This window comes from Vigna unguiculata, chromosome 10, assembly GCF_037176805.1.
Source record: "Vigna unguiculata cultivar grain cowpea cultivar isolate G323 ecotype 2 chromosome 10, ASM3717680v1, whole genome shotgun sequence".
NCBI lineage: Eukaryota > Viridiplantae > Streptophyta > Magnoliopsida > Fabales > Fabaceae > Vigna > Vigna unguiculata.
The window spans coordinates 13,507,362-13,579,450 of record NC_140801.1 but is presented as its reverse complement, the minus strand read 5'-3'; the positions used below and the strand labels follow the sequence as shown (position 1 = coordinate 13,579,450).

Here is a 72,089-nt window from a genome sequence, read left to right as displayed (position 1 = left end):
TTAGCATTTGATGAACTCAATTTTGGCACCAAAACTCATTCCCATGCTTAAAACACCAATTTTGTTTGAAAACACCAAAAGTGCATGGTTTGGACGATTGGATGCTAAAACTCACCTTTTTACACACAAACATACAACTATAAACACAAACACATAATTATATACACAAACACATTTAATCACACAAGATGAAATTGAAGTGCAAGAACATAATTAAAACACTGGATTGCCTCCCAGGAAGCGCTTATTTAACGTCACGAGCTTGACGCCTGTTTCATTTAAGGTTCGTCCAGTTGAATGATTGTGGCGAGCCTATCGATCTCACCACCAAAGTAGGGCTTCAACCTTTGCCTATTTACAGCCCAACTCCTTTTAGATTCAGGATCCTCTAGCTCAATGGCTCCATAGGGTTTCACAGTTTTGACAAGAAATGGTCTTGACCACTTTGATTTTAGCTTTCCAGGGAATAATCTCAATCTGGAATTGAACAATAACACTGATTGGTCAGGATAAAATTCCCTTTGAGAATTTTCTTGTCATGATAAGCTTTCATCTTTCCCTTGTAGATCCTAGAGGACTCATAAGCGCTGAGTCTCATTTCCTCCTATTCTTGCAGCTGTAATTTTCTCTTTTCTCCTGTTGCCTCATCATCATGAACACCAGCTAAAGCCTCTTTTAAAGGGTTTGCTTTTGTCACTTGCTTCCTAGCTGATAAAAAAGTTTCATCTATCACATCCACTTTGAAACATTGTTGTTTGTCTTTAGTGTGTTCCATTCCCTTGAATACATTAAAGTTGACTTCATCATCCTGCACTCTGACCTTCAGTTTGCCATCATCAACATCAATAATGACCTTGGCTATTTTCATGAAAGGTCTTCCTAGTATCAGAGGGACTTCAATGTCTTCCTCAATATCCATCACAACAAAATCGACTGGGAATATGAATTTGTCAACTTTAACTGAGACATCTTCTGCCACTCCATATGGATACTTCAAAGATCTGTCAGCTAATTGTAATGTCATCCTTGTAGGCTTTACTTCCAGATCTCATATTCTTCGTAGCATAGACAGAGGCATCAAATTTATACTTGCACCCAAGTCAAGCAATGCTTTATCTACTGGCAATGTTCCAATTGTGACTGGGATAGTGAAGCTTCCAGGGTCCTTTGACTTCTAAGGTAAAGATTTTTGAATGATGGCACTACACCCCGCTTCAAGCTCCACTATTGCTTCAGAAAATTTTCTTTTCTTTGTTAGGAGCTCTTTCATGAATTTTGCATAAGTTGACATCTGCTCCATAGCATCCAAAAAAGGAATATTAATTTGCATTCACTTGAAAATGTCCATGAATCTTGCAAACTGCCTTTCCTTGTCTTTTTTGGAAGGAGTTTGAGGGTATGGTAGGCTCTTCAACTGAGGTACTTGTTTTTCACCCTTCTCCCTCTTTTTTTCCTTATTTTTATTTTTTTCCTCTTTTATTTACAAACTCTCTTTTATTTTGTTCTTCCTTTCCCTTACACTCATTTTCTTCTTTCTCTATCTCGTTTTTCTCCAACACCTCCTCCTCTACAACCAGGTTGTCTCCAATCCCTTTTCCCACAATTTTACCACTCTTGGTAGTAATTGAATTACAATGCTCCTTCGGATTAGTCAGAGTGTTGGTTGAAAATTGACCTGCTTATTGATCTGATAATTGTTTAGCCAACTGTCCAACCTGTATTTCAAGATTTTTAATTGAAGCTTCTGTATTTTTCTGATTGGTCAAAGAAGCTTGCATAAACTTTTCTAGAGTATCCTCCAGTTTAGTTGTTCTGTCATGCACTGAAGGATAATGTTGTTGTTACTGTTGATAAGGAGGTTGTCGATTTGAAGGACCAGCATCTTACTTCCATCCAAAATTCTAATTTTGATTGTTTCTCCACCCCTGTGAAAAGTTATTATTGTTGGAGAAATTTCCTAGTCTTCCTTGGTTACTCACATATTGAATTTCTCCTTGTGAGCTACTCTGATAAGAACAATGACCATTTAGTTAATCGCCTCCACAATAGTCACATTTCATGGGTTGTTGACAGGGAGAAGATTGCACAACTTGCAACTACTATGGTAATTTAGACATCTGTTTTGTCAGTGCTTCAATCCGTTGAGTCAGAATTTTATTCTGAGCTAAGATTGCATTTGTAGTACTAAGATCAAGCACTCCCTTCCTCTGAACAGTTTGCCTATTATGTTGAGCTTGATGATCTGTGGATGCTAATGCCTCAATTATTCTTGTTGCTTGCTCTGCATCTACACTCATCATTGTTCCATCTGCTGCTGCATCTAATATCATCTTGGTATCAGGCCTTAGACCGTTACAAAATATGTTCAGCTAAGCAATATCTTCAAATCCGTGATTTGGGCATTTCCTCAATAAAGAATTGAATCGCTCCCAAGCTTCACGGAATGGCTCACCTTGTCCTTGCCTAAGCGGCGAAATATCAGCTTTGGCTTTGATGTAGCGAGATGGTGGAAAGAATCTGTTTAAGAATTTCTCCTCAACATCCTTATAGTTGTTCAAACTCTAGTTTGGATGTGACTTAAGCCATTCCTTTGCTTTACCTGCCAAAGAAAAAGGAAACAACCGCATGTATACATGCTCAAGATCTCCTTCTTTAAAGCCCATGGTTCCTATCAATTCATAGAATGTAGAGAGATGAGTATATGGATCTTTATTATCCATTCCAGTGAATTGATGAGAACTGATTAAGTTGAGGAAAGCTGGCTTCACCTCCAAAGTTTTAGTGGTGGGTGGTATTGCTATGCTAGAAAAATATCTTGGCCCTTGCTGCATAGCATAGTCTCCAAGTGTCTTTCTGGTTGGAGCTAGTCTTTGATTCTCCATGTTTTCTGATTGAGATGTGATGGAAGTACTGGAAGATTCTTCCCTTGTCTTTCCTTTCTTCTTTCTGTTTTTGCCTCTGTTTCTTCTCGTTGTCTTTTCTATCTCCGGGTCAAATGCTAATCGATCTTCAAGAACTTGACCTCTTAAGAGCATAAATCAAAACAGCTCAAGCAAGGATTAGTACAAAGGAGAAAATTGAATAAACTATCTAATTAAGAAAAATATACGACAAAGCTTGATGAGATAACTAAAAATTTCAAAAGAACATCGTTCCCTGGCAACGGCGCCAAAAATACTTGTTGGTCTCTTGGCAAGCGTACCAAAAGTCAACTGCAATATAATGATTTTTTAGTAAGAGTGTCGACCCCACGAGGAACAACGTCAGTTGAAATAAATAATTATCTCGATCAGCATATATATACATAAATTTTAATTTGATAGATCATGGGTAGTTAAATTAAATTGCAAAAACAGAATACAGTAAAATTAGAAAATTAGATAAAAGATCAATAAGAAAAACTGGGATTGAATTTCATCTATCTCCCTTGTCTGTAATCTGGATGAATATAATACATAACATCTGAAAATACAAATATTGATGCACATTCAAAAATCATTTATTGATATATTGAGATCTAGTTTCCTGAATATTGATTCCTCACATATTCAGCAAACTATCCAGCATTACGGTCGAATGTTAAAAGCAATTGATATATTGAGATCTAGTCCTAGCATCACAGTATATCAAGTATCATTGTTCAAATCAGATTTTCAGAAATACTTTCCAGTTAGATCTAAAAATCAAAATCAAAACATCTATTGATCATATAGAATTAAGCATTAAGAGCAGAACAATAAGACCAATATTGAGTAAAACATAAATGTTATATATAAATATCACCAGATTACATCCAAGTTCGAGTAGATTACATTCAATCCCAAAGGAGAAGATTAGCCATTCATGGCAGCCATCAAAATCTATTAACTAAAGAAGAAGAAGAAGAAGAAAATACGATTGTGTTTTGCTCCTGGTCGCAGCTCTACAGCAAGTCTGTATTCTTCTCCAAAATCCCAACTGGTTTTCACTTTCTGATTCACGGAGTATTTATACTCCACGAAGGTCTCGCTCAAGCTACCTGAGTCTCGCTTGAGCGAGACAAAATTTTTCATGTTAAAGAAAGCCTCTCGCTTGGGCGAGAAGTGTTGAAGCAAAGATCTCGCTTAGGCGAGAAAGAGTACTTCGAGCTGAAGAAAGGGTCTCGCTTAGGCGAGATTGGCAGCATCAGATCTCGCTTAGGCAAGATTGGCAGCATCAGATCTCGCTTGGGCGAGAATGGCGGCAAGAGATGGTCTCCACTGCACGAGCACTCGCTTAAGCGAGGTCCTGCGTCGCTTAGGCTTCAATGGCGGCAGTGGCTTTAGCTTGAGCGATCATGTTTTGGTTTGAGCGACCTTGACAACATTTCTTCCCTATTTTCTCTGTTTCTTGCTTTCTCCTTTGCTCCTCTTAAGTTCTTTCCTCTCTCTACTCTATTGTACCTGAAATTTACACAAAACAGGGATCAAGTGACTTCTTTTCAACAAAAACTTGGAAGCTCATTCTTTTCTAGATTTAGGGAGAATCAATCGCGATATAAACACAAATTAAGAACATAAGTGCCCTCATTTCATATGAAAATTACTCATTTTTGGCACTTATCAATTACAACCTTAAAATACACTTTCTAAATGATGTAACTACATGAAGAGCACAGGTTCCAGCCTTGATCAACATGGTTAACATCAAATCTCCTTTCTTTCATCAATGTAGGCTCATTCCAATGGTAATGGCTTCAAGATAGTTCAAAAAGTGCTTCATTTAATCTTCATCAAATCTTCAAGAAGCAAATCACCTTGGCTTCTCATGTCAACATCTTTCTCTTAGAGTCTCCATGTTGTCTCATTTAAATCTCTTTGGTAGTCCTATTATTTTCTAATTTTAATTTTCTTGTTTTGTGTCTTTAAAATTCCTTGACGTTTTCTCTAGAGTTTTGAATTGTCTTTGTCCTCTTAAGTCAAGATTTAGATCTCGCAACATTTATCACATTGTTTGTTCACCGGTCTAACGGTCCCAAAGTTGTGCCCAACATTCTGGACCATTGGAGGTCACTGACTTGAGTCTTATAAGTAGCGCTCAGTGATTTTCTGAAGTACTAGATCAGAGTTTAACTTCCAACTTGACTTGAATAGGTTGTTGAACTTGACTATTTATGCAACTTTAGTTCCTTCTTAGTTTAAAGAACACATTTAGTTCAAAATAACTATTAGATAGATCAAATGGACAATCCTAACCAAATCAATTCAACTCCACAAACAACACTACTAACCTAACCCAAGAACAATAGTTCGAGCAATAAAATCATAAATCAATTCCATCATTATACTAAAAAAGCTTACGAGTAGAGTTCAACATTTGCAAATCAATTCATGCCATATTATTCGCAAACACTTCACATTGTTCATCACAGTTTAATTTTCAATCAAACAAAAACCAAAATGAAACAATCACATGATCTCAATTGAAACCAATAGACAAGTCAAAGTTAAACCAACATGAGTAAATGTAAAATTACTAGTAGCTTCCCTTACCTAGGACCCAAAAGGTTCTCTCAAAAGGTTCTACCTCAATCAGGTTGCTATACCTGCATACAAAGAACTCTGATCAACAATTAGAATAAAACCCTTACATCTTGAGCTCTTAAAAGCCACATGCAAGCCCAAAACATCCCACACATAAGGTTTTCTTAAAAGACCAAAAAGAAGGATAAAAGATGAACTTACTCATCAAGATTTTGATCAAGTAGGATTGTAGACCTCAATATCAGGAGAGTACAAGTGAAGAATGGAAACAAAGATTTAGAAAGAAGGAATAGAAAAGGTTTAGAAGAAGAATTAGAAAGATGATGGTTAGTATAAAATGAAACTCGATTAATAAAATATATATTTATAGTTTGACTTTTAATAATAAAATAATCGACTATATTATCTTGTAAGACCACTCATACTCTTCTATTTTCTTGGTCCTTATCATATGACTCATAATAAGACCGTGGTTATTCATAATTCACAATTATATGGTTCAACATATTGAAATGAAAAATGACTTCCATATGCCCATGGTATTTGTTTCGGTACACCCAATTAGTCCCACATCGCTTAGGAGTCGAGGTCAAGCGAAGTTTAAATACTTCTACCTCCCTCCACCCTTCGAGACGTCTTTTAAGGATAAAACCGTGACGGAGTCCAAACGCTCCAAAGCGGACAATACCTTGGGAACGTGGTGGTTGTTCCTAACAATGGCTGTCGGACGAACTTGGGTCAGAATCAGAACAATATTGAAAAGTTATTTTGTAAATATACTAACTAATTAATCATCAAAACCAAATTCATAAAAAATCAGAAACAGTCAAAACGATAAAAAAAAATGAAAATAACAAAACCAAAAGACAAACAAAAAAAAGGTAGAAATAGAAAAAAAAAATATCTATAACAATATATAAAGGGGATTCTTCTTTTTGTGTCCATATTTCAAAATACCAATTTTACTTTTTAAATATAATAATTTATTAAATTTTTAAATATTTGACCATTACTTTTACAAGCTTTTTGTAAAATCGGCTATCTTTGCTTCTTCTCTTCTTCTTTATTTATCAATGGTTATTCTTTCATTTGTTATGATATATTTCACTTTATTTTTAATAAATATAATTTTAGGTTATATATTAATTTAATAACATTACAATATTATCACCTACTAATATAACATCACACATATTTAAAAAATGCATACACATAGGTGTGATAGTGCCTGTGTTTACGCTAGTATAAAAAAAGTTAAATAGAAGAAAGTAAAAAAACGCATAAACAGTAAAATCAAAACAATCATAAATATTAAAAAGTTAGAAATAGACATAGAAAAACAAAAACAGAAACAACAAAATAAAAGAAATAAAAACAAAAATAGACAAAAAAATAGAAAAAAAAATAAAAAATGGGAACCGAAAGATAAAAGGATAAAAACCAAAAACAGAACAAATAAAAATATAAATTAAATTAAAAATTTGTCGATGATGTTAAAATTGGGCTTGGCCAAATCTGTGCGGTAGGGGACTTCTCCCTGCACCTCCAAACCTTTCTCTAATACCCCCAAATGTCGGAATTTTTGAACATAATAACCTCACCTACTTTGTATTGCGGATGTCAACATCCGCAATAATGTTGAAATGGATGTCATTTTTGTATTGCGGATATAGACATCCATAATAATGTTGAAACAAATGTCATTTTTGTATTGCAGATGTCGACATCCGCACCATATATATATTTTTTTAGTTTTCATATATAATTTTTTTGGCTTTGATTGTTGATCCATTTAATCCAGTAACCATATTATAATATGTATAAACATTAATATAATGGTTTGTTATTTTTCTTTTGAATTATATGAATATGATTTTTTTTAAATGGTGTTAATGTAAAATCTTATTGAGGAAGTCGACATCCACAATAGTATTTAACAGATGTCAGTTTGTGTTGCGGATGTCGACATCCGTAACATTTTTTTTTTAATTTTCATAAATAATTTTTTTAGGTTTGATTGTTGATCCATTTAATCTAGTAACCATAATATAATATGTATAAACATTAATATAGTGGTTTATGTTGTGGATGTCATTTTGTATTGCGGATGTCGACATCTACAACATTTTTTTTTAATTTTCATAAATAATTTTTTTAGGTTTGATTGTTGATCCATTTAATCTAGTAACCATACTATAATATGTATAAACATACTATAATATGTTTATACATATTATTGTATGTATAAACATTAATATAGTATTTAACGGATGTCAGTTTGTGTTGTGGATGTCAACATCCGCAATATTTCTTTTTAACTTTCATAAATAATTTTTTTAGGATTGATTGTTGATCCATTTAATCTAGTAACCAAACATTAATATAGTGGTTTGCTATTTTTTTTAAATTATATGAATCTGGTTTAATTAAAAAAAATAAAAAATGATCTTAATGTAAAATCCTATTGGGGAAGTCGACATCCGCAATTATATACAATGGATGTCACTTTGTGTTACAGATGTTGACATCCGTAACATATTTTTTTTTTAAATTTTCATAATTTTTTTTTTGAGTTTGAATCTTGATCAATTTAATCCGGTAACCATATTATAATATGCATAAACATTAATATTTTGGTTTGTTATTTTTTTTTTGAATTACATGAATCTAATTTAATTAAAAAAAATTAAAAATGATGTTTATATAAAATTCTATTCCGGAAGTCGACATCCGCAATAATATTCAACGAATGTCGGTTTGTGTGTTGACATCCGCAACATTTTTTTTAAATTTTCATAAATAATTATTTTGGGTTTGATTGTTGATCCATTTAATCCAGTAACCATACTATAATATGTATAAACATTAATATAGTGGTTTGTTAATTGTTTTTTGAATTATATGAATCTAATTTAATTAAAAATGATGTTAATGTAAAATCCTATTGGGGAAGTTGACATCCGCAATTATATTCAACGGATGCCACTTTGTGTTGCAAATGTTGACATTTGTATTTTTTTAACTTTCATAATTTTTTTTTGGGTTTGAATCTTGATCCATTTAATCTAGTAACCATATTATAATTAGTATAAACATTAATATTGTGGTTTGTAATTTTTTTTTTAATTACATGAATCTAATTTAATTAAAAAAAATTAAAAATGATGTTAATGTATAATCTTATTGCGGAAGTCGACATCCGCAATAATATTCAAGGAATGTCAATTTGTGTTGTAGATGTTGACATCCGCAACATTTTTTTTTTAAATTTCCATAAATAATTCTTTTGGGTTTGATTGTTGATCCATTTAATCCAATAACCATACTATAATATGTATAAACATTAATATAGTGATTTGTTAATTGCTTTTTGAATTATATGAATCTGATTTAATTAAAAAAATTAAAAATGATGTTAATGTAAAATCCTATTGCGAATGTCGACATCCGCAATAGTATTCAACGAATGTCATTTTGTGTTGCGGATGTCGACTTCCGCAACATATTGTTTTTTTAATTTTTGTAAATATTTTTTTTTTTGAGTTTGAATGTTGATCCATTTAATCTAGTAACCATACTATAATATGTATGAACATTAATATAGTGATTTGTTATTTTTTTTAGTTATATGAATATGATTTAATTAAAAAAAATTAAAAATGATGTTAATGTAAAATCCTATAGCGGAAGTCGACATCTGCAATAGTATTCAACGGATGTAACTTTGTGTTGCGGATGCCACAACATTTTTTTTAAAATTTTCATAAATAATTTTTTTGGTTTTGAATGTTGATCCTTTTAATCTAGTAACTATACTATAATATGTATAAACATTATTATATTGATTTTTTAATTGTTTTTTGAATTTTATGAAATTGATTTAATTAAAAAATAAAAATGATGTTAATGTAAAATCCTATTAGGGATGTCGACATCCGTAATAGTATTCAACGAATGTCACTTCGTGTTGAGATGTCGACATCCGCAACATATATTTTTTTTAATTTTCATAAATAATTTTTTTGGGTTTGATTTTTTAATCCATTCAATCCAATAAACTATACTATAATATGTATAAACATTAATATAGTGATTTGTTTTTTTTTTTAATTATATGGATCTGATTTAGTTAAAAAAAATTTAAAAATGATGTGAATGTAAAATCCTTTTGCGGAAATCGACATCCGCAATACAATTTTTCATTAACATCATTTTAAAAAAAATTTAAATTAAATAAGATTCAAATAATTGAAAAATAATTAACAAACTACTATATTAATGTTTATACATATTATATAGTATGGTTACTGCATCAAATTAATCAAGAATCAAAGCCAAAAAAATTACATATAAAAATTAAAAAAAAAGTTGCAGATCCACAACACAAATGACATCCTTTTCAACACTATTGCGGATATCGGCATCCATTGAAAAAACATTGAGTTTATCGGTGAAAAAAAAAAGTAATTACTTTTAACTGGAGGACAAAGTAGGACTTTTAAATTGGTTTAGAGGTACAGAAAAAGTGGTTGGAGGTGCATGGAAAAGCCCTCGTGCGGTATTGGATAACAACCCAAGAAAGAGGGTAATGGGTAAGAAGGGGCCATGAAGGTAAGGCTACAGCAACGGAAAGAAACCAAATCCAAGGGGATCCTTGTGGCCGAAAAGTGAGGAAGCACCCTAGGAATATTACAGGAGAGTAAAAAGGTGAAACTAAGTAACTAGAGAGGGAAAGAATTGAATTTGTTTAGGTTGGATATTTACTGTTCCCATCACTAGATTGAAATAAGTAAACCTGGCCTATGAGGAACAAATATTGGTTTTTTGTGTCATTTCTCTTATATGTTTTCAAAATATCTTAATAGCAACTGATTTTAAAATTATAAAATATGTTAAAAAAATATTTAAATTACTAATATAATATATTTTTAGTGTTCCGTAAAAGTAAGTACTACCATTTTAAAATCTGGACTCCTGAAAATTAGTCTGTTCTCAACCATTGTGGTCGTATTTATAAGCTAAAAAGTGTCTTTTGGGAAATACTTTTTGGTCATTCATCTACCTTTGGAATAGTCGCCAACTGTGTTTGCACTTGTATCATGGCATGAATCTTCCATGCTTCAATATCTTTTATTCACCCGGCGGCATCCTTCCCTAGGACATTGTGGACTTACTTGTTAAGACACCTACCCTCACGTGTGGCCATGTGCACTCTTTAACTCATCACGTTTGACTTTTTTAAGTCTCTTTTTATTCCCTCTACCTTGCTTGCAAAACCGGCAACCAAGAAGAATTTGAAACGCTTCAATTGCTAACGGGTTCCTTTCACTTCACTACGACTCACACTTTCTCTGCCTTCAGGTATGATTCTTCCATCTTAGCTTCTCCGTTTGCCCTTCTTACTGTGAATTACTTTATTAGCATTTTCTTCCTATGACCACCCGTTTAAAAGAGGATTTTGGTCGCAATTATTTTTGTTATTTGACTTCGGTTTAAAATTAGAGACATATCCATCAAATGGGTAATTTGCATATTGCATTCTTTCTGTCTCGGTTTTGGGAACAATTGAAACAAAAATTTGAAATTTATTGTCTCGGTTATGACCGAGGATTAATAGACATTAAAAATTAAAAAAAAAAATTTAAATCATGCCTAATAGTCATTTTCCGTACCCTCATCTCCAAACTCACCCGCAAAAGCCCCCATGTACTCATCGCAGCACCACCCTCTTCTGGCTTCCGGCTCTCCCACAAGCTTCTCCACGCCATAAGGAAACGCGATGAGGCCTTTTTCGAAGCTTCCAGACTCATGCATTCGATGGGGTTGCTCGAGAAGAAGCTCAACAAGCTCGAATTCTATTCCCACAACTTGAAACCCGACCTGGAAGAATGCACCAATGCCAATGTCGTCTCTTCTTCGACGTCAACATTTCTTTGTGTCAGTTTCTGAATCGAGATCGTCTGTTAAGCTGTTCTCCCGTTCGTTGACCATGCAACTGAGGCATATGGGAAGCAATGTGTACAAGAAAGTCTCGTTTTAAGGAGTGTAATATTTTAAAATTTTGCTTTTTCTTAGTCTTGTAAAAATTATATAAATGTAAATATTTGCTCATAATTTTATGTTTTTGTATTGAAAAAAAAATTAGAATATGATGCACATTAGCTCTTTGATCTCTTAAGAACTTCTTGGGTTCAAGAGAAACTTATGGGGTTTCAAAAAGCAATTTCCCGAGAACAAATTTCAAATAGACTCCTAAAAAAGTAAAATCAAATAACGCTTGCAAATTTGAAAAGATATTCTATATTTTACACACGTTTCTAGGATTTACAGTAAAAAATATTTTTTCAAATTACGTTATCCATAAATGTATTTCAAAATTAGAATATCTTTTCAAATCAAGTGATTCATAAATCTAAGGCCCACTTTGTATGTCCCTAATGTTTAAGGGTCTAACCTATTCTATTGGACCTAAGGCCAGCCCATAGGATGTCCCAAAACCCTTTTCCAGCCCTATCCTCTCTCACTCTGCCCATTCTCATAAAACAGGAACATTTCTCCTTCCACTGCTGAACCAAAGAGCTCTGCTAGGGTTTGAGTAAGCTCTCATTTTCTCCAAGCTTGTTGGGCGTTTTCCTCATGTAAGTTAAACTTCACCCTCCTCTTCCCTTTTCCCTTTCCGGTTGCCATGTTTCTATTTTAGGTCGCTCCTAGAGGCTCATTCTCTTTCCTATGTTCGTACCTTATAGTTGTTGAGTTCGTTCTTGAAGCAGAGGTGTCCCTCTGTCAGTGTTTAAACCCCTCAAGTTTAACTTACTAAAAGGTAAGGGAAGTTAGGATTTTGCATGTTTTAAGTTACTTTGCTTGTTTTGGGTCTATTTCGAGTTATAGATGCATGAATAATGTTGGTGATGGTGTGAAAATACTTGTGCCTTGTGTATCTGCTTGATTTCTGGTTTTGAACGCGTGAGAGTAGGTGAGTTCTGCTGAACTCGCCCAAGCGAGCTGGGTAGTCGCTCGAAACAAAAAGCTATCGCTTAAGCGAGGAGCTCTCGCTTGAGCGAGAACAATGGCAACTCACCCCCTTTCTATTTCGAGGGCTCGCTTAAGCGAAGGCCTCTCGCCTGAGCGAGATGGGCTAACTTGAGTGAGGGGTTCCTCTCGCCTAAGCGAGAGCTCCTTAGCCTGAGCGAGATTGACAGAGTTGGTTGGATACGTGTATGTTTCTAATGATTAGATGGTTTGTTGCTTTAAAAAGTTTAAGTATGAGGCCTTATATGTTCTATATGATGTAATGAGATTGGAATTTATGAGCTTGGTATGAATAAAGTCATGAAACATGGTTGGTTGGTTGGTTGGTTGGATATTTGGCATGAGATTGTTATGTTTGATAAATTGTGGTTGGTTGGAGAGACATGGTTGTGGTATGAGTTTAACGTAATTCCATGAAACTCTTGGTGAGATTTCATGGTGGTGTTGGATGTGATGGATGTAATTCCATGAATCTCGTGGTGATATTTCATGGTAGTATCGTAGTGTATATAATTAGGTAAGGATTCAAGTAAGGATTGCATCCTGAAACTCTAAAGAGTCGGTTAGTCTCACGTAAAGCGGACTGACTCAAGTGGTGAGAGTAGCAGGAGACCCTAGTCTTTGGCAGGATAATGACCTTAGATGTTTGAAGGCCAACCTTGTGCGTGGTAGGATGAAACCCATTGGCAATGGCTTTGCAGAGCAATAGAGGCCACCACAAGTGCAAGCATCCGGTAAATCCGACCGATTATATATATATATATATATATATATATATATATATATATATATATATATATATATATATATATATATATATCCGGATAAATTAAGTCTTAGAGTCTTGCTTGTTTGCTTTCACATGCTTGGACGATTGATGTGTACTTGATTTTAAATTGCATGCTTAATTGTATGATAAAGATCTTTTTACTCTAGCTTACCCTTTTTGCTTGTGTCTATCTTCTTGTGTGGTTTTCCTTTTTGCACTGATCACCAATTCCTTGGTGTGAGCAGATATGGGAACCCCTGGTGATCGCAGTGACGATGGGAATGTTGCAGCGTAGTGGTCATGCGTTGGTGTTGAGCTCATTGTTGAACTCACGTTTGAAGGACTTTTGTAGTTTTGTAATCCCTTGCTTATGAGCACGTTCTTTTGGATAACTGTAAACTCTTAATTTTTGTTTCTGGCATTATGTAATGCCTTTGCTTTCCTTTTTGGTATATTTGGATGACCGTAAAATCCTTTATACTTTAAGTCTCGTGCTCTTTGGATATTATAAAGTATGCGACGTTTTATTTAATTAAAATTATCTATTAAATGAGATGTTACAATAAATACATTGTACATTGTATAATCTAAAATGTATTTGCAAATTGTAGAATCCAAAAATATATTCTAAATTGCGTTGTCTAAACAAATGGATTATGAGATACATATAATAAGAAAATACATCCCACACTATTTAAATTAAAAAAACATTTCCATACGACATAATCTGAAAGTAAACTAAAATATATTTATGGATTACACAAGTTGAGAATCTATTTTGTGTTTGGTTGAAGTTATTTAAGAGATTTTTATTTGGATAATTTGAAATTCTTTCAAGAAAAAGTGACATGTTTGGATGAGGAAATTAAAAAGAAATTGAAATTGAAATTCTTTTATTAAGTAGGTATTTGAAATAACTAAAATGTAGAATTTGAAATTCATCAAAAAATAAGAAAATTGAAATTTTTCGAGTTGTGGAAATATTCATTGCTTAGGACAAGAAAAGTTCGCAGTTAGTACTTAAGGTCGAGCCAAGGTAGGCCCAAGCCAAAGGTTGAGCCAAACCGAGTCAAACTGGACCCAATCAAGCCGGGTCTGAGCTGAAAGTTGAGCCAAGCCGAGCTAGCAAAGGCTGAAGCTCGAGCCGAGCTAGCAAAGGTCGAAGGTCAAGCTGAGCTAGCAAAGGCCGAAGGTCAAGGTGATCCAGGCCAAGTCGAAGGCCGAGTTAAGTTGGCCCGAGCTGAAGGTCTAGCCAAGTCGACTCGGGCCAAAGGTTAAGCCGAGCTGTCCCGAGCTGAAGATTGAGTGGAGTCAAGCCGAGCTGGCCCTAGTAAAGCCGAGCCTTGCCGACCTGAGCAAAAAGGTCTAGCCGAGTTGGCTCATGGCAAAGGTCTAGTCGAGTCAACCTGGGTCGATGATCTAGTCGAGTCGACTTGGACCAAAGGTCGAGCTGAGTCGGTCGCAGGCCGAAGGCCGAGTTGAGCAAGCCCAGACCGAAGGTTGAGCTGAGTTTACCTGAACTGAAGGTCTAGCTGATTTGTGACGAAGGTTGAGCCTAGTCGATCTAAGTTGAATCTTTAGGAGTCGATTCAATCTAAAAGTTAAGATAAGTCATCATGAATTAAATGTTGAACTAACTCAACTCGAACTCAAAAATATAGTTAAGTTTGCTTTTAAAAATATTAAATTAGTTTGTCTAAATAAGAAAATTTAAATCTAAAATATTTTAATTACTTCATTCAAATAAACTATTTAAAAAATAAAAATAATTCAATTGAGTAATTTAAATACCGCTTATTTCAATTTATTAGAATCGTTAAAGTTCTTTAATTCAATTGAGTAATTCAAATATTGCTTATGTCAATTTATTAGAATTTTTAAAGTTCTTTATCCAAGGTAAACGTATTTTGTAACTTATTTCCAAATTCCCAGAAATCTAAAGCATTATATATTTCATATTTCTAACACACAGAGAAACATGGGTGAAAAAAAGTAATTACCCTAACCCCTTATCAATCCAGTAAAAGCAGACCGTCTTAAAAAAATTTAAAATCCTGAAATTGTACTCTATCCTAATATTTAAAACAAAGGCACACGTTTAGCATTTCAAAATATTATAATATAAATGTATTGTAACAAAATAAGGCTCAAAAGTGAATAAAAGACGGGTGCAAGTTTGTGGACAAATCATCAATAACTCTTAGGTTGTTGTAGAAGGTTTGCAGTCACCATAATAAACAACTTTAACCTAACATTCGTTCACCATCTTTTTAACCTTCATTTTTCTTCTTTTCCACTTTTCCTTTACATGAGAAGAATTTATTCAATAAGCGTTTAGTTAAGCTTTTTACGGAAGCACCCCTTAAGTCCTCCATGGATTTCACTCGAGGAGAGATCGACCCAACAGCACACGAAGATTCAGAATTAGGAATAGTCATATTTGGTGCATGGTAGTGCTCTTCTTTTTCATCAATTGCCTCATATATAAGATAAATTGACGTCTTGATTACAGTTAATCTGCTCCAGAAAACAACAACAATTTGCACCTTGTTTCCAGCCTCAATGTTTGATAGTACCCTCTGCCACTCCTCATCATCAAACGATGCTAATGCATTTCTCTTGTAAAGCTGAATGGTGCTCTTTGTGTGATTTATCACCAACAAATTTTTCAGGCCATCTGATGTTATAATGTCAGAGGAAGAATAATAGATATGGCACATCATTGTCTTCAAGTTACGCCCATTCACTTGAGGAATTTCAAAAGTCACAGAAGAACCTTCGCTGCTGAAGGTTAACCAATCTGGATAACAATCCCCAGGCAGCAAACAATCACTGCCATCACTCGTAGTCATATTCTGTCAAAATAAAGATATATATGCTGTAAGTTTATCAATCGATGCATTAATACCACCTTATTATAAATTCATCAATTTATGATATATCAAGATAATAACTCATTTTATCATGAATTAAAATCATCATCTTTTGTCAAAAAGTATTCTAAACGACAACTTGCATGAAAGAAGTAAATTGCTAAAAAAATTTAATCTTGTGCATAACAATATCATATTATTATTCTCTTTCTTTTAGCTGATGGCAACTTTTAATAGCGGAATATATGAGGGCAGTTAAAAGTAATCTATGGTCTTGTGTGATAATTTTAAAGTAGTATGATTAAAATATCTTCTTTTAAATTTTTATGTTGACAGCGTAAAATACTATACACTTGCACATATAATTGATGTATTAAATTCAACTGCCAAAAAGTAAGTAGATTTTCTAACCAGAATTTTTGACAAATATTTATATCATAAAATTATTACAATTACATGCATTTAAGAGAGAAAGAGAAAGAAAGGAACCTGTAAAATTCTCTGTTTCAGAATATGAGTGATTTCCCAACTCCTACCCATTTGAATTAAAAGTGTCTTCTCAAACAATTTTGATCTTGAGTTGCATTCAATTAGTGTAAATACATTCTGCATTTGTGATGCTGTTGCAGATGACTCAGATTCTTCAGAATTTGTCACATTTAATGCATCCAAAATACTCGTTGTATCAAAAGAAAGTTGAAGATCTGAGCCACACTCTATCCAAAGACTTTGAAGCTTTGGAAGCTCCTCAGATATATAAGATAGCTGATTGGAACTGCTATTTTGTACATCTAAAGAAACAAGAGAAGACATGTCCACCAATGTCTGAACACGAGAAGAGAGACTATTTACCGGTGACATCCAAGACCAAATGATAGAGGGAAACACATCACGTGAAAATCCTTCATAACCACATAGTGAGATATATCCAATACTTTTTGATCTAACTATTGAAAAAGGCAGCCTTGTTATAGCAGTGTTATCAGCAACAAGGGTTGTCAAAGACACCATCTGTTCTATGTCCTCTTCCAACTTATCAATCTTTAGACAACCTGAAAGAATGAGTGTTTTAAGAGATTTCAACTTATAGATACTTCTTGGAAGGCTACGAAGGCTAATACAATCTTGAAAGTTTATTAGTAGAACTTTAGTGAGATGACCAATGGTATATGAAACTTCAGACAGCCTTGGACAATCCATGAGTACAAGCTTTTCAAGATTAGGCAAATTTAGAAAGTCTGGAGTCTTTGTTAAATGATGAGAATGGCTAAGATTAAGAATTTTCAACTTCTCCATCAGCTACAAAAGAAGAAATACAATGGAGATAAATTAGATAAATAAACGACAAAAGAAGAAATACAATGTCATGAACAGTTAAGTGGGATGTGAAATATATACTCAAGATGATGACATTTTTGTAGGGCTATTATATTTTTGTAGGGCTATCCTCATGACTTTTGGTTGGCACTTCATACTCCTTTTATCGAGTAAAAAGACAGGCTTTATCTAAGTAGCTAAGTTGACAGCACTGAAATAAGCATACATCGCTGTAAAAATAGGTTGTAAGCATCAAGATTTTCTTTGAAGTTTGTGAGTCTATTCCTTCAATATGCTATTGGAGTTGTACGATGCTTCAATCTTCTAATGCTACTTAATGAGTCGTCCAAGACTAGATCATCGTAGAAGTCAAACGACTTCTACTGCCTCTTGTTCACATGTCATCTAGACTTCAATCGTCTATTAATTCTTCATAAGTTGTCTAGCAAACAACAGATTATGATTGTTTAGACCAGAACCAATCTCATACTGAGTTATACTTGACAAAAACAATGTTGTCAAGAAAAAATAATGTTGTATATTCATTAGAGGGAATATTGTCTCCTAAAAGAGCAAGAAAAAACAATGTTGTCCAATCTAGTGCAGAAGTCGAATATAGATCTATGATTATAGTTACTTGTGAACTTTTGCGAATTAAACAACTCTTTTAAGAGTTGAAATTTTGTGAAATTGATAAGATAAAGTTGCATTGTGATAATCAAACAACCCTTCATATTGCTTTCGATCCTATTTTAAGCAGAGGTGTTGCGCTTTTGGTTAATTCAAAGCACAACCTCCCTTGTTTCCCTCTCATAGTCTATGTGCAGATGATGTTTTTGTCCTTTGCAAGGCTAATAAGAGAAGTCTTGGAAGTATTATGCAGCTATTTCACATGTATGGCTCTGCTTCGAGTCGGTGGCTCAATAGTGCTAAAAGTCAATTTTATACTGGTAACGCTGCTAACTCCTTCTAGAGTTATTATAGATATCTTGGGTTTAAATACTTATTTGGGTGTTCCCTTTTTTAAAAGTGTGCATAAATCCAGATTTCTTAGAGTTATTATTGATAATATTAACAATAAACTGAGTTCTTGGAAAGGTAAGTTGTTAGTATGATGGGTATGATCCGATTGGCTGATTCTCGTATTACTGGATCTATTTTTACAGCTTTTAGGTTTATAGATGGCCTATTAATTTGTTCTAAAAGAGGTGGAGAGATGGATTTATTCTTACACTTGGACCGGAGATATCTTGAAAGCTTATATTGTGACTATTAAATTGAACACTTTGTTTTCTCATAAGCATGATGGTGGGTTGGGTGTGATCAATCTTGGAGAAGAAAACTTATGTTGGTTTGAGCTTTACTTATGGTAATTTGAATTGGTCTCGAGTTATGAGAGCACGTTTTCTAAATAAGTATAATAAAAGAATTGTTCTTCATAAAACTTCATCAATTTGGCCCGACATTAATGATTGGCATGATGTTGTTATTGAAAATTCCAAATGGATCATTGGTAATGGTCAATATGTTAATTTCTGGAATGAAGCTTGGCTTTTTATATTTCTATCTTTCAGCATCTTTGCATTCCTAAAACACCTAAGTATCAGCTCAGGTCTAGGGTTTGTGATGCTTTGAATGGTATTGCTTGGCACATCCCAAGTCGTTAAGTAATATTAAAGATATTTATAACATCAATTTTATTGTTAGTGCTAATAAGGTGACGAACCTGCTTGGATGATGGATGAGTTTGGTTTCCTTAATATGAAGACTCAAGCCTTCATTCATACTAGTTTTGTTTCTCATTCTTAGAGGAAGATTATTTGGTCTTTAGTCCATTGGAAGTTGTGGCATAATTTTTCACCGTCTGATAAACATTTTTAGATACGAGGCATTAGCTTATGTTCCAGTTGTAGTTCATGCAATCTTCGAATAAAGTCTGATTCATCTTGTTTTAGTGTGTTTTTGCTAAGAATCTATGGGCTTAGTTAAATTATGTTTTTCCTAATTTCTCTTGCACCTCTATTAATGATATTTTGTCCTTTTCTTATGAAAGAGTTAGTCCTATCATTTGTGACATTAGGTTTGCTACTATAACCTTTATTATTTGGATCATTTGGAAAGCTAAAAATCATGAGATTTAAAAAACCTATCCTCTTTCAATCAAAACTTCATTTGGTTTAATGGAATTTTCAGATGGCAAGGCAAGTAAAAAATCTTCTAAATCTATACATAATGATATAACTGATATTTTCATTTTGAAGTTTTTCAAGGTTTAGACTAGAAATTACAAAGCGACTAGACTTAAATAGGAATATTGGTTTATGCCTGATGTTATAGCTGGTTAAAGTTTAATGTTGACACTGGTGGTTTCTTGTATGGTTTATTCAGATGCAGTAGAGGAGAATTTGTTGGAGGATTTACTATCTAGTTGGGCATCAAGTCTTCAATTTATGCTGAGTTGATGGTCGTCATTGCTGCAAAAGAGATTTCTAAACCTAACAATTACAGACATGTCTAGATTGAGTGTGAATCCTTTTTGATTTGCCATGCTTTCTAGAATTTTGGTATTGTTTTGTGGAGGCTGAAAGCTCATTGCAAAAATGCTCTTATTGCAAAGTTATGGATTTTAAAGTCTCTCATATCTTTTGTGAGGGAATGGATGTGCTAATGTTTTGCCAACGTTGCTCTTGTTAATAGACTTGATTTTCTTTGGTTTGATGCTTTACCTTCTCGTTTTAGGGTCAATAATCGCATCCATGGTATTGTCTACTTTGAAGCTTGGAACTGCTATCATGGTTTAGTCCTTAAAAGACATCTTAGAGGGTAGGAAGAGGAAGGTGTATTTAAGTTTTTGTTCTCATAGATGACACAAATGTCCTAATCTCAAGTTCATTGAGATAAATTGTTAGGGCCAATCATCACATTCGAGGTATAGTCCGCTTTGGAGCAATGAACTCCTATCATAGTTTTGTCCTTAAAAGACGCTTCAGAATATTGAAGGAGAAAGGTATATTTAAAATTACCCTTGTCCTCAACTCCTAAATGATATGAAACTATTAGATATACTAGAACACCTTCTTTTATTTAATTTTCATGTGGTGCCATGTGATTGATGAAAATTTAAGATGCCAACCTAGTTAGGATGTTAATCTTTTATAGTAATGCCTAATATGATTTTATAGAATTTTATATGTTCTGAATGTATTGTGTGTATAATGCAGACCACATAATATGTATTTATACTATTGAATAAAAACAATTATAATAAAGGCACATAATAATATGGAATTAATCACCCTAATTTATGAAATTATGTAACGGTTGATTTTTTAGAAATCTGTAACCACTAATTATATTCTATCATATTTAAATAAATAAAAACAGCGCATGAAATTCAAAAAACTAAATTAATACCTGAGTCCCTTTCCAAACCATGGTAATCTTACTGTTTTCTAACTCAATAGAAACTAGACTTCCTTGATAAAAGCTTGCTGGTATGAAGGAAAAAGGAAATCCATGCCAGCAAAGCCATCTAAGATCTTTGGAAAGATATTCAAAATCTCCAACAAGTTCTACACCAGAAAGTTGGAGCAACCTGAGTTTCTTCATGTTCATAAAAGCTTTAGTGCTTAGAGATTTTGTATTACTTCTTGGTAGCTTCAAAGTCAATCCCTCAATAAATTTTGTTCCCTATCACCGAAAAAAGGAACAGTAAAATATGCATAACTAAAGATATATGGCAGCAAAAACCCTGATGAAAAATACCATCATTTTCTCTACAGGAGCTAAGAGGAAACAAACAATTCACAACCAAACAAATTATAAAAATTCTTGTGACAATCAATGGAACAAATGGATGCTAAATAACCAACTTATAAAGGTGTATATTGTTTCCATTAGCTTGTAATACTAAAATAATAAATGAAGGTCTTACGGTTTCTTTTGATAACACATCAAGCACATCCTCATGAAACCATAGCCTACTACGCTCCTCAAGCTCCATTGGTGATTTTGAACGAATAATTTCCCTTCCCATGTCCCGTAGCAAATCATGCATTCCAAGTCGGTTCTTATCATCCACAGTTACAAGACTTCGCTCTACCAAGACACGTATTCCATTTTCTGCGAAAAGTCCACAACCATTCAATATATGTATAACATCATTTCGATCCTTTCCTATGAAGAAACATGCTATATCAAGAAATATTCCTTTCTCAGTATCATCACTTAAACCATCATAACTTATTTTTAACTTCTCTTGTACTTCATCATTAGGAATTTTCCTGAGTTTTTCCAATACAATCTTCCACTCTGTAACCTCCATATCAAATAAATAAGACCCAAGGACTTCAAGAGCAAGTGGCAATCCCCCAGCATAAGCAACTACATTTCTTGAAAGTTCAATAAAATCTTCTTTTGGACTTGCTTGCTTGAATGCATGCCAACTAAAAAGCTCAATAGATTCATCTACATCCATTCCTGTCATTGCGAAAACTTGGTCAACTCTTTTCCCTCTAAGTAAATGTATGTCTCTGGTTGTGATGATTATTCTACTCCCTGAACCAAACCATTCATGATTTCCACACAAAGCATTTAATTGTTGTAACTTATTTACATCATCAAGTATAAGAAGTATCCTTTTACGGTGAAGTCTTTCTCTTAATATGATTTTTCCTGATTCAATGTTATGTATCTTTGTATTGTTTTCTTGGTGGATATCAAATAGAAGTCGTTCTTGTAAACAAACGGGGCCAGCTTCTTGTCCCCAAACCTCCCTAATATCTGCAAGGAAACTCCTTCCCTGAAAATTGCGGCCAATCTTATTGTAAATTGCTTTTGCAATAGTTGTTTTACCAATGCCTCCCATCCCCCATACCCCAAGTAGCAGAACATTGTTTGATTGTTTTTGTTCTAGCAATTGAACCATTTCTTGCACTCGAGATTCTACTCCGACGGGATTGTTGGCAACAAACAACTCTGTCTTATCCAACAAACTTGTAACATTTTTAACAATATTTTTTACAGCCTCGCTTTCATTCCTACAACAAAAGCCATGCTATATGCATCAATATAAAAAGAAAATTTGAGTAAAAGTTATACTTGTATAAATGTGTGTTGCTTTATTAAGTTCATCTAATGCACTATATTTTTATTTTTGAAGAATTATTTCGTAGCACATATTTCAGTAACTATTCTTCAGAATGGGACAAAAGAAAGTTAGTGGGAGAAGAAGCTGGAGCTATACAACTGAGAATCTAAGTAATTGAAAACTAAAGTGAAACAAAGACTATTTTTTAATAGTTTTTAGAATTTACTTTTCTGAAACATATTTTTCATTATTTTTTTTTGCTTTATAAAAACAATTTTTGTTTATGAACACGAAACAAACATGCTCTTGTTCTTAGTACTTTAACCAATGTTTGTTTGATTTCTTGAAAATTAAAATTTGTACATCTGTGATACATAAAAATTTGAACTATAAAGTAATGGTATTTCATTAATAAAAATAATGAGAGAAAGTAGAAGTGTTTCATTACCTAGAATTGAGGATAACAACCGCGGAGATGCCAGCAGCCTCACGAAATGTGTCCCTAGCACGCTTCTCGATGCAGTTGATCTCATTATCCGTTATTCCCCTTCATAAATATTATGGATTTTATTTGTTAATTTTAGAGACGAAGTTCAGTAAAATTGGGAGAAGGTGGGTGTTTCATTACCTGTAGTGCTGAACTACCAACCTCGAGATGCTAACAGCTTCAGAGAGTGCGATCCTCCAATGTTTCACAAGGCTCTCTATCCGATTGTAAGCCTTCAGCTTTTGAACACTGTCATACAAGTCATGAACTTAATAAATGTTAGTATTAGTGACAATGTTAAGTAACAACAAGAAAGCACAAAGTGTTTCAATTATCTCTCGAAGAGGAGTGGTAGTGAGAATCTCTTTGACACTCTTTCTAATTTTCTTTTTACTATTTGTTAAAATGTATTAGAACTTGAAATTTTAGACTGATGATGGTAGAAACATTGCGGTCAAAAGAAACATAATATATGTTGTTGGAAGTCCCACATCAATTAAATATAAGATCAATTTAGAGTATATAAGTAGGTCTAAACCTCACTTTACAAGCTGGTTTTATATGGTTAAGTTAGGATTAAAGTCCACTTCTTAACATGGTATTAGAGTCATTGGTAGAATCTATCCTAACGAGATTTGTGGTTTGTGGGGCATATTGTTCAACCTCCTATTGAACCACCTATTATGTCTAGTCACTTATAAGTCGGTTTTGTGTGGCTGAGCTGGACTTAAAGTTCACTTCTTAACATATACATTATAAAAAAATTACAAAAATATAATTGTAATGCAAAAGTAATGATATAATGTCTAGAATTTCAAATAATAATAACATCATATCAAAACACCACAAATTTGAAATTCAAAACTTAAAATAAATACAAATCATAAAAAAATGTCTTAAAATTCTAATAATCTAATTCTTCTTTAATCCCAACATAATTGTCTTCAATATTATCATCAAATGGGGCATATCCTTCTTCCTCTTCCCCTTCTGAGAAACTCTTGTCGAAGTTAAGTAATTTTTCAAACTAAAAGTCAAAGCTATCATGCAATTCTTTCTCAACCCCAATTTGAATTTTCTCTTTACCCCTTCCTTGTTGGGGTTAGACTTACGCCTAGAACTTTCTTAGAAGCATGAGAAGACATGTTAGAATATAATAAGTTGTTACACATTTCTAACAAATCAATCGTTACATAGTCTTGGAAATTAGGATGATTGATTCCTAATTATTAGGTGTTTTTATTATAATTGATCTTTTAAAATAAGTATAAATACATATTGTGTGGCCTGCATTAGACCCACAATCCATTCTGAACATATACAATTCTATAAGATCCAATAACAATACCACCACTTAGTGGTTGCTTTCTTTCATTGGTTGCTTGTCACCTTATATAAACTATTAGTCCTCCAACTGCTGCAAGTTATGATTCTACAACAATTGTTCAGTCAACTTCCTTGTTCAAAAGTTAAAATTTAATTTCATGATAAGTAGGAGCGGGTAAATTTGCTCCATAAGAACCAATGGTATCCATCATATGTAGAAAACTTTTCAATCTCATGAGGTTGAATGACAAGCCAACTTGGTACCAAAACTAAGCAATCTATTGATGAACCAAGACCTTTAAATTTTCTTCACATGTCTCTTTGATGTTATCTTGCCTTAGTTTTTCTTTTTTTTGCTCTTCTCTATTGCAACAACTAGATTTCTACAAAACATATGCATTGATCGTTTTCTTTCACCGCTATTTCTCCCTTTATTATTACTAGCAATAGAAATTTCAACTTCATATTCACTCATGATTATCATTAGTTGCACTTTATCCAAGATTTACAGAGGAGCGAACTGTTTTTTCTCTATATAATTACCAAAGTTCTTCTCTCACAATTTTCAGAGCCTTAGGGCAAGCAACAACGTTGTTTTTCATGCCTTTTCCACATCACAACCCTTCTTCTTCTTCACACCTTTACTATCACATTTGTTCCATGACCACTAGCCGTTATCCAGAACCAACTTTTGATAACACTGGTCTTCTCTCTAAAGTTCTAAAACAATAAGTTTTAAGTCCACTTTAGACATCCAAGTGGATAGCACACCTTTGTTTGATCAAAAGTTGTTTTTGAGTAAGTTTATCTTTGCCTTTTTTCTTTTTTTGAGTTGGTTTAATTGTAAAAGTTGTATGTTTAAGATAAAATCTTGCATGTGACAATTTTGGGACGAAGATGAATCTTTCTTAGTTTAGGAGTGTGATGTTATGTTTAGAGCAGAAAAGTAGAAAGCTTAAGCATGATATAATAAAAACTGAAAAGGTAAAGGACACTAGTCTTACTATGATAGAACCTTAGGATAGACTATATAGAGGGTATAGATGTGACTTGGTCACGATAATATATTTTTTTGCAAGGATGTATTTTTTATCAGAGTTGTTGAGCTTATATATTTTGAAAATGTAAAAATTTGTAACTTTGATAGTTTTGATATATTAGCCATGATTTTGATAAAGGCTGTCAAAAATTACTGATTTATGTTATGAATTATTTGTGGTTGAAAAAGTTGTGCAAGTTATTGATAAACTTAGTAGGTCTGAGTTTTAGTTTAAGAGTCTTTGAGAAATATGTTCATTTAAATATACAATGAGTTTTAGTGCAAATAAGTTTTGTTTGATCATATTAAATTGAATGACTAGAAGGAAATGTATTTCTTTAAACTTGTTAGGTATGGGAACAAAAATTAAGAGTTATTGTTGCTTGTTTTTCTTGGAAAAGCTTAATTTTTCGTGCGCAAAGATTAGTTGATTACAAAATAAGGTTACACCACAAGAAATTTGATGATCTGTGAGGGAAATTAGCGAGGGAAAATTTTACTCGCTAATCCCTCCCTAATTAGAGACAAATTAGCAACAAACAAATATTACAGCAAAGTTGTAGCTAATTAGTGAGGGACTAGACAACACATAATATGGTAGCTAAGTTGTAGCTAATTAGTTAGGAATTAAACACAACATAAATATGGTAGCTAAGTTGTAGCTAATTAGTTAGGGATTAGACATAATATAGATATGGTAACTAAGTTGTAGTTAATTAGTTAGGGATTAAACACAACATAAATATGGTAACTAAGTTGTAACTAATTAGTTAGGGATTAAACACAACATAAATATGGTAGCTAAGTTGTAGTTAATTTGTTAGGGATTATACACAACATAGATATTGTAGCTAAGTTGTAACTAATTAGTTAGGGATTACAACATAATATGATAGCTAATTAGTTAGGGATTAGACACATAATATTATAGCTAAGTTGTAGCTAATTAGTTAGAGATTAGATATAACATAATATGATAGCTAAATTGAAGCTCATTAGTTATGGTTTTAACTATAAAATGATTTTGTTGCTAATCCAAAACTAATAAATAGAATTTCTTATTAAAAAATAATATACAAATTATTCTATAAAAAATAAATTTATTAAAGAAATTTTTAAAAACTATAAATATATATAAATATATTTATACTTATTTTATATTAGTTTTGAATTTATTAAGAATAGAAATAAACGGTACCTTTTTATATTACGTATAATATTAAAAATATAGGAAAATTTATTAAATTTATTTTTGGAGATATATTAATATATATAAACAAATAAATTTTATATACAATACCAAAATTGAAATATAAAAAATTAATTTGAGTTATTCTTAAAAAAATTTAAATGTTAAATTTAAGTTATTTAATAGAATATATACTAAAATATGGAAGTAATACTTTTACATTTCTATTTAAAACTACTAATAGTGCTATCGTTATTATTATGTGCAAAATATCTAATTAGATTAGCGACCTTTTTTCCCAGTGCTAAGGAATGACATCCAAAAAACGCACCACAGCTGCTGAACTTCTCACCTTGCCTTTCACGAGTCGCGTCAGCTGAACTTCTTCTCCCATTTCCTTTTCCACATTGTCGTTTCACTTCTTTCTCTTTTCATCTCTATTCCGACTCCTTTCTCCGAAACCCTCAATTTTTGTTTGCGTCTTCGATGGCCCTCCCAAGATTCGTATCGATCTCCTCTGAAACTACTTTTTTCTCATCTGCCTCACTTGCCACATTTTCAAACCTTAATAATTGGAATTTTCGAGATTGGGTGAGTGTACGAAGGGCGAGAGCTATAGGAATGGTGTTGATGCAGTTGTGATGTGCTTTGACAACTCATCCAAACATTTCTATTATTGGATTGTGGTGCTAAGAAGATGACGTTGAAAGTGATTGTGGTGGCTTCTCCGATCAATTTCCTCTTCGGATTCTCGATTACATTGTGGCTCGTCTTCATGTAAGTTCTTCAATTATTTTTTTACTTTTTCAGTATACCTCTTACATTGCGCAATATTGCATGCTCTGTTAGCCTCTTACATTGGGAAAATATGATTCAAATTTAATTAGTTAAAGCGTTTTCTTCAAACTGTCCAAAGCTGAAACAAAATTTCTACCTAACGTTGTTGCCTGGTTTGCATGATCTGTGACTTGTATCTTTGCCATTTTTTCCACCACATAAGACATCATTGTTGGAGCAGCTAAAATCCCAAGAAACAAATGAATTGTAATGGTGTAAAGGACGGAGCTATAATAGGTAATCTAAGTCACATATCATCAAGCTACCTAGGAGAAAAACGGAACAGACCAAAAACTAAACTAAGCAACCAAAAACACCTTAGGTTATGTCACTGCATTGAGAAAAAAATTGCAGTTGTATAAATTAAGGTTATTACTTTCATGATTACTTCAAATATGATTGTGAAGGAGTTAAGTGATCTTGTAACCAAAATTTTGGAGAAATGTAGGGGACCTAGTGTTTTCTATGTCTAAGGGGAGGAAGTTACTACTGCCTTTGGAATTGTTGAACAATTACATGGAGACGGCAAAAGTGGAATATTTTATTTAACATTACAACTGCACATTCTTCCAACTCTTCACCACTGTTAATTTTTTCTGAACTAAATACTTCTTCCTGTTGTTTAGTTTTAATTAAAAAGTAGTGTTCAATTTAGAATTAGGATAATAGCAACTAAGGTATAGTTAGGATTGGACACTAGTATGAGCGTTATGGAAGCAAGAGGATGCAGAGAGGGTGGTGGAATAAACGTTTAAGCACTTTGGAAGGATTGATATACTTGTGAATGTGCGGCTGGGAACTTCCTTAATGTCGGCAGAGGATCTCTCCCCTAATGGCTTTCTAATAGGTTTTGTCTGTGTCACCTCTTCTTATTGAGAAGTGTCATTAACAATATGTGATTTCCATTGCATCTTCATTGTGATTATGTTGAAGGGTTGTCTAACTTATCTCATGTAAGTTGATTGGTGTAAATCCCTTTTGTACTTAAATCTGATTAATGGAATTTTTAGATTAATCATTTATGATCTAGTTTTGGCTGCTTGAACATCGGTTATTCTTATTTTAAAGATGTTATCAGTGACATCAATCAAAGAAAAAACAATGTAGTTTTTGTCTCAAGAAATTACTTTTCCTTTGACAAAAGGACACATGCATTTTATGTTGGCTCTTTTTTAAAGGGCTTACTGCCCCTGACCAGACAAGTCAGCTACAATGCAAGGTGGATTACTTGAAGATCAATTTCTCCTTCCTGTTATTTAAAACAATTTCTCATTTTTGTAGTACTAAGTTATTGTATCTTAACCTTTGCAGGTGAGACATGTTCCTGGATTCTACCATTGTAGCTTACAACTAATTTGCTAAGGATTAGCTAGGGATTTGCTACAAACATTTTGCTAGGGATTAGATAGGGATTTGCTACAACTAGTTTGCTAAGGATAAGCTAGGGATTTGCTACAAACATTTTGCTAAGGATTAGCTAGGGATTTGCTACAAACATTTTGCTAGAGATTACCTAGGGATTTGCTACACCTAGTTTGCTAGGGATTAGCTATAGATTAGCTAGGGATTAACTATGGAGTAGTTCCTTGGCTAATTAGCTACCTATAATTTAGCTTCGGTTCATTACCCTCGCTGTTTTCTCGCTAATCCTTCGCTAAATCGTTTTGCTAGGGATTAGCAAGAGATTAGCTAGGAATTATTCCCTCACAAATCTGGAAATTTGTTGTAGTGTTAGTTGCTAAAGGATTTACGCAGACTTATGGTGTTGATTATGAGGAGAGATTTTCTCTCGTGGCAAAGATGTATATAGTTAGAATCATTCTCTTATTGACAGCTTATTTTGGTTGGGAATTGTAACAATTTGATGTGTAAAATGCTTTCTTGCATGGACAATTATAGAAAGAAGTCCTGTATGAAAATTTTCCCAAGTTTTAGGCTTACCGAAGAAGGGAATAAAGAATGTAGGTTGAAAAAAGCCTTGTATGGCACTTGCTTGTGATTATGGCTAAACAGATGCTTATTGGTGTGGAGACAAGGAGGATAGGAAAAGTACTTGTATGACTCCCTTGAACCAATTTGAAGGTGTCTTGCTGTTTTCTTGGTCACTCTCAAGAGACTGCTCCTTCCAATCTTGGGAAAACACCCCAATTCGTTCTTGATCTAGATAACATATAAGAACATAAGCTTTTTAAACAATGACTCTGATACGATGTTTGATATGTATAAGCCATGAGAAGGAAAAATATGCACAAGAGTTGTTTAATGAAAACTTGTTAGGTTTACAGAGGAGTAGGTTCACTAGGGATACAATACCAATGAGACCTGAGCCCAACCACATAAGGCATTGACACCATTCTCAATTCAAAATCTTAAGACGATGGGCTTATGAGTTTTTATCCTTATATGGTGCTTTTCTTTCTCATTTCTAGCCAATGTGGGACTTAGACTCACACTTGGATTCTTAACAATCTCCCCCTCAAAGATTAGTCCCTTCCACCATATTGGTACACTCCCCCTCAAACAGAAGCATTCCTAACCTGAGTACTCTTTTTTTGCCTTTTCTGTACTGTCACTTAAGATTGAGACTTAAAAATATATGAGTAGTGGACAACAGGACCACTCTCCCTCTCTTCTATTTATAATGAAGCAAGTACATATGGAATATGAAAAGACTGCTCTAAGATACTAGACTGCTCTAAGATATTAGGCATGATTAGATACAGCAGTAGATATGGCAATAGATAGTTTCCCACACTCAACACCCTATACATAGGGTTAATGATACAATAGGTAATAATTCTAACACTCCCCCTTAAGCTGGAGCATACAAATTGTATGAACCAAGCTTGGAACAAATGAACTCAATCCGAGGTCACCTTAATGACTTGGTTAACATATCTGCAAGTTGGTCATTTGACCCAACGAACTCAGTACAAATTTCCTTCGTCATCAATTTTTCTCGAACAAAGTGGCAGTCAATTTCTATGTGTTTAGTTCTCTCATGAAACACTGGATTTGATGCAATGTGGAGAGCAGCCTGGTTGTCACAGTACATCTTCATGGTCTGAATTTCACAAAAGTTAAGCTCTCGAAGAAATTGCTTTACCCATATGAGTTCACACGTGAGAGACGCCATTGCCCGATATTCAGCTTCAGCGGTGGATCGAGCCACTACATTTTGCTTCTTACTTTTCCAACAGATAACATTTCCTCCAAGGAGGACACAATATCCCGTAGTAGAGCGTCTGTCAATAGGAGAGCCTGCCCAATCAGCATCACAGTACCCAGAGATTTGAACATTTCCTTTATCTTCATATAGCAAACCTTGTCCTAGAGCCTTCTTGAGGTACCTTAAAATACGGATGATGGCATTCCAATGTCCAAGACATGGAGTCTGCATAAACTGGCTAACAATTCCAACTGCGAAAGATAGATCAGGCCTCGTAATAGTGAGATAAATTAACTTTCCAACGAGCCTCCTATATCTCTCTGGATCGGAGAATAATTCGCCTTCTTCTGTTGTTAACTTCTGATTTGGGTCCATAGGACTCTCTACTGGTCTGCAGTCAATCATACCTGTTTCTTGTAATATATCAAGAGCATATTTCCTTTGAGAGATTACAACTCCATCTTTTGACTGAGCTACTTCAATGCCCAAGAAGTATTTGAGGCTTCCGAGATCCTTGGTTTGAAAATGTTTACACAAGTGCTCCTTCAGTTGAGATATTCCAGTAGTATCATTTCCTGTAATAACAATATCATCAACATATACTATTAGGTAGACACATTTCCCAGGAGAGGTATGTTTGTAAAAGACTGAGTGATTTGCCTCACTGCGTCTTAACCCAAATTTCTGAACAATGGAGCTGAATTTTCCAAACCAAGCTCGTGGTGATTGTTTGAGGCCATATAAAGATCGATGCAATTTGCATACCATACCAGACTCCCCCTGAGCAACAAACCCAGGAGGTTGCTCCATGTAAACTTCCTCCTCAAGATCACCATGAAGGAAGGCATTTTTGATATCCAACTGATGAAGCGGCCAGTGACGAATTGCTACCATTGCAAAGAAGAGGCGAATAGTAGTCATCTTGGCCACGGGAGAGAAGGTGTCACAATAGTCAAGGCCATAAACCTGAGTGTACCCTTTTACAACCAATCGGGCTTTGAGTCGATCAACCTGACCATCGGGGCCAACTTTACCCAACGACAACCAACAGCCTTCTTACCCGAAGGGAGGGGCACGAGCTCCCAAGTATGATTGCTTTCAAGAGCCTGCATCTCTGCAATCATGGCTTGTCGCCATCCAGGATGATCAAGTGCTTCATTCACATTTTTGGGAATAACAACAGAAGACACTGAGGATAAAAGTGAACAATAGGAAGGCGATAATCGGTGATAGCCAAGGTTGTCAAACTCGAGAGTTTACGTAAACTCGTGAGAGTCCAGTAAACTCGAATCGTAAACTCGAATCGTAAACTCGTAAGAGTTTACTTTACATGAAAAAAATTTTTATATAAATAATATCTTAATTCAAACCGGTCCATAAAATTATATAGCTTAAAAGTATTTAAAATAAATAAATTCATACAAATACCGTAAATCATAGATTCAAATATCTGTCTAATCCTCTAATGATATCATCATCTTCATACAAATGGTGCAGTGCAAGTGTGACTGTGTTCGACCCAAAGCTGAAATAAATTCAAACACTTAAACAGTGCACTGCAGCTGGGAATAAGTGAATAACATCCGCCAATAGAACACCCAAACCTAGGAACCACACTCGTGAACCTCGCTCTATTGAGAACACGCAAGTGGAATGGTTGTCGACGGCCACCGCGACGGCAAAGCGAGCAAGGATGACGGTAGGAGAGTGGTCGATGGGGAGTGCGAAGGCCGCAAAACTACTCGCGAGCAAGGACGAAGGCTGCAGAACTGCTCGACGGTTGTTGATGGCTACAGAAGTGCTCGCGATGGCCACAGGACAGGTCGCGATGGCCACGGAACAGGTCGCGACGGCCATGAAAGGGGTTGCGATGGCCACAGAACGACTCGCGACAACCACTCGACCCCGTTTCGATTTCCAATTTTTTCCCCTTTTGAACTCGCGAACTCGCTGAAAACTCGCGAGTTTGAACGATTCCGGCGAGTTCATTCACGAGTCCACCGATTCTGCTTCAAAACCGAGTTTGCTTGCGAGTTAACTCGCTGGGCATGACCAGGCACGCAAACTCGTCCGAGTTAACGAGTTAACTCGCGAGTTTGATAACCATGGTGATAGCTAAGAAAATTATAAATGGGATGTGGATTTCGAGAGGAACGAGTACCTTTTCTGAGAGCAATGGGCCAACCTGAATCACCTTCACTAGGAGTCGTGGGATCAAGAGACAAGGGAGAAGAATCTGAAGTAGGGGATTCACCATGTTCTTGAACAACTGGACTATTCGTCGGCGTCCTGTGTTGGAGAGAATCAATAGGTGGAGATGATGGCTCAGGAGGACTTTGGTCGAGACTTGGAGGGACAGGGACATTGGAAATATTGTACTCAACCACGGGAATAGGAAGGACTTGCTGTATGACATGGACATCTTGAACAGATGGAGAGAAGTAAGGGGTCTGTTCAAAAAAAGTAACATTGGCAGACATGTAATATTTCTTGGTTTCAGGAGAGTAACATCGATACCCTTTTTGAAGTCGTGAATAGCCAAGAAAACACATTTGAGAGAGCGAGCAGCAAGCTTGTCTAACCCGGGAGACATGTCATGAACAAAACATACACAACCAAAAACTCTAGGAGAAGTGTGAAAGCGAGGATTGTCTGGAAACAGAATGGAGAAAGGGACCTTATGATTGAGAGAGGAAGATGGCATCCGATTAATAAGAAAACCTGCAGTTAAGATGGCATCTCCCCAGTGATGGACAGGAACGTTGGCACTAAGCAAAAGGGTACGAGCAGTTTCAACTAAGTGTCTATTTTTTCTTTCTGCTATACCATTTTGTTGTGGCGTATGAGGACAAGTAGACTGGTGCAGGATACCATGGGAACTCAAAATATTAGAAAGAGCAGACGAAAAATACTCTTTGGTATTGTCACTTCTTAAGATTTTAATTACTTGACCAAATTGATTCTTGATTTCATTCAAAAAGGATGTGAAGAGGGATAATAATTCAGAACGATCTTTCATAAGATAAACCCAAGTACATCTCGAATATTCATCAATGAAAGTAACAAAATACCTAAAGCCAAAAGATGAGACACGACTAGGTCCCCAGATATCGGAATGGATGACAGAAAAACGAGAAGTACACTTTGATTGAGATCTTTTAGGAAAGGTATATCTAACATGTTTTCCTAGTTGACATGACTCACATTCTAAAGTCTGGAGACGACTAAGTTCAGGAAACATTTTCTTTAACTTGGACAGGTGAGGGTGACCAAGCCGATCATGTAACATTTTAGGATTGGGGGCTGCAACACATGACACACATGGACGAGATCCAAAATGGTATAATCCGCCCGCTTCATATCCTTCTCCAATCTGTCTCCCCGAGCCACGCTCCTGTATAACAAAAGATTTGTTATCGAAGGTTACAAAGCAATTCAATGTTTTGGTTAACTAACTTAAGGAAATTAAATTGAAAGGACAATTAGGGACAAAAAGGACAGATTTTAGATTTAAGGACGGAGATAAGATGGCTTGAACGACTCCCTTTGAGGATGTTTTAGAACCATTTGCGAGGGTTATAAAATGAGATTTTTCTTGGAATGAAATGGTTGAGAACAAGGAGGTATTACCAGAAATGTGATCAGAAGCACCAGAGTCAATTACCCATGAATTGTGACCTTCCATGGATTGAGAGATGCAAACAGTTGATGTACTTGGAGCTTGAGATGACTGTGCCAAGCTGTTGGATTTGAGGCGTAGGTACTCTTGATACTCGTCCTCAGTGAACTTGGAGTCAGTAGTCTCTGCCTGGGAGACATTGGCTGCTTTGGCAGGAAATCCATGTAAAGTGTAGCAGTTTTCTTGGGTATGACCCATCCTTTTACAATACGTACACTGAGGACGCCCACGACCTCCACGTCCACCTCCTCTAGTTCCACGACCTCCTCTTCCTCGGGTGGCAACCATGACAGATGGTTCCATTACAGCAAGAGTTTTTGGAGATTGAAGAGTTGGAACACGTATCATGCGGGAGATCAAAGTTTCCATGGAAGGAACCTCATGAGAGGTCAAAAGCTGATCTCGGATATGATTAAAGTCTGGGTGTATAGCGCGGAGGATCATTACCATATAGTACTTGTCAAGTTTTTTCTTCATTTCATCTAGAGAGTCGACTTCCAAGAACATTCGAAGTTCTTCCACAGCAGCTTGAGCGTCATTCATGAATGACATCATATCATGGTTAGTCATTTTCATAGATGCCAACTTGTTCGCCGAATCATAGAGGCGTTGAATATCATTTGCATAGATATTCTGAGTTCGCTTCCAAAACGAGTGGCAAGTTTTGAAGGCCCGTAGGGACATCAAAAGTCGTGGTTCCACCGATTGCCACAATAGAGCACATAGTTGGAAATCCGCTTGTTTCCACTGTTCAGCTTTTTCAGAAGGTACGTGGCTGCCATCTTTCTCAAGGTGTTCGTGGTGTCCTTGACCGAGAAACCACATCTCGACAGCAGCGGACCAAGATAAGTAATTTTGGCCATTTAGTTTCTCGGACGTAATGCAGGGGCTTCCGGAGAATGAAATAGCACTCCCAGTTCCTCCAGTGGCCATGATATGATCAAGAGAATAAATGAAAACAGAGAGGATACTGGAAAACAGTGAAACAATGACGATTTTCGAATTCAAGAGTGACGATTTCCACAAGAGGTGCCACTGGACTTCACCGGAACAGAGATTTGAGGGTCAAAACGGGTAGAGGAGGCTCCGGCGACGGCGACGGAGGTGGCGCGACGACGAACTGGCGACGGGAAGGCGGCGCGTGGGCGGCACGCGCCTGACTACAGCGAACAGAGAAGACGCGCGTGGAGGCGGTTCAGATCTGGTGGTTTCCGGACGGAATTGCGTCGGTGGACGGCGGCGGACGGTGGCGGACGGCGGCGGACAGCGGCAGAGGACGCAAACAGTGGCGGACAGAGTTGAAATGTTGTTTGACAGTTCAGAAACGAGGTTAACCGAACTTGGACAGCCGCGGACAGCGGCGGTGACTAACGGCGATCAACCGCGGACAGCGATGACGGACCAGATGAGACAGAAACCAGAGCGGGATCGACCCGCTCTGATACCAACTTGAGACTGAGACTTTAAAATATATGAGTAGTGGACAACAGTACCACTCTCCTCCTCTTCTATTTATAATGAAGCAAGTACATATGAAAAGACTACTCTAAGATACTAGGCATGATTACATGCAACAGTAGATACGGCAGTAGGTAGTTTCCCACACTTAACACCCTACACATAGGGTTAATGATACAATAGGTAATAATTCTAACAGATAGAAGATTATAGATATCTTTTTGTAATTATTACTTTAAGGTTAGAGTTCTCTATAAATAGAGACTGATGTACGGTTTCAAATGAATCAATTTGAATACAAAATCTTCTTTCTTTCATATTAATTTGTCAAGTTGTATAAATTATGAAAATATATGTATATGGTTTTAATATATGCATAGATATTACATTTCAAAACACTATCTTACCCTATATTTTATGTTTGTCCGTTGCTTTTAAATTGTAATGATCGAGTGTTACACGGGAATAGATGATGTTGCAAGAGTAAAATCTCATCACAGATAAGATGTAGAGGAGGGAAAGAAAAATATCTTTTTTGTTTTTTAAAAGATGTATATATTGTAATACTATAATTCCCTACAAGGAGGAGGGAAGTTTATTTTGAAAAGACTTAAAAGTGTAATGTAAAATATTTGTATGCTCAATTTCTTATGACGATTAGTAGTAATGTATCTCTTGGTGAGATGTGATAAAAAGCTATAAAAAATTATAATAATAAACAAATTTCAACTAATTGTAAAAGTGTTGAAAAAAGAAGAACATCTAAAAGAGCTACTAAAGTTACCCTTACCTCGGTGTATAGACTGCATCTTTTGAGATGCCATAAAGTGCCTTCATCCAAATCTTCAAAGCATATCTACTTGATACATTTCATGAATTTCATAAATGTAACTTTTTGGAAAAATACTATGCAGTAAAAATTTGAAAGTTGGAACTATTTCAATTACCTCCATTGTAAGTCTTTATCCATTGATATACCATGAGCTTCACAAAGTTTCTCCCTCCAATGGTTCTGGAGGTTCGATATCTCACAATCAATCGTTCCCTCATCAAAACTGGAAACATGTTATGTTACAAATTTTATAATTGTTATTTTAAGAGAAAGTGTACCGTAACAATCTGAAAACAGAAAGTGTTTCAATTACCTAAAATAATCAATCGCACCAGCTTTCTCAGAAAATGCTTCACTCCAATATTTTATGTGGAGTTTTATCGCATCACTAATCCCCATTTCTTCGCTTCATACATGTGATGAATTTCATAAATATTATTTTTTAGATATAATGTTTAGTGAAAATATGATCAAGCATTAAATGTTTCAATTACCAAGAATTCAAGATCGCGCCCCCTGAGATGCCAGCAGCCTTAAAAAGTGCCTCCCTACAACGCTTCACGTTGAATTCTATCACATCAGAAATCTCCATGTCTCCACTGCATATATGTAATGTAATTAATTTCATAAACCATATTTTTAGACACAATGTTCAAATGTCTTGTCTCCCACATTCAAGATTTCAACATCAATCTTCTAGCCTGACTCATTGAGGACTGGTTTTGGCTAGGAATGGGAGGAATCTTCTAGCCTGACTCATTGTAAATGTCTAATACATCCCAAGGATCAACATTCCATTCCACCCAAAACCTCTATATGACTTAGTAAGTGGAGGTTTGCCCCTACTTATATACTATAATTTGGTTTTTTCTTTAGTCAATGTAGGATATTTAATGCATCCCCTCACACTAAGGACATCATGCATGGGAATTAAGGGACCAGATATAATGGCACGACATGCCATAATCTCGACTAAAATAGACTCTTAGTGGTTGTGTTACCATATTAGTAAGTTAATTTATGCATAACTCATCCTCACAAAATTGACTTGTAAGAATTGCTCCATTTATATACTATAATTTTGTTTTATCTCTAGTCAATGTGGTTTTTGTGTTTAAATTCAAGTCTAAAGAGAACTTAAGAATGATTCTTGTTGCAGGATCTTGGAATATAAATCCTAGAATCATGAGGTTGTCTGCAAGCTAGAGTTCTATCCAAGGACCTAAAGGAACACTTATATAAGTTTGGCTTAGAACTTTTTATTTACCGCAAGATTACTGGGTGCCTAAGATACTTCATGCCATTGCAACTAGATGTTAAGAAGTTGATTTTAAACCTAAGTCAACCCCACAAAACCAACTTGTAAGGTGGGATTTGTGAATTGGTCTTATCACTAGTCAATGTGGGACTTCCAACACATCCCCCTGATGCAGAGGCATATATATCTCGTGCTTAGGACAAGACATTTAAGAGTGGTCCGATAGCGGGTGGAAATAGACCCAACAAACAACAAATTTCACTAAGATAGGCTCTAACTCATGATTCTAATACCATGTGAAGTATTGAAAAGGGAAATCTAAAAATATCTAACCGTTAGGAACCAAAATTGAAAAGAGAAAGAAAAGAAAGGTCTTTTATTCAATGGAATGAAAACAAAAGAAAATAGAACACTCTCTCTTTCAAGGGCTTCCCCTTCACAAAGAGCTAAAGCTCTTCCCTTCCTCTTTCCTCAACTTCAAAAAACATACCCATGACTTGAAGTGTTTTGTAATGCTCTTTCCCACTCATTATGTTTCCCAAGATCTTGTCACGAGGAAGACGATTGGAACTATTAAAGAACAAGGAAGGTTGTATTGTTTTAACAACTTAAGAACAAAAGATAGTATTAATACACAAACAAGTATCACTTGTCTCCCATCTTCCAATACTTTTTAGTCATTTAAACATGATATTAGTCAACTTGCAAAACACCATTGTGCCACATATCCTCCTAATAATACAAAGAGTGTCGATCCTTTTTTGATTTAATTCAATTTTACGTTTGAGGGTTTACATCAAATTATAGTATATCTAGTGTCAAATGGTTTGTCACGTTTATTGATGATTGTACACAGGTTACATGGATTTTCCTCATGAAAGAAAATTCTTAATTTTTTACTCTATTTGTCAAATTCTTCCATATGGTAAAAACATAATTTGGGAAGTCAATTAAACATTTACGTTCTAATAATGCAAGGAAAAATGTAAATCATGATATCTCTAAATTCCTCCATAAATGGTGTTCATGAATTTACTTGTGTGGAGTTGATACACACCACAGCAAAATGACATTGCTGTAACACAAAAAAACATCTTGAGGTGACAAAAAAGAACACTTCTTTTCCAAAAAAATATCCCTAAATCTTATTGGGGACAGATTGTCCTCACTTCTTCCTATCTTATTAATCAATTACCCTTTCGAGTCTTAGATGGTCTAACTCCCATTTAGTTCATGTCTTTCTTCTTTCTATTTGTTGCTTTTCTCTCGAGTTTTCACAGTCGGATGATTGGATGTGTTGTTTTTGTCCATATTCATAATCAGTTTTATGTAAAATCAAATCCTAGTGTTGTTAAATGCATAATCATTGATTATGCATCGAGTAAAAAGGGATATTGTTGTTACCATCGTCTGAGTCAAAAGGTTTTCTTACGTCCATGGATGTTACGTTTGATGAAACTAAATCCTTTCACGAACGTCCTCAACTTTAAGGGGAAAGTTCATTTGAAGTTGAGTCTTTTGAATCTCTTAAGTGATCTTTTATCCCTTTTATACAACGATCGTCTCTCATACTACTCTTAGTACTCCTGATACAACTCTTGCCACATCTAGTATGAATATCCTTGAAGCTACCCCTAACAAGGGTATCTTTGTTCAGAGCCAGGGTCAACCCCAAAAATTAGTCATGCTTCTGAAGTTGCTCCTAACAAAGGCATCTCTATTCCTAAGTCAGGGACAACTCTAGAAATTAGATATCCAGAGTGTTTCTTCCGTATACAATAGCAGAACAGACAAAGACAACCTAACCTAATCCAACTCATGAGATTAACAAGTGTTATGCCTTACATGATCATCCTTCTCGAACTGCTGCTGCACTGGTCCAAATTGATTCTCCCTCACAACCATCTAATGTGGATCCTACTTCATCTAATACCGCAGAAGACTATGTTATTCTCAATGACTTTCTCAAATGGTATGAGAATCGTCAGAAACCTAGTTGTACTGCTTTTGTTACATACACAAGTATATTTTTTTGTTGGCCTAACTCACTTTACTTCCCTTGGACTTTGGGTTTTTGACTCAGGTGTCACAGACCATATTACAAGTAACAAATCTTTGTTTTCTTCTCTATCTTCTACTGGTTATTTACCTTCGGTACCATGTTTGATGGATCTAAGGTCTTATCCCATGGTATTGGTACTATTAATCTTTTTCCTTATTTATCCATTGATAACGTTCTTTATGTTCCTGAGTCACAATTTAACTTATTATCTATAAGTCGTCTCACCAGCTCCATTGATTGTGTTATTTCTTTCACCAAAGATCTTGTTGGTTTACAGGACCGGAGTTTAGGACAGATGATTGGCACTGGATGTGAGTCTCAAGGTCTTTCTCACCTACAACCTTTTGCACATGTTTGAACGATTATGGATTCTCCATCTCTCCTTCATGCTCAGTTGGGTCATCCTAGTCTTGCCAAAATGTAATAGCTTGTTATCAGTATGTCAAATTTATCTAATTTGTCGTGAGTCATGTCAATTAGGAAAACATAGTCGTAATTCGTTTCCTCATAATGTCCAACAACGTGCTTTGTTCCCTTTAGTCTTAGTTCATTTTGACATTTAGGGACCCAGCTATGTTATGTCCAATTTAGGATTTCAATATTTTGCTACTTTTATTAAGGATTATTCAATTTGTACTTAGTTATTTTTAATAAAAAATCCTTCTGAATAGTTTTTTATTTCAATCCTTTTACAATGAAGTTCAAAATCAATTTGGGACTTCTATTTGAACTTTGAGCAGTCATAATGACCATGAATACTTTTCACATTCTTTCAAACATTTAGAGTTATCATGGCATTCTTCATCAAAATTTGTATGCTTATACACCTCAACAAAATGGGATGGTTGAGTGCTAGACATCATGTTGAAACCACTCACACAATTTTAATCCATGGTGAGGTTCCTCAGTATTTTGGATGTGATGTTGTTCTCACTACATGTTATTTTATTTGTTAATAAGTGGGACTTCCAACATTATTAATCACATGCCATCTGAATTTTTAGATAATAAAATCCCTCATTCTATTTTGTTTGCTCATGAACTTTTTCATCCCTTACCTCTAAAAGTTTTTTTGTCTACTTGTTTTGTTCATAATTTTAGTCCTGATATTGATAAATTATCTCCTAGGTTACACAAATGTGTCTTTTTAGGACTCATTATATCACAAAAAAAATATAAATGCTTCACTTCTTCACTTAATCGCTATTTTATTTCAGCTAATGTCATATTCAATGAGTTTTCTCTTTAATTTAAGTCTTCTTCTTCTTCCAATACGATTAATATTCCTGTTATTTGTGACCCTCCTATTGTGTCTAGTTCACCTCCAGTCTCTCCAACATCCTTCTGGTGTATATTCAACGACAACATTCTCATCATTCACCAGATGACTCATTTCTAGTGCACAATCCTCCATCTCCTCTAGCTCTTCCAGCTCTAACAGTTATGTTTCAACTTCCATTTGCCCTCCATAAAGTCATACACTCTACCTGTAATTCATCTCTTCATTACATTGCCTTGAGTTACCATCAAATATCTCCATCTTTTTATACCTGCCTTTCGTCTATTCCTATTGTTTCAATTCCAAAATGTGTAGGTGATGTCGTAGGACATCCTTGTTGGGAGCCCATTATCGTATGGGAAATAAATTGTTGGTTGCAGTTGGGTCTTTGCTCACAAAGTTAGTCCTGATACTATTGATTGCCTCAAAACTCGTCTTGTGACTAAAGGTTACACACAAACTTTTGGTTTGGATTATGGTTTGTTCCCTTGTTTATAGCCATGGTTGCTCTTATGGCCTTTTTACCAACTAGATGTCAAAAATGCTTTTATGAAAGGAGATTTGCAGGAAGAAATTTATATGAAACAACCTGCAGGTTTTGTTGCTCAGAGAGAGTCTTTTGGATTGATATGTCATCTCCGCAAATCTTTATATGGCCTGAATGATGAAGCTTTGATCCCTACCAAGGGTGAAGGCCCATGGCACATGCTTAGAAGAAAGGGAGTTCCTTGAGCCCTTCCTTTGCTTTTATTTTCCTTAGTTTGAATTCCATGAATTTGGCTTGGTTGACTATTTTAAGTTGACTTGTTGACTTGTTGACTTTGACCTTAGGTTGACTTGTTGACTCAAAGATTAGCTTAACCTAAGCATACATGCTAATCCTATTTTAATTGTTTTTTAGGTTGATTAAGAGGTGGGAAAAGGAAGGACAAGTGGCGCATTTAGATGACTTTTGGAGAGTACATGTGGAGGAAAGAGAAGGAGCAAAGCTTTCTAGAAACATCTAGAAAGGATGACCACATGTCTTAGCCACCAAGAAGTCTAGAAACATCTAGAAAGAGCATCCACCTTGCCTTTGGCCAATAAGGCTTCTAGAATGTATCCATGTGCTACTTTGTTGACCTACTTTCTAAACTTTAGGTTATGTTATTGGAAATGTAATCCTTTTTAGCTTATTTGTTTTTGCTAAGAGGCCCCTAGACACGTCTATTTAAGGGGACCTCTAACATTTGTACAAGGGATGAATATTTTGGAGAAATTAAACACCTTTGTGTATCAACCCTAAGGAGTGAATGTTTTTAAGCTTTATCTTGAATTTTAATTCAAGTGGCGGCACACATCTACTCATCTTCAAGGTTGTCATGTCTTCTAGCTTAGCCTTGTAGTGGCGTACTTCTCACATTTTTACCATTCCTTTCCTTTCCATTTGATGCTTTCTTCTTCCTTTGTGTGTGTGTCTCGGGTTTTACTCTTTTTCTGTGTTTTCCACTCTTATTTGCTTTGATTTGAATCAATCCATCATCTTTTTCCCTTGAGTTTTGTGAAAGGAACCTTCACATCTAGATAGCGTGTTATCTTAATGTCTAGTTGGGATTTCACTAAGCATTCTTAATCAACTCACACCATATTCATGAATCTTAAAAAGGAACAAGATAATCCTACATCAAATAGTCTCCTAGGGCTTGCTTTGGAAAATTTAGTTGTTTGTTCAACAGTTTGGTATGACTCGCATTGTGTCAAATCATTCAGTCTTTTTCCAACACTTAAGTGTTGGTATATCTATTTAATTATATATTTTGATGATATTATTCTAACAGCCAATGATCAACATGGCATGTCCTAGATAAAATACACATTTGTCACCACTTTCAAACCAAAGATCTTGGCAAAGTCAGATATTTCTTAGGGATTGAGGTAGCACAATCCAACAATGGTATTGTTATATGTCAAAAAAAGTATGCATTGAATATTTTGGAGGAAACTGGATGAACTCAAAATTTGTTACCACACTCCTAAATCTCAAACTCCTACCTAATCAGGGGGAGCCTTTCTTAGATGTCGAAAAATATAGAAGATTAGTTGGAAAACTGAACTATCTTACTGTTACCCGTCCTTACGTTTCCTTTGTAGTCAGTGTTGTAAGTCAACTATTAATTCCCCACGTGCAAATCATTGGAATGCATTCATTTGTATATTAAACAACATTAAAGGATTTCCTAAAAAGGTTTGCTATATGGTCACATTAACCACGCTAAAGTTATGTGTTATGCAAATGTTTATTGGGCAGGCTCTTCTTATGATACACGACCTACTTCAGGATACTATGTTTCCATTGGAACTAACTTGATTTCTTGTAAGAGCAAGAAACAAAGTGCAAATGCAAAATATAGAGTTATGGCCTCAGACACTTGTGAACTTGTTGGGCTTAAATAATTAAGAATTGCAATTTGGAGATGTCAATCAAATGACACTTATATGTCATAATCAGGTTGCTCTTCATTTTAGCTCTAATCTTGTCTTTAATGAAAGGACCAATCATACTGAGATTAAGTACCATTTTATTCGAGAAAAGATTGTATCTAGAGACATCAAGCCTCAGTTTATTAACTCAATTGATCAGTTAGCATATATTTTTACTAAGTCTTTACGAGAACATAGAATTGATTATATTTGTAACAATCTTGGTACATATGATTTATATGCATCAACTTCAGGGGGGAGTGTTAGATATTCTTAAGATATTATTAGTTACAAGATATTGTTAGATACAATAACTTATGTTAATTACAATACTATGTGTATTTAGGCTTGGCCCATATTTTCCTTTTTTATTCTTCGTTATAAATACAATACCTTATGTATATGTTCTACACAAGGGAATAAATCATATCCCTAGTTTTTCCATTTTTCATAGAAGGGTTAATGAATACAAACAAGAATTCTAGGTCAAATCTTGTTCACAAATGAAGAATAGCTTTTGAGGTACTTTTATGTTTGGCTATAACCGAAGATCTAAAATCAAACACAACCCTATGATCCTCAAAACTTGATGTGAGTCATGGACATTGCCCAACATGTGGAGGATACAATAAAAGATTTCAAACAAGGGAGTGTTCGTTATTTACATAATAACATTTCCAATTTTCAATAGTCAAGAGGCACAAGCATCACAACACAGATGGAAAATTCTAAAGGATCAAATTGGCAAGTTTCATCCACTATGGATAGTAATGCAAGGAAAGATACACCCCTCACAAACCAGCGAGATTTCAAAACTGGAGGAAGCACAATAGTTGGGTCAAGAAACAAGGGAACAAGAACTCTTCCCTATGCTAAGTCTATGAGGAGGAAGGAGGAAGGTAGGTGCTTCCATTGGAATTCATTAAGAGGGTAAATAACAATACATATGAGTTAGACACATGCACATATTTAGGTAGCAACACTTTTAATGTAAGTGATCTTGTCTGCTAGAATATAATTAGCGACTACAGGTTTCTAGAAAATTAGGATGATTGATTCTTGATTATTAGGTGGAAATTAGTTAAATTCGATTCTATAAATTAATATAAATACATATTGTGTGGTCTACATTAGACACATAATACATTTAGTATATATATTTTTCTATATGATATCAATAGTTTAGGTTTTGCAATCTATAGTAGCCTTTTTATTTTTATTTTTTCGGGTGAACAGTACCCACGACCATTGTGTGTCCCTTTTCTTTGTCATTGAGCGTCCCTTTACTCCAATGATCAATGCTACTACAACTGCCTTCCTCTAGTGGCCACCAAGCTTCGTTTGTCACTCCAATCAGTCGCACGCCCTTTCCCACCTTTCTCCTCACATACAAACCTTGCCTCCAGAAAAACAATTGTCGCTCCATCCTCCGACAGCCAACTAACATCAATGCCATCATCTCTATTCCACACTGGACCCATCGCCAACAAGAAGCAAAGCAACACTAACTGCTTTCTCTCTCACGAACACCACATGGCCAATCATCACGCTTTCGTTCAAAATGTGCCTCCTGGTGACGTTGCATGTACAAGCCGCCGCCACAACTCCAAACCACCATTGTCAACGTGCGTTGCTCCTCTCTCTTCTTGTTTGCATAGCACAACTGTCGTTACCATCGTCCATGGCCATTGTTTTTCTTTCTTATAAAAAAAAAAATTCCTATGGCTTCCAACAACCCACAATGAAATACCACCTTTGTCGTCGTTGTTGCTCAGTCCGGTAATCTTGTAGCTTGTATTTCTCAATCCTCCTCCCTTGGACCTTGGATTATTGACTTTAATGCCTCTAATCATATGTTTGGTGACAAGTCCATTTTCTCTTAATTGGCTTACTTGGATTTTTTACATTTTGTTACCATGGCAGATGGCCTTCAAATAAAAGTTCATAGCCATTGGTCCAACATGACCTTCTTCTAATCTTACCTTATATTTTGTGCTTAAATTCCCAAGTGTCCTTTTATTTATTCTCTATAAGCAAGCTCACTCACACCCAAAATTACTCTATTCTTTTAGCAAATAATTTTGTTCTTGTTCAGGGTCAGCGTACCGAACAAATGATTATAGCAGGACATAAGTCTCAAGAATTATACTATCTATCACAATTAGTTGTTTGTATCTCCATTGTGTTTCAAGCTCGTGAGCATCAATTCTTAGGTCATCCTAGTCCTACAAAAATACATCTAATGCTTCTAATTTTTTCTCATTGTTCGTTTATTCAATGTGAGTCTTGTCAGTTAGGAAAACACACTTGTTATAGCTAGTTAATAAAAGTGTTTTGTCACCTTTTGCCTTGGTTTGTTTCGATATTTGGGATCCTAGTCGTGTTTGTTCAACTTTGGGTTTTATTACTTCATTACTTTCATTGACAATTTTTCCAAATGTACGTGGTTATTCTTAATGAAAAATCACTTTGATGTTTTTTTTCTATATTCCAAGGTTTCTAGACTGAAATTCAAATCAATTTGGCACCTCTATTAAAATTTTACCTACTAATAATGGCCATGAATATATGTCTTTCCGTATTCAATCTTTTCTAAGTTCACAGGGTATTCTTCATCAAGTATCTTGCTCTCACACACCACAACAGAATCGTGTCACCAAAAGAAATAACCGACACTTGGTTGAAATTGCCTGTACCCTTCTTCACCACAATGTTCCTTTTTACTTCTAGGGAGATGCCATTGTAACAATATGTTATTTGATCAACCGCATGCCTTCCTTCATCCTTAATAATCAGGTTCCTCACTCTCTCTTATATGAAACACAAGATCTTTACTCCATTCCTCTTCGCGTCTTTGGTTGCACATGCTTTATCCATGACCTTAATCCAAGTAAAGATAAACTTTCTTCCAAATCTCTCAAGTGTATTTTCCTTGGATACTCACGCCTTCAAAAGGGCTATCATTGTTTTTGTCCTCAACTTTAACTATATATAGTTTCTATTGATGTCACATTTTTCGAGACTACACCCTTCTACACTTTCACTATATTGGATGTCAATTTTGCAACAAAATCGTTAGTAGTCTCGCCTATTCCGACTCAAGTCATTGCTTCTCCTCAACCTCCATTGCTTCAATACCACATACGTTTGAAACTCTAGTTGTGACTCACTCCACTAATCCCAAACATCATCTTCGGCTTCAATCGCCCCTCCGCCCATGCCTCCTACACCTGAACTTCCAATTGCGATACAAAAAGGTATTTGCTCTTCTCACAATCCCAACCCTCTTTATGCTTACCATTTCTTATGATTGTTTGTCTCCGTCCGATTTCTCCTTTGTTTCGTCTTTGGATTTTGTCTCTATTCCTAAGACAAAAACTGAAGCCATGGTTGATCTCGGCCGACGTCCGGTAATGGTAGAGGAAATGGCAGCCTTACATTCCAGTGGCACTTGGAAACTTGTTCCTTTACCTCTTAGCAAGAAAATTGTGCATTGTCATTGGATTTATACAGTGAAAATTGGACCTGATGGTCATGTTGATCAATTAAAAGCTTGATTGGTCGCCAAAAAATATACAGATTTTTTATCTAGATTATGATGACACCTTTTCCCCTATGGAACAAATCACTTTTGTTCGTCTATTTCTGGCTAGGGTTGTTATTCCTAGTGAATTGCAAGATGAAGTTTCTATGGGTTAGTCCCCTGGTTTTCTTGCACTTGGCGATTCTCATCTTGTTTGTAAGTTTCATCAAGCTCTCTGTGGTTTGAAGCAATCTCCTCTGGCTTGGTTTGGTTGTTTAAGTTCTGCCTTGATACAGTTTGGCATGACTAAGTGTGAGGCTGATCATTTTGCCTTCTCCTTTCATTCTTCTTCCAACAGGTGCATTTACCTTGTTTATGTTGATGACATTGACATCACTAGTGATGATGAGACTAGAATTCGACTACTCAAAAAGCACCTTTCACAGCAATTTCATACTAAAGATTTAGGCCCTCTCAAATATTTCTTAAGCATTGAAGTTACTCAATCTTCTTATAGATTTGTCATTAATCAACGTAAGTATGCTCGGGACATTCTTACTTAAACCAGTATGCTTGACTGTCATCCTTGTGATACTCTTATGGATCCCAACATCAAGCTTCTTCTAGGTCACGGGGAGCCATTGAAAGACTAGGAAAGATATCGCCACCTGGTAGACAAACTCCACTATCTCACCATCACCAGACCTGACATCACTTTTGCGGTTAGTGTGGTAAGCCAATTTTTAGATGTCCCTTGTGATAGCCATTGGGATGTTGTGACCCGTATTCTTCAATACATAAAATATACTCCAGAACGAGTATTATTGACAAACGCAATACTAAGATCACTTGTTACTGCGAATTGGGCAGCATCACCATTAGATAGAAGATCCACTTCTGGGTATTGTGTTCTTATCGAAGGAAACCTTATCTCACAGAGAAGCTAGAAGCAAAATATAATTGTCAAACCTAGTGTAGAAGTCGAATATCTAGCTATGCCAACAGCCACTTGTGAGCTTATATGGCTTAGGAAACTACTACTATAGCTAAAAATAGAGGACATCTATGAAACAAAGCTTACTTGTGACAATCAAGTTGCACTTCACATTGCATCAAACTTAGTCTTCTATGAAAGAACCAAAGACATTGAGATTGATTGTCACTTTGTGATAGAAAAGGTGTCCTGGACAAATCACTACTAATTTTGTCAATTCTAGCGAACAACCAAGTGACATGTTCACCAAGGTCCTTAGAGACCATCAGGTTGAATACATTTCTAACAAGCTTGGTGCATAAGACATATATGCTCCAGCTTAAGAGGGAGTGTTAAAATATAATTAACTATTTCAGATTTCTAGGAAATTGGGATGATTGATTCATGATTATTAGGTGGAAATTAATTGAATTTGATTATGTAAATTAATATAAATATATATTGTGTAGTCTGCATTAGACAAACAATACATTCAGTAAATATACTTTTCTATATAGTCAAACACCAAGGAGGAGGATGAAACCATGACTAGTCCAACACCAATTGACCAGAGACCCATCTAGGAGGATAACAAGGAGCATAACACAAGACCCAAGGTCTAGACGGTCAACCCAAACAACTCAAAGAGTTAGGACCAACTATTCCTAGAAGAATCACCGAGAGCATTGCTCAGAAACAAGGGTCAAAGCATCAATCAACTGTTTACTTTATTTTGTATTTCAGTTGAATAGATTTCTGGTGTAATTAAATAGGTCACCTCAAGCCCACTTAAATCCTAAACACACACCTTAGACACACATACATCTTAGATGCACTCCCTAAACGCACATATACACATTACACTAGATGCTCTAAACGTTGGCATCGTCTACCGCACTTGACACGTTAAACACATGTCAAATGTTGAAAGTATGGATGGCCTTCCCGATCCACTTTGTGCGGTGCAATTTTAGGAGCACGTAGGACAAACAATTTGAATTTTGAATCTCCCTCTACTTGGAGTTTTCGACCACTCCACACAATAATTAAGGTTAACCCCACTTATATTTGACATATTTCAATTAAAGTAAAGTTACTATAGTGATTTTGTAAAAGTTGAGTTCTCTTCAAATTTTCAAGTCTTATCTTGAGTTGGAGCTTCAAGTGGCAATGCTTTTGTTATTTCCTTTGTTCTTCCATGTTTTTGAGTTCTCTAACACCACTTGAGTTTACGAAGATCCTTCCTACCTTGTAAGAATAACATCAACTAAGGTACACTAAGTTCTTCCTTAGCATCGAAGTTGCACTATCCACATTTGGCATTATCATTTCCCAGCAAAAAGTATGCTTTGGACATTTTTATCGAGGTTGGTATGACTAATTGTCACCCCAGCCTATGAATCCTAATTTGAAGTGTCTTTCAGGTCAAGGGGAGCTAGTAAAAGACGGGAAGATATCTCATCCAGTAGGCATACTTAATTACCTCATTGTTGTAACATCCTAATAATAATTTCAAATGTTAGATAAATATATTTAATTCCACTCGAGTTCACACAATTTATTTTCTTATAATTCAGCAAATAGGGGATTGCCTAATAAAGATAAACTTAATTAGTTTGAATGTATTAATTGGAGACCTATATATTTGATAGAATATATTTATGCTAAAATAAAGATATTAACATCAAATAGTTAGTTGCAAAATTAGTTTATCCCCATTTTTGGCCACTCTCGTACTACACAACCCAGAAGAAAACTTTCCTTCCCTTGTTACTATTTATTGATTTGACCACTTTGATACAAGATTAGTCTACAACAAAAGAAGAGGTTTTTCTTATTAGGTTTGGTTTGGTTACCCCCACTTGCTTGTTAATAATATGAAGAATGTTGCATATGATTGATTGAAACAGGTTATAATGTAAACTAGTTAGCATTAGCATTATAACCGGTATAGTGTGATGCATATTGGCTTAAAAAGGATACAATGTTAAGCAAAACTCTGAAAGCATAAAGTGCTTCAATTACCTTGGATCAAAGAATGCAACCTCTAGCATGCAAACAGGCTTGCAAAATACCCTCCATTGCTTCAAGAGGAAGTCCATCTTATCATCAATCTCCATTTCTCTAATTCATACAAGTTGGAATTTGATAAATGGTATTTTTGGAGACCATGTACTCGAAAACTCTAAAAGCAGGAAATGTTTCAATTACTCACGGTTTAATACAGACCTAATTGGGATTTCAGCACCCTTACAAAGTCCCTCCACCCACTGCTTCACGAGGAAGTTTATCCTATCAGCCATTTTCATGATATCATAATTATTATTTTGAGAGACAATGTTCAGTAAAAATTAATAAAAAGCGTTTCTATTACCTTGGATCTAAGTCTACAATCCCTGAGATCTGAGCAACCTCTGAAAGTGCCTCTTTCCAACGCTCTACGTGTTCGTCTACCCTTTCAAAGCTACATACATGTTATGAATTTCAAAAATGTTATTCTTCGAGACAATGTTCTGTAAAAATCAGAGGAAGCAAGGAGCGCTTCATTACCTGAAATTTAGGATTTCAACCGCTGAGATGCCACTAGTCTCACCAAGTGTCGTCCTCCAACGCAGCTTCCAATCCAGCACTTTTTCCTCTTCCTCTATCGAAACCTTGTTCAAAAGGCGTTGAAATGCTTTCCCAAAGTCGCCTCTTTGATGACGCACTTCAGAGGGATCAACGTCATAGAACACTGGTATCACCACTTGCCCTATGGTTCTGTGACAGTCCATTATTTTCTCTAACTCTTTCAAACACCACCACGACTCTGCATAATTTTTCGAGAAAACAACAACATAAATTCGAGACTCTTCGATCGCTAGCCGCAGAGAGGGTGAAATTTGATTTCCCCGTGGAAGTGCCTCGTCATCCTTGAAAACCACGATTCCTGCATTCTGAAGAGCGGTATAGAGATGCGAAGTGAAAGAAAAGCGCGTGTCTTCCCCTCTGAAACTCAGAAAAACTTCAAAGTTTCTGCTGTCCTGGTACCGATCACGGAGAAAGTCCATTTCCATGTCATCATCGACACCTGAGAGAGACATGGAAGAGATGAAACTTCTTTGTTCCCAGAGAACGAAAATGGAGCTTCAGAGAAATGCTTTGGAGCAAATCACAGTCATTCCACTCATTCATTTAAAATTCAAATACCACTGGGAAAAAGCATTGCCGACGACTTTGCCGCGTCAACTTTTAAATTTATATTTATATTTGTAAAGTTTAAAAAACAAAACAAAATAATCGTAGTTATACTTTAACGTGAAATCTTATCAATTTTAGAGTTTTTAAACTTTTACTATTATACAAATAAATCACCAGTGAGTTTTAAATAATATATATTTATATAGTGTTGGTATAGTAAAAAAATCAATTTAATACAACAATTTTAAATATGTTTTTGATTTAAATTTTATTAATGGTCAGTAATTAAGATATTTAAATAGGTGTTTAAACTTTTTCATAACCGTAAGATTAATTTTATATAGACAACTGTAAATTAAAAATTGATTCAACTTGGATTTGGAACCACTTGATTTGAATCATACCTAGATTGACTCCCCCTAACTTTGCATGAGCTCGACCTTGTTAAATTGAAGTACTTTAACCAAATAAGAAAATTAAAATTTATTAAATTTAGGATAAATAATTTCATCCCCTTTTTGTATCCAAATCTCAAGTAGGTTCCCATCTTTATTTGACTTAATTGAGTTCCTATTTTGAAAAATTCGTTGCAATCAGTCCATTTCCGTTAGTTGTACATTAACGGTGTTAATTATGTTTTCAGCAAGTAGTTTTTCTAATTTTTTTTAATTTTTTTTAATTTTTAAAGAAAAATGAAAATTGTCACGTGTCAATCTAACATGGTGCCACGTGACAAAGACAATGTGATGTGATGTGAAAAGTCTCAATGTAGTCCTTGTATTTGTTATTTTATCTCAATTTGGTCCCAATATTTTTAAAACTGAATCAATTTTCTCCTAGTATCAAATTTAATTTTTATATAGATTTTACAATGGTATTTTTATTATAGTTGATATTTTTAACAAAATTAAATTTATTTAAATGTATATTTTGCACTAATATTTATTTAAATTTTATTTTAAATATTTATATATCTATAATTTATGGATAAATGTTAGAGTTGCTTTAAAAATAAAAACTTTATAAATTCAAATATAAAATTTAAAAAAAAATTATAACAATTTTAACATTTGTCTATAAATTATTGATATATAAATATTTGAAAATATATCTAAATGAAATTCAATGCAAAATATACATTTAAATAAACTTAATTTTTGTTAAAAATATCAATTATAATAAAAATACCATTGTAACATTTATATAAAAATTAAATTTGATATAAGGATGAAATTGATTCAGTTTTAAAAAAATTGAGACCAAATTGAGAGAAAATAACAAATACAGGGACTACATTGAGACTTTTCAGATCCAATAGTGACATGTGTCACTGCCACTGCCACATCACATTGTCTCTACCACTTGGCACAATGTGAGATTGACACGTGGAAATTTTCATTTTTTTTAAATTATAATTTTTTTTTATAATAAAAAAAAACCACGTGCTGACACGTGACACATAATTAATACCGTTACTATAAAACTAATGGAAAATAACTACTGCTTGTAACGAATTTTCCAAAATAGGGATTCAATTGAGTCAAATAAAAATGGGAGGACCTACTTGAGATTTCGCTACAAAAATAGAAACCTCTGAAATAATTTAACCTTAAATTTAAATTATTTTATCCGAACAAAATATTTAAAACGTAAAACAATTTAAAATATGTTTAATTCAAATTCAATATATTTGAATATGTTACCAATTATAAAAATCTCTATCCAAAGAAAACAAAAACAAGTATAAGTAAGGTTGATCATAAGGTTGATCATTGGTCTCATTAGGTCGGATTCAAATCCAACCTGACTAATCTAGTAAGGTTGATCATCATTATATTTATATTATTTATATATGACCATTTAATCTATTGGGTTAATTGGATTTAGGTTGTTTGGGTTATGGGTTAAAACGATCAGGTTTTTTAGATTGTGAATTTATATTAAATTAAAAAAATATTTAATGAAAAATTTATTTTTATTTTGAATAAATAACATAAATATAATAATGAATCTTTAACTTAAAAAATGTATAATTTTAATAATTATTATTATAATGGAGTATGATTTTATATAACTTATTACTATTTTTTAACAAAATGATATCATATCGAAAATAAAATTTGAAATTTAAAATATATTTACAAATGTTTAAATATTAAAGTATTAAATATGTTTTTAGTCCTTTAACATTGACGCAAAATTAAAATTCATTCCTATCTGAAATTTTTGTACAATTTGGTCCTCAAAATTAAAAAATATAGTCTTTTTAACCCTATTATGTTAAACTTTTTTTATGTGTCAAACATGTTTCCATGCTAACATTGAAGCAGGAATGTGTCAAATGATATAAACAACTCAAATGTACATGAAACACATTTGACACGTAAAAAAAATTGACATAATTATGTTAAAAAGATTATGTCCATTCATTTTTAAAGTTTGGAGACCTACATGTATTAAAGTTTTAAACATGGACGAATTTCAATTTCGTGTCAAAGTTCAGGGAGTAAAAACATATTTAATCCTAAAAAATATAAATTTAAGTTATGTCGGATATCATCCATAAAGTTCCAATCCACTATCCAAAATTGACCGCAATTATTCATGGTACTCAATTTTATTTATCCAATATTATCTACTTATCCAATCCAACCCAACCCAACCCAACCCAACCGTATGCTTACATTTACTTTGGGTTTCTTTGGATACGATTTTTTTCTCAACCCTAAGTGTAAGTGAACACACTTTAGAGTGGAACTATAAACAAATAATGGGATACTAGATATCCACTTTAAATTCATATTTTAAAAGTTAATTTCAAACTAAATCTTTTATGGTAGAAAGTAGACAAAAAATAATAATTTTAAAATAAATGGTAAAAAAGTTTAATTTGATTTTGCTTTAGAATTTTTGAAAAATATGGGTAAATATGTTTGTATTCTTTAAACTTTAACATGAAAATAGAATTTATCGTTATCCAAACTTTGCTATAAATTTGGTCTTTAAACTTTAAAAATTAATGGATATAGTTCTTTTAACCTAATTGCGTTAAATTTTGTTAACTGTCTTTCAGACTAATGTTTGAGCTGTTTACACTAACACATTCTAGCTCGAATGTAAGCATAGAACGCAATTTAACACGTAAAAAAAATTAACATCCTTCGATTAAGAAGACTAAAAAATTTATTTCTAAAGTTTTGGACCAAAGTATATCAAAGTTTAAAATATGGATAAACTTCAATTGTTCGTACAAATTTAAAAAATAAAAAAATATTTAACCCTAAATTAAAAATAATATAAATAACAGAATAAAACTATTTAAAATATATAAATATTAGTTGAGTAATCTAATTAAATTTTGAATATAAATTATACTTAAATAAGATAAATATTTGTTTTCAATTTCAGATTTCTGAAAATTAATTCCTCTTGACCATAAGTGCTTTTGTTCATAGTAGATTCATTTACCAATCTAATATGAAATGCGACTATTGGCTGGCTGCTAAATGAAGAAGCGTTTAGAAATATTAGGAATTATTTAGTTTGAAAAACGCTGTGAAATTTAATTTTTGTTTTGAATTATATAAAGAAATTTAAAATAAAATAAAAAAACATTATATTTTTGTACAGATATTTTTATGCATTAACAAGTGTGGAGTGGAACCAAGTCTACACGCGTAGACTTAAGCCACTGAGTTGGTTGAGTAACCGATGGGCATTGACTAGGTCGTCCCTTCTCTGTTTTTCTTTTAAAATATTTGAAGAATCTAAATTAAAATATTTGAAGAATCTAAATTTAGATTTAATAATTTTTTTATAATAATAAAAACACACCTGTAATGCTATTTTCTTTTAATAATATAAATAATTTTATAATTTTTATAAATAATATTTATAATTTTATTATAAACAATTTTTTAATATTTTATACTTAATTTTTTAATCAAAAATAGTTAAATTTAAAAAAATTAGTAAAAGTAAAATAATTGTTAAAATTTAAAAAACACGATCACTTAATAAATAAAATTGATAAGCTAATTATTGTAATTTAAAATTTTTATTTTAAAAATAAAATTGGAAAACAAATGATTATAAATATTCTATTTATTACCAGTGCATATAAGAAAAAGTGAATTTCAATATTGGAGTGACCTCATACTCTTATCCTCTTAGATCATCTTTGAATACTCTTAATATTATATTATTGTTTTAACTTTATATTATAAACTTAATAATGTAGATTTTATTTTGGACCATTTATAATGTAATGTAGATTTTATTTTGGACCATTTATAATGAAATTTGTTATCTTAAAAAGCCCTCCTTCATTGACTTTTCCAATGAATACGCCTATCTTGTAGTCCATAGGACCCATTCATTCCTGCAACAAAACACAGCTCAGTGCAAACAAAAAAGCGCCATTAATCATGAAAAACCAGTAAATGGTATCGTCTTTTTCGTAACAGGTAATGATGACGATGAATAAAGTACATATAACAAAACTAAAACCAAAATAAGATACAAATAACTTTGCAGGTCTCCATTTCATCTTCTGAAATAGTGAATATTAGAAAGTGAACACAACCTTTGTTTTTTTAAACTTGTTTTATCATTTATAATAGTTCGTTGTATTCAGCGTCCTTACAATTTCGTTTTCTATATACCCTGAGAAAAAAACTACTCCTGTTTTGTGTAGTTGAATGTGAATTATATATCTTTTTATATTATTTAGAAATTACACACTACTTCTATTTTCTTTATCATATCACTACTGTAGCAATATTTATCCATGACGGCTAACCAAAGTTTATGAAGATGGTTCCAAATCCACTGTTGATTAAGTTGTTGTTAAAAGCAACAAACAACAACGATGATTTTATAACCTTCGTCATTATTAACTAATACGATGACAGTTTGAAGAGTCATCGTTGAACTATGAACGATAACAATATGGACTTGGACCTTGATTAGAAGCCCAGAAAGTAACGACGACGGTTGGTGCCAAAACCGTCATGGATTAGACTTGTTTTAATGATGATTATGGTCATAACCGTCGTTAATTATGGGCTTTTTTTTAAAAAAAAAGCAAGCTTTGTTTGATGTATTATCCGAACTTGTAATTCAGAAAAACAGACCCAATCCATAAACAGAATTCCAATTTATATGAAGTTCCAATCCAGACAGAGTTTCAATCTAAACAGTTCCATCAAAGTTACAAATAACTTATATAGCAACATAAGTCTAACAACATAAGTCTAAACTACCTCTAAGTGTCACTAACCCAACTCTCACTAACTACAGATAGAAAGTACTTTGCCCATGCTTTTTGAACATAAGCTATTGCTCCTGAATCAATTGGACTTGGGTCATTGAATTTTTGCAAAAGTGTTAGAAAAATTAATAGCAATACATATGTAAATTAGGTTAAGTTAATATTAGTACATGAAATAAGTTAGTATATTATCGCATCCCAATCGCTTTCATAATTGCCTTGAACAATTGTTGTCATCCATTGCATCACATAATAGTCACATTCAAAACTCTCAGTTTGTTTATTACACTACACTGACAGTAATTGTATTTAGTTATAAATATACATGACAATATTGAGTAAATGAATGACATATATAGTATAAGTACCCGAAGGGAAATCTAAGTGACCCTTTTAGCATTGACAGTTGATCTACCACTCAATATACTTTGTCCATTAAAAGCACTAAAGTTAAAATAATCAATACAAAACATGAGATTATATATTCAAGATTAATGTATAAATGAAGACATTTATTGAAAAAAACGTACATATCAATTATGCTCTTCAAATAGGGGGGGAGGTTTATGACAAGAGAAAAACCATATAGCGGTACACTTTGGCACTAATACAACAAGCAATTGTCAATGACAACTACAATGAAAATTAGTTTAAATACCTCAAATTTTAATAATACAAAATTTAGACCTTATGAAATGAAAAATAAGGATATAGTTACCTATCCATATATGGAGCAATGAAAATCTTTTTATTTCGTTGCATTATGGAATTCTAGATGTATGTTTTTGTTGCAGGGTTCCTACTACCCATTGGAGTCATGAAATGAGGGTTTATAAACCCATATATGTCATTCTTTCCTGCTTGCACACTCAAACCATGCAAGTACCTAATTTAACAATGAAGACACACATTTAATATCTAAGAAGGAAATTATTAAAAAATGATTCACTTACATCATCCATAATTGCATAATAGACACATTTAAGTCCTCTGTGCTTGATATGATCTCCATCAAATCACTTTTATATATGTACAACGACAACTCGTTTTCTCTGCCAAAAACATTGGCATTCCAAGGAATAGAAGCAACATTTGTACTCATGCTTGCAGTATATTCCACTAATGCCGCTATTGAATCCTCAAAATTTTTTGATACATGCAACTCTGGTTCATCTTGCTACAAATAAAAGCAAGCATAATATTAGTTAGGATAAATTATATACTACATATGAAAAAATATTACTACATATACAAACCAATTCAATTTGTGGTGTCATCCTCAAAAGATGTTTCGACAAAGCGATGAAGGTTCCCATTGCTTGTGATACAATACCAACCTCTGATGTCGGCATTGGAACTGAATCATCACCATAACATACTGTCTCCACCATAACCTTTACTAAGTGAGAGGGGAGAGATTCACCATGTAACATGGTTGAACCTTTAAAGCACTTCCCATAGGCCACCAATTGATAGATTAATCCAGCTCCGATCCATGACCATTTTGTAACGCGAAATAATTTTATAGTACATAAAAGTAATAAGTGTCTAGGGTCAGATACCTCCAAACTCAATCTCAACGCGTTGCCGGGGGTTGGACGCCCTCGGACTCAATCCTAACTCATTTGATAATACGCATATACCACAAGAATTCAACAAATACTCAAACTTAAAAACTAAATATTGTCATGCAAATAGAATAAATACAAAATAATAAAATTTAAAGCATTAATAACTAATAATTAAAACTAATTAAAAAGAAACTAATACTTACCCAGTAGTTCACAACCACGATGTTTCGAGGGAGAAGAAGATGATCCAATTGGCAACGCTTTGGCAGCGGCAAGGGAAGTGCGGTGGCAACGACTACAACGCAAGGGCAACAACGGTGGAGACTTCGCAAGGGTAACAACGGTGCGGTGGCAGGGGCCTCCACGTAGCAGCAACGACGCGGTGGCAAAGTTCCCAACAACGAAGCAGTCGCAGAGGCTCTGGCACAATGGTAGCAGCTTAGGGAAGCAGTTATAGCGACACAAGGAAGCAAATGTAGCGGTGGCAGCGGAAGCAAACCTCGCATAAGGACGCAGGGATGCAGTGCAGTGGCAACGAGAGCAGAGACGCGGTGCGGCGACAGCGGCACGGTGGACATCACATCAGAACCCAAGCAACAGTAGTGAATGGTGGTGGTAGAGGGGACTGACGTAGACGGAGGTGCAACAGGTGGAAGTGAGAAGAATGAGCGCGAAGAGAAATAGTGAAAAGTGTAATTTTTTTTAACCCTCGATAAGCTCATCCACGACGGTCCTGGGAAACACCGTCGTGGTTATCACACACCAGCATATCAATGACAATTTTGGAGAGCACCGTCGTGGTTATTGTGACGCCCTGACTACTATATTAAATAATTATTATTTGATAAAAAGATATGAAATTAATTTTTTTTACCATAAGATTTTCCTTGAGAGAACATTAATAATAACATAACTTCATATATATATATATATATAGTTTATATCTCTATAATTGTTCATGAAATATTACAAATATATATATATATATATATATATATATATATATATATATATATATTTGTATAATATTAAGAGTCTTACATTAGAATAGAAGATTATCTATATTTTTAATATCTCCTAAATATATTAATAGAAATTATTCATGAGTCAGTCTTCAGAAGATCCACCAATAATATCCCGAGCAACTCTCACTGAGCAAGTTCCTCTTTTGCTCATGCAACAGGTACATATGAAAGAAAAATATGAAAGGAGTGAGGTCTTTATAAGCCTTAAATATCAATCTTAATAAACTCAACAAACTATACAGACACTGGGGGCCTAAATTTGTATCTACAACCACAAAACTTGATCTTGTTTTACCAAACATATGGATCCATATTCCATTTCTAATGATCCATTATGAACATCAAAAGCTACTTTGGGAAGTGTTAGGTAGTTGAATATTTCTCATAAAACATTGGTACAATTATAATTATTTCTTTCTCGAGAATATTAGCCATTTATCGACCCACAAAAGAGATATATATTCACTACCTAACCTTAGCGATGCCGAGCAGGTATCGGATAGTCCCAAGTTTGGCCTATGAATATCCTAGTCTAGTGTGTTATTCTAAACTATCCAGATATTCACCTACTTGGTAAAACTTAGACCCCACCATGGTCCCTGCCTTTCATCCCGCAGTGTACCAAACTATGACTTCCCAAATACAAACACTATGACACTGCTTTAATCTCAACTTATTGAAACCAGACTTAACTGACATGCTCTTGGATATTTTCAAAGGTCATAAAATGTGATGACTATCAAATCATGTCATTGTATAAACTATACACAAAGAATATAAAATAAAATTAAATTTACTTGTAATTTTCTTCTATCCAAGCTCACTAAATAAAATAATATTTATTTTTACTTTACATTTATTTATTTATTATAAAATAATGATAAAATAAGGATCAAAGCGAGAACTTTAAATAAATAACAAGATAAGGATTAGAATGTTATAAATAAATATAATAATAAAAATATAAATTAATCAGGACTAGTGCGTAACTGGAGATATATTAAATGAAATAAATAAAAAGGATTAGTTCATAACTATAGATAAATTAAATTAAATAAATAAACAAAATTAGTGCATAACTGAAGATAAATAAAATAAAATAAATAAGCAGGACCAGTCCATAAATGGAGATTAAATAAAATAAATAAATAGGATCAGTGCATAACTGGAGATTAAATAAAATAAATAAATAGGACTAGTGCATAACTGGAGATAAATAAAATAAAACAAATAAACAAGACCAGTGCATAACTGGAGATAAATTAAATAAAATAAATAAACAAGACTAGTGCATAACTAGAGATAAATAAAATAAAATAAATAAATAGGACCATTGCATAACTGGAGATTAAATAAAATTAGTAAAATAAGGGAACAAGATCAGGATTTGTACATAACAAGAGATAAATTAAATAAATATAAGAGGATAATAAATGAGAATAAGTTAAATGGAAGTAAATAGAATAATATATAATTCAAAAATAAATAAAGGATTAATATAAAACCCATGAGTTTATCAATATTAATATAAAAGAGCTTAACCTCACTCCCCCTTACCTTATTGATTGAAGGACACACTATAAAATATCTAATATTTGAAGAGGACTAGGATCTTTTTGAATTTTTGCTCTAAACTTTCTCTCTCTATTTTCTCTTTCTCTCTCTCTTCTTTTCTTTCTCCCTCTTTCTCTTTTTTTTTCTCTCTCTCCTTTCTTTCACTTTCACGTAACTTATTATAACTTCTTCCTTACTTGATTTCATCTCCAAATATATGTATATATAAGCCACACATGTGCTTATCTTTTTCAAATCATCATAGCTTTCATTAATTAAGAGATAATGTTTATCTCTTTAGTTTTTTTTTTCCTTCTTGTCTTTTCTCATGATCTTCTTATCTTTTTTTTTTCTTTTTCTTTTCTATTTTTTTTATCTCTTTTAGAAGAGTCTTCATTTTTTTACACACACCTATTTTATAATATTTTAATTAATATATTTTTACCTAATATTTATATATATATATATATATACATATTTTATTATTTTTGTTTTGTTCTTATTATTATTTTCAATAAGTAAAAATTACATCATGATAAAATATATTTTTACTGTTTAAACTACATTTAGATAAAATATGAAACATTAGTAAAATCATAAGATTTTCTAATTGTTTTATTTAAAATAAATAATACAGTTTATTAAAAATAGGGATGTTACAGTTATGGTGCACATCAACAACGGTTAGATTAAAGAACCGTCGTAGTTTTTTCTACTGTGCACATCAACGACGGTTTAGGTTAAAATCGTCGTTGTTTTTGTCCAACTATTTACAAAAAAGCCACTGCCTTTTTTTCCACAACGGGTGCGCTGGAACCGTCGATATCTGGTGTCGTTGAACAGTGTTTCTGCATTAGTGTATCAACGTCCATGGGAGTAAATTCTAAACCTGTTGAACTCCATAACGCTAGGAATGAATGCCTAAAAATAAATGGTCAAGCGAAATTTGATTTTTTTCTTTTAAAATATACATCAAAATAATGTCAAATTTTATTTTTTAAATAACCAAAATTTGAACTTTACATAATAATCCGTTATTCTTATAAAAATATTTTCAGAAAATTTAATTGATATATGTGCTGGTGAGGGAAAAAAATATAAAAGTATCATCCACTAAAAAACATCATTTAGTGCATGTTTGGAGGTGCATTGAAACATCGATTTTGGTTGAATCAATTTCATGGATGCAAAAGTAATTAATTGTTGCTTCTCTTTACACACAACTTTTTTTCTTTCAAATGGATTTTAAATGCCAAATTTACTAACGTTTTGAGTTGAAAAATTGATCGTACATTATTCCAACACTGAAGGGGCTCCTTGGACGAGATTGATGGAAGAAGGAGTCTCTATGGATGATTGGCGCGAAAGCGTTTAAGGAAAGCTAGGATGGTGTAGAATTGAGTGGTGATGAAAGAGCTCTAAAAGGATCGACCAACTTAGAGGAGGAGGGCTAGAGGAATTATAAGAGAAATCACTAGCTAAGGGTGACTCTCAAAAGGCAAGGTAATGGAGTGATCTCAACAACATAACTTTGTATTCATTTAAGAGTAATTACAAGAGGGGTGGAGTGTCTCATTTATAGTAGAGAGCAACTCCTAAGATGAAAACCAAATATAAGATGAAATAGAAAGCAAATGAGGTTGGCCATGCGAAGCACATACGTTTAGATCTAGATCTAGGATCCGTGAAGAGTGGATCACATGCCATGTGGAGGTTCACACATTCCATGTTTAACACATGTGATGAATGTAGTGTTCCTAAGTTAGAAGCAAGCTCTCAACCTAGTATTTTGTAATTGGGCTTGAATTAACCCAATTGCTAAAGCTAGGTAAGAAATTTCTAGGTTTTTACAATTTATTTTCAAAACATGGCCTAAACAATTGGCCCAATTGAAATCTACTCTAATGGGTTAGAACAAGTCCATCATATATGCAACATTTCTATTGGAAATTACTTAAATAAAATAGATAAATCATAATTGAAATTCAAAGGTCATAATTTATTATTTCCCAAACGCGGGAAAGTTTAAAATTTGTACAATATGCTTAAAATCCAAAACAATAAATCCATAAAAACCATAATCGTTTTACAAGATCTCAAAATAACTGACTGAAAACTAAACTTATAGATAAATATAATCCAAATCCCATGCTAGTCCTCTCTTCGTCTCTAGGCACCACCAGCATCACCTAGAATATCATCTGCCCTCATGTGACAAGTCACACAATCATCACCAAACACAAACAAAAAGGGTGAACTCATAGACAGATAACAAATAATTTGATAAAATAAAGATTCACCCAAACTACTTTATTCTAGTTAATTCTTGGCCAAGATCCCTATTGCCCCAAGGTTTTCCAACCCATAAGTCACACAAATAATTGACCATGGACCCAGGATATGACATGCTTCCACGAACCTGACCGCTTGTGGTCCAGCATCTACGAACCTCCCCGCTCGTAGTCCAACTATACGAACCTCCCCGCCTGTAGTCCAACACATGTGATCCAACAGTTACGAACCTCCCCGCTCGCAGCAACTCTCAAGTGTGAGGACGAAATATATGAACCCCACTCATATTATCATGTGTTCACCACCAGCCATGAACCTACCCGCTCATGACACAATCAAGCATCTCCTGGTCCAAGTCTCACATCACATCATACAAAACGCAAGCAAGAAAAGTTACTTCCTGCAACGCTATCGCTTGACACTGCCTAAGTGCCACCAGGCGATACTTCTGCGTAGCTCGCCTGGCGGAAGCATCTTACCACCAGGCGCCAAGCGTTCTAGGGATGTCCATGATAGTCCTATCGTCTGGAGGCCTGCATTGTGCCGCCAGACGCTATACCATTAGCGTGCCAGTTACTGGTTTAACACTCCAAGAGGATATTTTTCTGACTCAACTATTCATGCCTAATTCTAGTTTACCAATCTACAGGTCCAACCATTGTGCTATATCTCAATGCCTAATGGTTAACATAAATTGCGCAAATTGCAACCATAGCACTACTTAATTCCAATCAAGGATAACTCACACACATAATCATGTATAACAACACCCCACATAATGCAGAATTCACCTTATTGTAATGTAGTGTCTACTATATGCCCAATAACACATTCACACCTACTTATACAACTAACACCTAACACTGAAGTTGATGTTCATGCTTGTGATAAAGACACCAAAACTAGAATCTAGAATTTCCACATTTCACACTAAACCTCATACTAGTTCCTAACCACACAATTACAATTCCTATGCAATTACCATTCAATATAAATTTCCACCTACACATTAGAATAAGTTCACCATCATATTCTATTCATTACTCATTCCAATCCCAAAGTTTAATTATCCTATTTTCGTCAACCCGAATTTACATTAATAGCCATGAAACTCAACCCTTGCGTCCAACCCAGCCAGAACATTATAATTGGAAAATTCCCGCTATAGCCTGACGACAAATCATGCACTGTTAGGCGACATATCAGACTCTGGGTAAAATCCATGATGAAGGATTGACCACTCAAAGAACCATGGAGACTCCCCCAAGGAGAATTACTAGGAGCATGACCAAAAGGGAGGATCCTTCTTCTATGTCTCTTTCTTTATTTTCCATCTTGATTTCTTGATTTCCCTAAGTTGACTTGGTTGACTTAATTTTTGTTGACTTGTTGACCTTTGAATAAGGTTGGCTCATTGACCAAAATTATATAAACTTAAGCCAACTTGCTAATCCTTGTTTAAGTTGCTTTGTAGGTTAATTTTGTAGAGATAAGCTTGATAGGTGGCGCATGGTGATTGGAGGGCATGAGTGATGTGGAGGAGAGAGTAAAGCAAAAGCAAAAGCTTAAAGCAAAAGTAGAAATTGTACTTTTTGTCTCTTTTGCTCTTTATGCTCCTTTGCATATTTGGAGACCACTTTTGTCTCTTCCTCCACCCTTTTGGCCGAGAATCAACATGGGAAGCAACATCACCATCTCATTTTGTCCCTAGCTTGGAGATGCTTCTAGAATTAGGGTTTTGATTGCTTTTCTAGTTAGCCCTTTCATCTTTTGTATTTTGCTTAGAGACCCCTAAGACTATCTATTTAAGGGGAGCTCTTCCACTAGTAAAAGGGTTGAATACTTTGAATCTAAACACTCTTGTTTTTCAACCTCTTTTCTGTGAGCTATCCCTCCTCCCAAGGAGTGGAAGACTCTTGCCTTATCTTGCTATGCAAGTGGCGGAACCATACACTCATCTCTAGAGCTTGGTTTGGCTTTAACCCCTCTATGAGTGGCGTGCTCCACTTCCATCACCACTACTATCTTCTCTTCCATTTTATTTGTTCTTCTTCTTTCAATGTATTTTCGTTTTGGTTTTGCTATTGTTATTTTCGTTTCCAAGCACCTTAAACTATCTATTCTCCTATTGAACTCTTGGAAAGGAACCTTCACATTAGATAGCTTGCTATCTTAATGTTCAGTGGGGATTTCCTTGAGTTTTCTTTAAACAACTCTTCACCATATTCATAATCTTAAAAGGAAACAAGATAATCCTTCATTATCCCAGTTTTCCCCATTTCTACAAAAACCTCTAATCTTTCCCAATCCAATCAAATCAGACAATTTCACCACATCTATAGGTAAGTCATGGAATGCAATGCACCTAATATTTTTCTACTCATATAGTAGTTGGACTCTGGAATTCAGATTCTTAATTACTTCCCACCAAACCCCCAAACATACATTCATAATTCAAATAGGGCTTAATTCGCTCAACACATTCATATGAAATACAATTTCCTAAATTTTTCGACAGTAAATTCACAACATAATGCATAGAACATATTATAGACATCACCATGACTTCTACACCTAAAGGTCAAAAGGATGCGTCGCCTGGTGGCACATTCATTATCGTCAGGCGGTTTCTGGGCAGAAACCTAGAAACTTACGAAAAACAACGTAAAAATGGGTAAGATTTCATGCATGGAGTCATGGCAAGGCACATTAATTCATACACAAATAAAACACCAAGGAACAACTCCCCTTATCTGGACTACTTGCTCCAATTCGAATTTAGAGTGCGTCCTTGACCCTAAACTTCCCTAGCTCTTTCTTCCTCTCTAAAAGTGGTTTCCAGCCCTAAACTACTCTCTTTTAGGTGCACGAAATTCACTCTTTCCCCAGCTGAACTTAGCCTCTCTGTTGGCTCTCAAAAACTTCTTTTATCTTACCCTAATCACCTCTTAATTATTTCAATTAATAAAAAAATGAAATTGTTTAATTGTGTATGTTAATGGCCATCAATTGTTTCTCAACCCCTCTAGTTTCTCACACTGAAGGCTAGGGTTTCTGACCCTTCCCATCCATGCCAACAAAAAAGAAGTTGACAAAAAGGAACCTATTTTACGACAACCAAGGTTCGAACACATAACCATCCAATTTCAAAGCAATGCACAACCAATTCAACCAACTCATGTTTCATGAAAATTCTTACTCATCTAAGAATATACAATCACTCACCATGATCAAGCATAGTGATAAAACAATTAAATAAGCATACTAATGGCATACACAAGACTCGAACTCAAGTCCTTTCATAACAACCAAGTACTCTCCACCATTTAAGTTAGTACTATTCCACACCATAATTCTTCATATTAAAGGCCATAAAGGTTGCCACTACCCGCATTTATTAAAAAATTATTTATTTAATTATTTAAATTTCTCGGGTCTCACAATATCTTTACATCTTCTTTGGCCCAAGAAAATAACATTTGGAGTCCATGAATGTCAATGGCTTCTTGTAGGTCTCTCTTCTCATGTATCTTCTTTAGCATGCTTCTTGTGACTAGGCCTTTAATTGGACCTATGGTTGGGCCCAAGTCATCAAACCCCGAACCAAACACACAATTAGAAAAATTCCATGTCAGATAGATACCATAAATTTACATTACGAAGTTTAGTTAAAAACTAGCTTTAACTAAGCTTACTTGCTACTTAACGTGACTATTCAAGCTTCCATTAGTGAAGCTCTATCCTAGGTTGCAAAAACTGGTAAGTTATTCTTTAAATGACTACTTCAATTCTAAATTGAGTGAATGAAAATGCAATTAGCCTACAAAAGTATCTACAATTGAAGACTCATCAGTTGGCAGAAAATGTTCACATATGAATTTTCCATAGGAAAGGATCATAAGGGAACTTATTATGAAATGTCATGGAGGATATATGTGTTGCACACTATATTTTTCAATTTAACAAACCATGTTATTATAACAACATGCATATAACTACAAAACAAATACATAGTGGGAATAAAACCTCACCTTACAAACCAATTTTGTGGGGTTGAGTTAGGCTAAAAGTGCACTTCTTAATATGGTAGTGGTGTAATGAACAATAAAAGTCCTTTTGAAATGCTTTAAAATTGTGAGCCTGATTTCTCTGATTTAAAAACCTTTAGATGTTTGTGTTTCGTTTCTACACTTGAACATAATAAGAATAAACTGGACCCTAGTGCTAGGAAGTGCGTTTTTCTTGGCTTTAAAATTGGAACTAAAGGTTACATTGTTATCGAGACACATAATAGAGAAATTTTTATATCAAGAAATGTTGTTTTTCATGAGGACACCTTTTTGTCAAGTTTCTAACGAAGTTGCTGAAAAGGATTTGGATCATGATGGCACTTTTCTTGAACGTATGTACAATTACACACATGATGTTAATCAAGACACCATTCAGAATGGAAATGTTGATGATAATACTCATTCTGAAAATGCTGAAAATTTGAGACATTCTACAAGGATTCACAAAGCTCCAACTTTCCTGGAAGACTATCATCAATTGCAAATGTCCCTTTTTGATGAAAGTCTACAAAAATCTAACAAGGTACATCACCCTCTCAATTTTGTGCTTTCATATGAAAAGTTATTAAATAAACAACTTAATTATACTTTTTCTCTTGCATCTCAAACTAAGCCACAATCCTATAAAGCAACACAAAATTCATAATGGATAAAGGCCATGAAAGCAGGAACTGAAGCCCTTGAAACCAACAAAACTTGGGAAATCATTGATCTTCCTCTTGGGAAAACTTAAATCGATTGCAAGATTGTCTATAAGATTAAAATAAAGCTGATGGGAAAGTGGAACATTATAAGGCCCGCCTAGTAGCAAAAGGATACATACAACGTGAGGGCATAGATTACCTTGACATATACTCATCAGTGGCAAGGGTTACTATTGTTCGCATTGTACTTGTTGTTGTTGCCATCAAAGATTGGTTTTTGGATGAACTTGATGTAGATAATGCTTTTCTACATGGTGACTTGAGTGAAGAAGTTTATATGACCCTACCACAAGGTATGAATACCATCAATCCAAATAAGATATTATATTAGCAGGAGATAATTCCCTTTTTACCAAAAAATGAAACACTCCATTACCATTCTACTAATATACATATATGATATTGTATTAGCAGGAGATAATATGACTAACATTGTAGGTGTGAAAGAATCCTCGAATGCAACTTTTAAAATTAAAGATCTTGGGCAATTCAAATTCTTTCTTGGATTAGAAGTTGCCAGAACTCATGAAGGCATGCACATATGCCAGAGAAAGTATGTTATGGACATTTTAGTAGACATTAGGATGCTCAATGCCAAACAGGCATCCAACCCTATGGTCAAGAAAAATGAGATTTTGTTTGAAGAAAATATCAGCATTCATGATGCTTCCATCTATTGAAGAACCATCAGATGACTACTATATCTCGTGAATACTATATCTAGTGAATACAAGACCCAATATCAGCTTTGTCGTCCAGTTTCTCTGCTAGTTCGTCCAAGCTCCATCCAAACATCATCATCAAGCCATCCATCACATACTTAGATACATAAAATCTTCACCTTCACAAGGTATTTTTTACCCCAAAAATTATGTCATACATTTAAAAGCTCTTAGTGACTCTGACTAGGCTTCATGCTCTATGACACGACGATCAACCACTGACTATTGGATTTATCTTAGAGACTCCTTGATATGCACTGGCTTCTACATGCTGTGAGATTCAATGGATGGTGTATTTGCTTGAAGATTTGCAAGTCAATCCTTCTAGCACTGCTAATCTCTATTGTGACAGCCAAGCATATATATAGCTCACAACAACAATTCCCATGAATGTACCAAACGCATTAACATAGATTGTAATGTGGGTAAATAAAAGCTTCAACAACATCATTTCAATCTTCTTCCCATCCAGTCCTTTGAACAATCTATTCATGTGTTTACAAAAGCTCTCGATCATTAAAATTTCGACAAACTCATGTCCAAGTTTAGTGTTCTTTGTATACACACTCCAACTTGAGGGAAGGTGTTACATTTTACACTTTTTTTGGGCCTTGTTATCCGGGCCTCTATTTTGGCCCATACGTTTTATCCCCTTTATTTGTTTTTTTCCTTTGCTTATTTGTATTGAATGGGCACGTTCATTTTCATTTTGAATGATGATATACAAGTTTATAGAGTTTATGCAAGTTTTCTTTTCTCTCTGTTTTCCTTCTTCGATTAGCCTTCTTTGATGGATAGCCATAAAGTCATTATGGCATTAGATCAGGTTTATCTCGCCTTGCTTTGTTGCTGATTCCTCCTCTCAGTCATTACTTCTTTCATTGTCTTTCTTTTTCTTTCATTTTTTTCTCCTTCCATTTATTCCTCTCTTTTTTCTTAGATGCATCACAAAAACCTTCTAGTCTACTTTATCTACACATGGGCGAGAATCCTAGGGTGATTCTTATCACGTCTTAACTTGATGGATCCAACTATCATGCATAGAGCAGATCGATGAAACAAACACTTTTGTAAAAAAAAAATCAAGTTTGTGAACGGAGAAATTCAAGAACCTGCACATTGTGACAATTCGTATGAAGCTTGGGAGCGAATGCAAAATGATTGTTTCTTGGATTATACGCACGTTAATGACCCAGATAGCCTAGAGTACAATGTATATTGATAATGCTAAAAATTTACGGAATGAGGTTCAAGAAAGATTTTCAAAAAGCAAGCATTTTCACATCTCAAATCTTTTTCAAGAAACCAACTTGATCAAACAAAGAGAAAGGACAATACCAAATTACTACACGACTCCAAAATCTTATAGAAAGAACTTGATTCCTTGCGCACTGTCCCAATAAGCATTTGTAATGAAAAATGCAGTTGCAATCTCCTCAAGACCATCACTGATTGTAGAGACTCAGAGCAAATTATGTGCTTCTTGAAAGGATTGGGAGAAATATACAATATTGTCAAGACCCAAATCATGCTTATGAAGCCACTGTTGAGCATTAATCGTGTTTTCTCCTTGGTCCTTAAACAAGAAAGGCAACTGAACAAGAATATCAATGTTGAAAAAGTTTTTATCCACAATGACGGTTAGCAAAATGAAAGAAACAAGAAGAACAATAACGAGACCCTAGGATGAAAAATCTATGGAAGAGGAAGCGATTAGAATTATGGAAAACAATATTCATATTGTAATAAAAGGAATCATACTGTAGATGAGTTTTATTCAAAACATGGGTTTCCTCCTTGGATGAAACAAAGATATAATCACACCACAAATACTATTGAAAAGAATTAAGATCAAATTGCTAATGGTGAAGAATGTTCAGAAAAAGGATTCGCTTGAGACTAAGTTTTTAAAAATCTAAGTCAAAAGCAATTACAATAGATAACCAACATCATTCAATATGAGAAGATCACTCAACCTAAAAAGGCCATCAACAACACATTTGAAGGATACTGTGCACAACAATCTGATAAAGGTAAAACTAGTATGAAATCTTGGATCCTTGATATTGGTGCTACAAATCATGTAGCATGTTCTATTTCCCTCTTCAGTAGTCATTATGAAATTAAGCCTATGAATATCACACTGCCCAATAATAGTCATAATTTTGCTAAACGTGCAAGAACTGTTTGTTTGACAATTGACATTACCAAGGCTTTGGATTTTTAACTTGTTTTTTCTCATGGTGTTTGTCAAATACAAGAGAAGAATACATAAAAGACGATTGAATAAGTTGAGATATGTAATGGGCTTTACCATTTTCGTGTTCATGAGAATGTAATTTTTTTATGCATAATAGTGATATGTTTAAATAAGTTAGCAATCTAGATGTTTGCCATTGTAGACTTGGTCACCCCTCGAATAAGGTGTTAGAACATTTATCCAAGAAATGCAATAATATACATTTTGATAGAACTAATACGGACGGGTCCAACGGTTTGGACGGGCTTGACATATTGTCTGGTCCGTCCGGGTTCGTCGGGCCTGCTTGGATAGTTGGACAGTCCGAGTCATCGGGCCCGTTCGGGTCATCGTACCCGTCCGAATCATCAGGATTGTCCAGGTCGTCGGGCCCATTTGAGTCGTTGGGCCCGTCCCGGTCGTCAGGCTTGTCCGTGTCATGGATTTCGTCTGGGTCGTCGGGCTCATTCTTATCGTCGGGCCTGTCCGGATCGTTAGGCCTATCCGGGTCGTTGGGGTTGTTCGGGGCGTCGGACCCATCTAGGTCGTCGGGCCCATTCGGGTCGTTGGGCTTGTTTCACAGATAATAATATATTTTAAAAAATAATTTTCATGTTGAAGATGAAAGCTCATGGGTTGGCCTTGACCCATAGGGCTTTTGTAGGATTTTTGGCCTTGTGGGCTTCTTTGATGGGGGCTTTTTGTCAATGTGAGCTTTTTTGACCCTAGCCCACATGGGCTAGGACCAAACCTTGTGGGCTGACCAAATTGACACCTCTACTATACACAAACATAAATTCTTTCTTACCATTGTTGAGTGATTTCACAAGGCACGCATGGATTTATTTGATGAGAAGTAAAATTGAAACTAGGGACATAATGAGCAATTTCGTTATGTTTGTAAAAAATAAGTTTGGAAATGATATCAAAATTATTAGAATAGATAATGGTCAAGAGTTTTGTTGGAAAGATATTTATGATAAACATGTTATCAGAGCTATTGTTTAGAGTCTATTTTGGCGAATTTTGATGTTTGTTTGGTATATAATTCTACCTGCTGTCAAGCTATTATCGAATCACCCATTAATGTCTAGTCCCACACACCAAATGTATATACCTCGACGTGAGGGGGTGTGTTGGAAGTCCCACTTCGACAAGAGATAAGGCCAATTTAGAGTATATATGTGGGTGCAAACCTCACTTTACAAGCCATTTTTTGAGGTTGAGTTAGACTTAAAGCCTACTTATTAATAGAACAATTATGGAAAAAAAGAGCTTACCTAAATTTGGATGATTCAATTATGAATAGAT

At 34.3% G+C, this 72,089-nt stretch overlaps 2 protein-coding genes, 2 long non-coding RNA genes and 1 other non-coding gene across 10 annotated transcripts; 3 read left to right on the top strand and 2 right to left on the bottom strand.

The window, feature by feature from the left end:
- Positions 1 to 2,385: 2,385 nt before the first annotated feature.
- Positions 2,386 to 2,492, top strand: LOC114167979 (small nucleolar RNA R71). The gene has a single exon (XR_003600578.2). It is a non-coding gene; the product is annotated as a small nucleolar RNA R71 (small nucleolar RNA).
- A 12,947-nt stretch (positions 2,493 to 15,439) lies between these two features.
- On the bottom strand, positions 15,440 to 51,309 carry LOC114166682 (disease resistance protein Roq1-like). Of its 6 annotated transcripts, XM_085667717.1 has the most exons (15): positions 50,700 to 51,309; positions 50,524 to 50,613; positions 50,379 to 50,441; positions 50,175 to 50,273; positions 37,089 to 37,193; positions 36,908 to 37,000; positions 36,710 to 36,817; positions 36,553 to 36,618; positions 23,207 to 23,314; positions 23,027 to 23,125; positions 21,424 to 22,528; positions 20,904 to 21,179; positions 17,333 to 17,471; positions 16,662 to 17,224; positions 15,440 to 16,154 (listed from the first exon to the last, which is right to left on the bottom strand). In XM_085667717.1, exons 1-15 carry the CDS (start codon positions 51,230 to 51,232, stop codon positions 15,570 to 15,572), a joined length of 4,032 nt encoding a protein of 1,343 aa, XP_085523843.1. In that variant the 5' UTR covers positions 51,233 to 51,309; the 3' UTR covers positions 15,440 to 15,569. The 6 variants fall into 6 exon arrangements, with proteins under 6 accessions (XP_085523843.1, XP_085523841.1, XP_085523842.1 ...); XM_085667715.1 differs by having other exon boundaries at positions 15,441 to 16,154; positions 16,662 to 17,471; XM_085667716.1 differs by lacking the exon at positions 36,553 to 36,618 and having other exon boundaries at positions 15,441 to 16,154; positions 16,662 to 17,471.
- Positions 17,810 to 20,511, top strand: LOC114166686 (uncharacterized). Its single transcript, XR_003599980.2, has 2 exons — positions 17,810 to 18,439; positions 19,878 to 20,511. It is a non-coding gene; the product is annotated as an uncharacterized LOC114166686 (long non-coding RNA).
- On the top strand, positions 26,822 to 42,472 carry LOC146882175 (uncharacterized). The gene is made up of 2 exons (XR_014985138.1): positions 26,822 to 27,396; positions 42,095 to 42,472. It is a non-coding gene; the product is annotated as an uncharacterized LOC146882175 (long non-coding RNA).
- Positions 34,071 to 36,200, bottom strand: LOC146882176 (uncharacterized). Its single transcript, XM_085667721.1, has one exon. The coding sequence runs from the start codon at positions 35,235 to 35,237 to the stop codon at positions 34,077 to 34,079; it is 1,161 nt and encodes a 386-aa protein (XP_085523847.1). The 5' UTR covers positions 35,238 to 36,200; the 3' UTR covers positions 34,071 to 34,076.
- Positions 51,310 to 72,089: the final 20,780 nt, after the last annotated feature.

Bases quoted from the DNA above. Each gene is read 5' to 3' on its own strand.
- LOC146882176 (XM_085667721.1), bottom strand. From the start codon at position 35,237: ATGGCCACTGGAGGAACTGGGAGTGCTATTTCATTCTCCGGAAGCCCC.
- LOC114166682 (XM_085667715.1), bottom strand. From the start codon at position 51,232: ATGTCTCTCTCAGGTGTCGATGATGACATGGAAATGGACTTTCTCCGT. The intron at 36,818-36,907 runs GTAATTGAAACA...ACATGTTTCCAG, and splicing joins GGTGCGATTGATTATTTTAG to TTTTGATGAGGGAACGATTG. The intron at 36,619-36,709 runs GTAATTGAAATA...TGTATCAAGTAG, and splicing joins GATAAAGACTTACAATGGAG to ATATGCTTTGAAGATTTGGA.